At 39.0% G+C, this 72,089-nt stretch overlaps 1 pseudogene; it reads left to right on the top strand.

The window, feature by feature from the left end:
* Positions 1-36,471: 36,471 nt before the first annotated feature.
* On the top strand, positions 36,472-39,477 carry LOC107792208 (alpha-farnesene synthase-like; annotated as a pseudogene).
* The last annotated feature ends 32,612 nt before the right edge of the window (positions 39,478-72,089 follow it).

The raw sequence follows: 72,089 nt of genomic DNA, 5'->3' as shown, positions 1-72,089 counted from the left end.
TGTTATGATGTTGGATGTTATATGTTAGAAATCATGCTTCTAAGTGTCTTATTGTGTTCAGTCATTATGTGTTAGCAACCATGTCCATAGGCTCAATGTTTGGCTCAATTATATTCCGTTACAAACCATGCCTATAGAAATGATATGGTCCGATATGTGTGTGAATCCCTGCTTGCATACTGTTTCATTTAGATTATAGAAATCATGTCTATAGGATTCAAAAACTGTTCAAATTGTAGAAATCATGTCTATAGGATTCAAAACTGTTTAGATTATAGAAATCATGCCTATAGGATTCAAATTGGATCAAGTTATAGAATGCACGCCTGAATCTGTTTAATTGTTGTTTATGCCCGTTATCTATGCTATTACCTTCATTAGAAAGCATATATATAGGATTAAAATAAATAATTCTAGGTTTGTTTCTGTGACCTGCCACTATTTACTATCGCACAAAACACCTAGATACAATGCTGGTAGGCTTAATTTTATCATGCTAACATCAGTAGGTAAACTTTGTAGGTCCTAATAATCGCGTTAAGAAATTGACTTTATATACGATTGTCTGCTCGTTTGTCAATATCACATAGATATCCTGCCTATAGGATTTTACAATTAATAAAACCTATTAATGCTAATCAGTTTGGCATGCATTTGATGTCTAAATGCGGAGGGTAACTTGAGCCCGTACTTGTTTCTATTTGAAAGTGCTAACTATTTTTTTGTATGTCGCCTAGTTTTCTCCTTTTGAGAAACCTAAGTTAAGGTCTAGAACTACCCTTGAATAGAGGTCCAAATGCTTCTTGGACCATAGGCATGGGACGGGTAGTGCACGCATAGGGTACGACTTAGAATCAAGTAGAGTGCTTTATGTAAACAACTTAAAGATAGTAATCGGGTAGCAGGAGATGACAGTCTGTGCCCACTGAATAATATGAGTAACACCCCGTCTTGAGGGAGTTACAAAGTATTATTTATGTTGCACGGGGTGATCCTTTAGGCTAAAAAACTTAGGACCCCCCCCCCTCCATTCCTGTTAAAATAGTTCTTTCCTTGTCCAAATTGTTTCTTCTCTCTTAGACTAATTCACATGATTTGAGTTCGGCTGGGACCCACCGTTGTGGACTTCGAGGAGTGCCTATCACCTTCTCCTCGAGGTAATTTGAGCCCTTACCTGATCTTTGGGGACACAAACTAGTAGACCTGAGTCATTTGCAAATAGTTTCCCTAACACACCTTAATCCGTTAGGTGGCGACTCTCTCTTTTAATAACCCTTCCTTTTTAAAGAGTTGTCAATGTCGAAACCCAATTTCGCGAGAAAGAGGGGCGCGACAGTTGCAGCACAGTCCTCCATTAAGGCACCCCAGATACCTCCGACAGTGGAGGAGACCTTGAAGAAGCTCCTGGAGAACCAGACCATAGTAATGAACACCTTAGTACATCATGGATTAGAGATTGAGGAACTAGGCAAGTAAGTTAAGAAAATGAGGAAATCCCAAGCGTCCAAGAAATCAATTGAAAGGCTGCAGAAAGAGGTGACCAAGATTGCAGCAGCTGGAGATCTTCAATTTGACATACTGATATATCCAGCAATGTCAGCACCGCCAGCACCATCAGTTCGAGTGGCACCAACTCGCTAGTATGAGGAGCCAGACAATGTTGCTCACATTGCTGAGGCAGTGCGTCAGATGTTCACCAACTCAGCCACTCCCAGAGTTGAGGATGATGAGATCCAGTTGGAGGAGACAGAGGTTGATGATGATGCCATGGACACAGAGATGATCGCAGCGCCATAGGGAGTTTACTTAACTTTTACCCTTCTTTTGCTCGTATTTTATTAAGCATTGAGGACAATGCTTATTTTTATTTGGGGGGGGGGTGGAGTTTCTTTGACATTCTAATGATTCTGATTCTCGTTATATATATATTCTCTCTTATCCCTCATTATGTATATTCGTTTAGCTTTTAATAGCTTTTTGCTTTATTAGCTTCTTTATTTTTATGTTTGTCCTTTTTTTGAATTAGTAGCTTCTCTTTGATTTAATAGCTTCTTTTTATGTTTTTGTGGATAGTAAGCATTTGGTTTTCTTAATGCCACGGTTCTTTCCAAAGGTGGTATTTGTGTGAACATGGTGACTCTTCCCAACTATGGATGACGTGACAACCTTCTTAAGGGATTGAGTCCATTGTTTGTGGTTAGGTAAGAATAGTAGTAATAATGAATAAAAAGACCTAATTAAATAAACATGCTGGAAGAGTCAAACATGTTCCATTTGGTACCAACACACTTAACTACTTGGTTATGGTTAAAAATAAGGTTTTTCAAAAGAAATAGCTCTAATTAGTGACCTTTTGACGCTTGTGTTGACTTAGGCACTCATCGAGTGGTTTAGTCAAACCATAGTGATTTTCAATCTTGAATATGGTCGTTGTGGGCCCTCGACTCTATCCTCTTTAACAATCTATTTGCGTGAGAGGTGAGAGGTTGTTGTTGCAAGTTCAAGTACCCGTACATATGGTATAGAACTTGCCCTGAATGTGTTTTTAGGCGAAATTTTAAGTTTTGCTTGGCTTGAGAAGTGATTCTAGGCTATCCTTGACCCACTTGAAATTTTCCATTGCCCACCAATGTTTTTATCCCTAGTCAACTCATTTGAGCCTAAGACCTTTCTCATTTGATAACTATGTTACAAGCCTTTACCCGTTTTGCCATGACCCTCTCTTGGCACCCGAGCTTTCCTTAACACCCTTATGAAACAATTGGCTAAAAATGTAAGTTTGGAGGAGAGACGAGGAGTTTGAAAATGGTATCAAGGCACAAAAGAGAAAAGGAAAGGCAAGAAAAAAAAATTGCAAAAAGAAAGTGAATAAGTTGAAGAGTTGAAGGGATTCAAAGAAAAGTAATGATGCAAAGCATGGAAAGAGCAAAGAAGGAAAAAATGAGTATCATGACCAAGAAAGAGTGATGTTAAGTCTCTCTAGTTCCCCTAAGGAAAAGGAAATGCCTCAAAAGAGTTAGCAAAAGCATGAGTCGTTAAAAGAACATGGAGTGCTTAAGGAGAGATGAACCCGTTCTATCATATCTTATCCAACCTTAGTCCAAAAGATTTCATTGCATCTCGAAAAAGCCCTACGTGATTTCAAGTCGAGTAAGCTTACATTAGTGGTGATTTACATGAGGGGAAAGCCTATGGTACTTAAAGTCGTACTTCTGATATTCTTTTGAGCTAGATGAGCAAACCTTTCACAAATCTTTGAATTGAGTGCTATATTCTTAAGTGAACTATGCAAATGGAGAGTAGATGAGGAGGAGTTTGGGATCCACAATGACCTACATGAAAGAGCGAACTTCCTTGATGAATAAAGTTAATTCTTCATGCTTAAGTGTCACATTAGAATTATTCGTGCTTAAAAGTTCAACTTGTTGCCTTGTTGATAATTCATAAGTGTCATAGGTAATTGTTGGTCCCAATTGATGTATGATTGATTCACCTTTGATTAGCTGGAATGACTCTTAACATGTGGAGGTGGGAACTACTTTATTTGCTTGAGGACAAACAAAGCTTATATTTGGTGGAATTGATAAGTGGGGATTTTGACTACTTATTAGCGCCTTTTAGCTTTCGTTTTAGTCCAAAAGCGCTTAATCGTGTCCCCGAAAACTGATAAAATATGCTTAATTGCAGGAATATTGGAAGATGTGCTCCCAATATGAATTCCAACTCAAGAATGAGTAATCTGAACTCAAGGAAAAAAATAACACAAAAGCTCAAAGTGCGGACTGCAGAATACCATCTGCGGCCGCAGGTCTTGAAGCAATTCCATCAGAGAAGGTTGCAAGATGCGGACCGCACATGCAATTGTGCGGCCGCAGAAGCTGGGTCAGAGTAAAAGTTCAGAGAACCTGCACCTCCAGTCCAACTCAAGTGTGGACCACACAATTATTGTGCGGCCACAAAAGAAGAGTTGGGCAGCCGCACAAATTGTTGTGCAGATCACAGAAGAACAAGGTGCGGCCGCAGACATTATTGTGCAGACCGTAGAAAGAGGGCAGTGCGGACGCATATTTCCAACCTTTTCAAGTTGAAGTACAGTACGGACCGCACATGGAATTGTGCGACCGCAGAATATCCGAAAGGGCATTTTTGTCCGAAAATTTCAGCTTTGTATAAATAGAAGAGTTTTACTTTTTTAGGTAAACTTTTGACATCAGCAACCACGCTAGACGTTTTCTTTTGCTCTTTATAGTAGTTTTTGCTATTTTGAGCTTTTTGAATATGGATTTTATCATTTTAATAATTAATATGGATTTATTTATCACTTCTTATTCTTTTTTTTCTAATTTAAGCATGAGTAGCTAGATTCTTACAAGGGTTGTGACCCAACCCTAGTGTGTAAACTTAATGGGTGTTTGATTTATTGCTTGTTTATGGTTGGGTGTTGATAATCTAGCCTTGTTCTTTCTTTTATTTCAATAATTAATGGTTGCAAATATTATTTCATGCCTTTTTGACTTGGTCTCTACTTGAGAAAGAGAAACATACTCTAGGAAAACTTAGCTAGCAAGAAATTGGGTCAATCGGGAGATTGATAAGCCCAATTAAAGGGTTGAACCTAGAGATAGTAAAACCCGAGTTGAGCTTATTATCAATTGCTTTGTTCAAATACCCATTTGTGCTAGAGAAAGCCAAATTGGGAAATATTACTCTCTGACCAGGAGGTATTGAGTGGGTAGTTGAATGTTGATAGATATAATACACCCCGACCAATAAAACAAGCTTTAAAATTTACAACTCATTAAGCTAACACCTAGGTGACGGTCACAGCCCTGGGTCTTTTTATCATTTGAAAAATAATTAAAAACAATTTCTTAGTTTCATTCTTTAAATCGCAAGTGTAGTCTAACTTAGATTTCCAAACAAAACCCAATATTGCGGTAGTGAAAATTAAGATATACAAACTCACGCACTAAGATAGATACTACTAGCACCTATTCACATAGCTCCCTGTGGAATTCTACCCTGACTCTGTTGGGTATTATTATTGCATCGACCATTTTTATATCCTCAAATAGAGGAGTGAAATTGAACGAGATCAGCACCTGCGGAATTCTCTTCGCTTCTACGCAATCGCAGAAGCGATGACCAATTGCGCATCTGCGAAGCGTCTCGCTTCTGTGCTCCATGTAGCGCATCTGTGATCACACAGGTGCGGGAAATTCTTCACACCTGCGACAACTGCCTAGACCTGTCCATTTTTCTTATGTGACCTCCGCCCCGCTTGTGCGATGGTCCATCTGCGATCAATTTTATCGCAGATGCGATGATACCAGTGGCTGCCAAAAACCAAGATTCAAAAAAATTTCCAAACAATCCGCTAACCTTCCGAAATTCACCCGAGGCCCTCGGGACCTTGACTCAATATACCAACATGTTCGAAAATACAATACGAACTTTGTCAAGGCTTCAAACCATGTTAAACAATGCCAAAATTATGAATTGCGCCTGTCACGACCCAAACTCTAACTAGTCGTGATGCCACCAAACCCAACCTGCTAGGTAAGCAGTTAACCACTAACCAATTCCAATAACAATTAATAAAGAAATTAAGTAAAGAAATATCTGATTTTAATACATTCCCCAAGAACTGGTAGTACAAATCATGAGCTTCTAAGAACAGAGTTTACAAAGCTGAAATGAAGTAAATACATCATCTGTTTGATAAATATATTAACAGAGTTTTATAGATCTAAGGCTACCATGAACAAGAGGCAGCTACAATCGGGACGCAGGTACATCTTCAATGTCGGCTCCTGTCGATCACAGCAACGACAACAGTTAATAACTGCACGCAAGGTGCAGAAGTGTAGTATGAGTACAACCGACCCCATGCACTCAATAAGTAACAAACCTAACCTTAGGTTGAAAGTAGTGACGAGTTAACACAAAGATCGGGTCCAACACCAGTATTCCACAAGTAACAAAGAGGTATCTCAGAAATAAAAATGCTCAGTTCATTCACAGTTTCAGAAAAATAGGCATTGCTTTTCAAGTATCTCAGTAAAAACCCAAATCTTTTACCGAAAATGCCAAAATAGGAGTAAGTTTGAAAACTGTTATTTTTCCCAAAAATCCTTTCAACAATTAATAAGATGTTTCATTTTTTTTCCAGATAGCAAGTGTAAGTTGTCTCTCTTTTCAGCTTCACTTACATGGACTCAGTTCTCGGACATGTTCTTGAGGGAGTATGTTCCTCCGAGTCTCAGGGATGCATGGCACGCGGAGTTTGAGCAGTTGCGCCAGGGTGATATGACTGTATCATAGTATATTGTTCGCTTCATTGATTTGGCCCAACATGCGCCAGCCTTGGTTGCCACAGTTCAAGAGAGGGTTCGTCGGTTTATTGAGGGACTTCACCCCAGTATCAGGCTTAGCATGGCCCGGGAGTTGGAGATTGCTATTGTTTTCCAGCAGGTTGTGAGTATTGCTAGGATATTGGAGGGTATGTTTTCTTAGGAGAGAGAGGAGAGGGAGGCCAAGAGGTCTCGAGAGCCTGGCACTTATAGTGGTACTCGTGCCCCAACTGCGATTCGCCATGGTAGGGGCTATGGGAGTTTCCCCATTCATTCAGCTCTTCCAGCAACCAGTGGTATTCCAGTCCATTCTAGGTCCAAGGAGCCTTATTATGCACCGCCAGTATCTAGTGCACCTCCTGCACGGGGTGCTTTTAGCGGTCAGTCCAGCAGACTTGGCACGAGCCAGTTGCAGCATCCACGCCCCGCACGAGCTTGTTTTGAGTGTGGTGACACTCGCCATATGGTGAGAGATTGCCCCAGACTTAGTAGGGGTGCACCTCCACAGACTTCTCAGGCATAGTGTTCTCCATCGGGTCATCAGGCTATGATTACAGCACCAGCTACTGCCCTACATGCTTCGCCATCCTGAGGTGGAGGTCGGGGAGGTCGAGGTCGCCCTAGAGGGGAGGACAGGCCAGCTATTATGCTCTTCCTACTTGTACAGAAGCAGTTGCTTCCGACTCTATCATTACAGGTATTTTTTCGGTCTGTCATAGAGATGCGTCGGTTTTATTTGATCTAGGCTCCATTTATTCCTATGTGTCCTCTTATTTTTCCCCATATTTCGGCGTATCTCATAACGATCTTGTTTTGAGACCAGAGCCGATTTATTATTGCTCAGCATGGTAGACTTTGATATTATTTTGGGCATGGACTGGTTGTTTCCCCATTATGCTATTCTTGATTGTCACGCCAATACTGTGACACTGGCTATGCCAGGATTGTCGCGATTAGAGTGGAGAGGTACATAGAGTATACTCCCAGCAGAGTTATTTCATTTCTTAGAGCTCAACGAATGGTTGAGAAGGGGTGTGACGCGTATCTAGCTTATGTGAGAAATGTCAGTATTAATACCCCTACAATTGAGTCAGTTCTAGTAGTTAGCGACTTTCCGGATGTTTCTCCAACTGATCTTCCAGGCATGCCGCCTAATAGAGATATTGATTTTGGTATTAATTTGTTGTCGGTCACTCAGCCCATCTCTATTCCTACTTATCATATGGCTCCTCATGAGTTGAAGGAGCACTTACATGAGTTATTTGATAAGGGCTTCATTCGACCTAGTGTGTCACCTTGGGGTACTCCTATCTTGTTTGTGAAGAAAAAGGATAGTTTTATGCTTATGTGCATTGATTATCACCAGTTGAATAAAGTTACAGTGAAGAAAACATATCCATTGCCTCGTATTGATGACTTATTTGATCAGTTACAGGGTGCAAAAATGTTTTCCAAGATTGACTTATGTTCAGGATGATTCAGGAGCTAGATATCCCGAAGACTGCTTTCAGGACTCGGTATGGTCACTACGAGTTCCTTGTGATGTTATTTAGGCTGATGCACAGTGTGTTCTGACCCTATCTTTACTCATTCATCGTTGTGTTTATTGACGACATTCTGGTGTACTCCCGGACTGGAGGATCATGAGCAGCACCTGATGATTGTGCTTCAGACCCTGAGAGAAAAGAAGTTATATGTAAAATTTTCAAAGTGTGAGTTTTGGCAAGACTCAGTGGCATTCTTGGGCCATGTAATATTGAGTGATGGGATCTAGGTGGATCCAAAGATGGTTGAAGCAGTGTAGAATTGTCCCAGACCGTCCTCAGCTTTGGAGATCCAGAGTTTTCTTGGTTGTGCATGGTATTACCATCGATTTGTAGAGGATTTCTCATCTATAGTAGCACCTATGATCAGGCTGACCCAGAAGGGTGCTCCGTTTAGGTGGACGGAGGAGTGTGAGGAGAGCTTTCAGAAGCTCAAGACAACTTTGACTACAGCGCCAGTATTGGTATTGCCTACAGGTTCGGGGTCTTATACTGTATATTGTGATACATCATGGATTGGTATCAGTGCGGTGTTGATGCATGACGGTAGTGTGATTGCCTACGCATCTAGACAACTGAAGGTGCACGAAAAGAACTATCATGTCCACAACCTTGAATTAGCAACTATTGTTCATGCCTTGAAGATTTGGCGGCACTATTTGTACAGTGTCCCTTGTGAGATCTACACCGATCATCGGAGTTTGCAGCATTTGTTTAAATAGAAGGATCTTAACTTGCATCAGCGGAGGTGGTTGGAGATGCTTTAGGATTATGATATCACCATTTTGTACCATCCCGGGAAGGCCAATGTAGTGGCCGATGCTTGGAGTCACTAGGCGGAGAATTTGGGGAGCTTAGCATATCTACCAGCAGCAGAGAGGCCATTGGCGTTGGATGTTCAGGCCTTAGCCAGCCAGTTTGTTAGATTGAAGATTTCTGAGCCGAGTCGAGTATTGGCTTGTGTGGTCTCTCGGTCTTCTCTTTATGATCGTATCAGGGAGCGTCAGTATAATGACCCCCGTCTGCTTGTCCTTAAGGACACGGTTCAGCATGGTGATGCTAATGAGGTCACTATTGGAGATGATAGTGCATTAAGGATGCAGGGTAGGCTATGTGTACCCAATGTAGATGGGTTGCGTGAGTTGATTCTCCAGAAGGTTCACAGTTTCCGGTACTCCATTTATCTGAGTGTCGCGAAGATGTATCAGGACTTGAGATAGCATTACTAGTGGAGAAGAATGAAGAAGTACATAGTGGAATATGTAGCTCTGTGTCTGAAGACAACAAGCAAAGTATTAGCATCAGCGGCGAGGCGGATTGCTTCAGAAGTTAGAGATTCCAGAGTGGAAATGGGAGCGGATCACTATGGATTTCGTTGTTGGACTTCCACGGACTCAGCGGAAGTTTGATACAGTTTGTGTGATTGTGGATAGGCTGACCAAGTCAGCTCATTTCATTCCTGTGATGACTACCTATTCTTTCGAGCAATTGGCTCGAATTTATATCCGCAAGATTGATAAGCTTCATGGTGTACCAGTATCTATCATCTCTGAATGGGGTACGCAGTTTACATCACAGTTCTAGAGGGCTGTCCAGTAGGAGTTGGGTACTTGGGTTGAGTTGAGCACAGCATTTCACCCTCAGACGGACGGACAGTCCGAGGGCACTATTCAGATACTGAAGGATATGCTTCATACTTGTGTGATAGATTTTGGGGGTGCATGGGACCAGTTCTTGCCACTTGCGGAGTTTGCTTACAATAACAATTATCATTTGAGCATTTAGATGCCACCGTATGAGGCCTTATATAGGAGGCGGTATTGGTGTCCAGTGGGTTAGTTTGAGCCAGGTGAGGCTAAGCTATTAGGTACAGACTTGGTTCAGGATGCCTTGGAGAAAGTTAAATTGATTTAGGATCAACTTTGTACAGCCCAATCCAGACATAATAGTTATGTGGATCGGAAGGTTCGCGATGTTACATTCATGGTTGGAGAGCGGATCCTGCTCTTGGTTTCACCCATGAAGGGTGTTATGAGGTTCGAAAAGAAGGGCAAGCTGAAGCCAAGGGTTATCAGCCCATGTGAGGTGTTGCGACATGTTGGGGAGGTTGCTTATGAGCTTACCTTGCCTCCCAGTCTAGCAGGAGTTCATCCAGTATTCCATGTTTAGATGCTCCGGGAGTATCATGGTGATCTGTCTCATGTGTTGGATTTCAGGTCAGTCCAGTTGGACAAGGATTTATCTTATATTGAGGACCCGGTGGCTATTTTGAAAAGGCAGGTTCGAAAGTTGAGGTCGAAGAACATTGCTTCCGTGAAGGTTCAGTGGAGGGGTCAGCCGGTCGAGGAGGCGACTTGGGAGAGCGAGCATGATATGTGCATCCGCTATTCTCATCTTTTCACCACTTCAGGTATGTCTTTATGCTCGTTCGAGGACCCATGATTGTTTTAAGAGGGGGAGGATGTAACGACTTGGCCGGTTGTTTTTAGTGTATTAGCCCCTATCCACTGTTTACTACTTCCCCCGTATCTTTTTCTGCTTATGTGACTTTCCGGGAGGCTTTTTTATGGTTTCGGAGTGAATTGGGACACATAGTCCCTAAATCGGAAACTTAAGTCTTTGAATTTGGACCGTAGTTGGAACGGCGTGAAGACGATTTCGGAATGGTATTTCGTCGGTTCCGTTAGCTCCGTTGGACAATTTTGGACTTGGGAGCTTGTTCGGATTGTGTTTTGGAGGTCTGTAGCTAAATTAGGCTTGAATTGATGAAAATCGAATTTTTGGAGATTTTGATCGGTAGTGGACTTTTTGATATCGGGGTTGGATTTTGATTCCGGAAGTTGGAGTAGGTTCGTAATGTTTAATATGACTAGTGTGAAAAATTTGAGGTCAATCGGACTTGATTTGATAGGTTTCGGCATCGGTTGTAGAGGTTTGAAACTTTGAAGTTCATTAGGCTTGAATCGATGTGTAATTCGTGTTTTTAGTATTGTTTGATGTGATTTGAAGGCTCGAATAAGTTTCTATGGGTTTTAGGACTTGTTTGCATGTTGGTTGAGGTCCCGGGGGCCTCGGGTGAGTTTCGGATGGTTAACAGATCATTTTTGGACTTAGAATATTTTCTGGTGCAGGGCTGGTTCAAGTGCTATCGCACCTGCGCAAGGCTGCCCGCATGTGCGAGCAATATGGCGCAGAAGTAGAGTTGGGTGGATTGGTCATGGGTCGTGGGTGCGTGGAAAAGGCCGTATTTGCGATGCCCGCAGATGTGCAAGGCTGAACGCAGGTGCGAAGAGAGACCACAAAAGCAAACAGGATTCCGCAGGTGCGCACTCGCAGGTGCGGCCCCTTCATCGCATGTGTGGAGGCACAGGGGAATAAGTGGTTTGTGCAGAAGCACTCATTTTTCCGCACAAGCGCACGTGCAGATGCGAGCCCTGGCGCCACAGGTGCGGAAATGCCTGGGCAGAACCTACTTAAGCAAGACTTCGAGAATTTTGGCCATTTTCATCATTTTGAGCTCGGACCGTGGAGGTTTTGTAGAGGGTTTTTGAAGAGATTACTGAGGCAAGCTTCTTGTATTCATGTTTCTTTAATAATGATGTTTCCCCACTGATTTCCCACCTAGTTGATATGTTGTTTAGGTGAAATTTGGGGGTTTGAGGATAGTTGGAGAGTGAGTTTTGGGGATTTGAAGAGCCATTTGGTGTCAGATTTTAGTAAATTTGATATGGTTAGACTCATGAGCGAATGGGTGTTCATATTTTGTAAATTGTACCCGATTCTGAGACGTGGGCCTGAGTCAACTTTTTGGGACGGGTTTTCAAATTTTTGTTAAAGTCTTGATTTCATTAATTAGATTAGTCTTTTATAGTTCTATTTATGATATGTAATTGTGTTTTGCTAGATTTGGACCATTCGGCGTCGGATAATCGAGGAAAGGGCATTCTCACTGATTGATTGAGCTTGGTTCGAGGGAAGTGGCTTGCCTAACCTTGTGTGCGGAAAATCTCCTTAGGATTTGGTACTGTTGTGATATATGAGCGTCGTGTACGTGAGGTGATGAGTGTGTACACGGTCTATTTGTTGTAAAACCCGATTTACACTGAGTAGTGACCTGTTTTCATTTTGAACTGAGTTATGCTAGCATGTGTAATCATCTTGTTTAGTCTAATATCCCATGTCGACATGCTTTAACTGCTTATTTGAACTTTGTGCAGCATGCCTAATTGATTTCCTATTTTTCCTTGATCATTATCAGTCTTAACTGTAGAATTCTTGTTATTAACTGTTGTATTTATCGGTTTGAGCTATGTGTTTACTTTTGAGACTACGAGGCGATACCTTTGGAGTTCTCCCTGCACATTTAGTTTTGATACTACGAGACGGTATCTCGGGAGTTCTCCCTGCACATTTACTTTTGAGACTACGAGGTGGTACCTCGGGAGTTCTCCCTGCATATTTACTTTTGAGACTACGAGGCGGTACCTCAGGAGTTCTCCGTGCACATTTACTTTTGAGACTACGGGGTGGTACCTCGGGAGATCTTCTCGCATATTTACTTTTGGGACTACGAGACGGTATCTCGGGAGATCCCCTATTGGGTATTTACTTTTGGAACTACGAGACGATATCTCGGGAGTGCCCTGTTGTTATATCATTGTGCGGTGTTGTTATTGCTTTGTGAATACTTTCTGTAATTTTCTCCATTTTACTTCATTTTATTATATCTTATGTATTATTATTTTATCCCAGTAGGGCAGGGACCTAACCTCGCCATTGTTCTACTGAGGTTAGGCTTGGTATTTACTGGGTACCGTTGTGGTGTACTCATGTTACTCTTCTGTGCATATTTTGTGTGCAGATCCAGGTGCTTCTTATCAGCCCCGGTATTAGCTGAGAGTGCTTGTTGTTGTACAGAGACTTCAAGGTACATCTGCCGCGTTCGCATTTGATTTATGATGTTCCGGATTTTGGGAATATTGTGTATTTCTCGAGTATTGGTTATTGTACATGTCGAGCGGCATCGTTACCAGTTATTTAGTTATCTGTTGCAGTTAGTTGCTATGTTTTACTTTCATTTTTGTTATTTCCGCATTTTGTTAGGCTTACCTCTTCGTAGAGACTAGGTATTGTCACGATGTCTTGCAGAGGAAAAATTGGGTCGTGACACCTCCTTTATAAACCGACTTTGCAACGACCTTGGCCATTCAGCTGTAAGTAATTACTTAGAAATATTTCCAATACATATAACTTCATTCCTTATTATTAATTTAATCTGTTTGAGAGCTTGCCTTATGATTTTCTTTTCTTTTGAATTTATGATTTTCTCACATTTCCAATACTTAATATGCTGAACAGGAAAGAGGTTATGTGCCTTCATCTATCTTGTGTTAGATGAGGAAAGCAAATGTTAAAGAGGATGTAGCAAAAAGGAGATGGATTTGGTGTTCAAGATCGAGAAACTCGACAACAAATCTTATCTTCTTTGGTTGAACCTTTTCCTCTCAAATGAGCTAGAAATTAAATTGTAAAGAAGTAAGTAGTGGATATATATGTACTAAGTCTTGAAAGTTTGCAAGAAATACGACCCGTAACATTTGCCATAAATTTTTGGCATCCCGTAGCATGTACTTACATTTTACAGCATTCAGCTCCCATACATTTCTCTCAACCGCAACTAGAATTGTAACCAATTAATTAGTTCTCAAGTATATCCAAAGAAAAGAAAAAGTTATGTAAGAGTTAACTTTCTACTGCTACAAGCCAATTCCTACGACTACAAGTGACTGCTTTGCGCTGCTTTTTGTTTTACTAATTTACTTGCTTACACTCAGCTCCCCTTTCCTTTAAAATACTATAAAAGAGACAACTATAGTAATACAGAGTTTATCTGCATGAAATATTGAGAAAGTTTATTCTTACTTTGCCTAAATCTTTTGTGTGATCACCTATGGCTTATTCGACTTGTTCCGTTGTGTAAATAACTTTTTTTTCGTAAAAATAGTGCTGTGACAAATGTGTAATTTAGGACAATCAATATAAATTAAAATAAGATAAAGACTAATGTTCAAAAAGCCATGGTTAATATGATGTAACGACCCGCCCGGTCGTTTTGAGTATTTCAGTCTCGTTCCTCCATTTACTGCTCAATTTGTACTTTACAATTGTTATATAACTTGTCGGGATATTTGGTTCGGGTCCGGTGAGGTTTTAGAATAAATTGGAACAATTATTTCCAAGGTTTAAAGCTTAAGTTAAAATAGTGACCGGCGACTTGTGGGTAAACGACTTTGGATTTGAATTCTGATGATTTCAATAGCTCTGTATGGTGATTTTAGACTTAGGAGCGTGTCCGAAAAATTATTTAAAGATCCGTAGTGGAATTAGTCTTGAAATGACGAAAATCGAATTTTCGGGGAAGTTTGACCGGGGTTTTGACTTTTTGATATCGGGGTCGGAATCCAATTCTGAAAATGGGAATAGCTTCGTTATGTCATTTATGACTTGTGTGCAAAATGTGAAGTCATTCCGGATTGATTTGATGTGTTTCGGCACAAGATATGGAATTTGGAAGTTCAAAGTTCATAGATTTTGATTTGAGGTGCGGTTCGTCATTTTGATATTGTTAGGTGTGATTTGAGGCCTCGAGTAGGTCCGTATTATGTTATGGGACTTGTTGGTATGTTCATACGGGGTCCCAAGGGGCTCGGGTGAGTTTCGGACGAGATTCTGAGCATTTTGGAAGTTATGGCTAAGGCTGGAATTTTTCTGGTTCTGATGTGACCGCACCTGCGGAATGTTGGGCGCAGGTGCGAAGCCGCAAAAGCGGCAGTACCATCGCAGAAGCGTCAAGCGAGCTGGGCGTGAAGACCGCAGATGCGGGTGCTTGGACGCACATGCGCAACCGCAGATGTGGTTCACGTGCGCAGAAGCGAGCATCGCAAATGCGACCATGGCCATCGCATACGTGGCCTAGCTCGCATATGCGAGCCTTTTTTCACAAAAGCGAGGGTCGCAGATGCGACCTCTTGTCCGCAGATGAGGAAGTCGCTGGGCAGAAGCATAAATTCGGGGTTTTGCTATTTTTAGCCATTTTTCGGAATTTGGAGCTCGGTTTGTGCGATTTTGGAGAGGAATGTTTTCACACAACTTGAGGTAAGTGTTCTTGACTCCCTTGTGATTATATTTCATGAATGAATTTTCGTTTTCGGCGTTAGATTATTGATTTTTCAAGAGAAATCGGAGAAATTTTCTACAATTTCATACAAATAAATTTTCGAGTATGAACATCGATTCGGAGTCGGATTTAAATGAAATTAGTATGGTTAAACTTGTAATTAGATGGTTGTCGAATTTTGTGAGTTTCGTCGGATTCCGAGATGTGGGCTCCACGGGCGATTTTTGGAGTGTAATTTTGGATTTTGTAAGAAAATATTAGTATTTTGACATGGAATTATTTCTTATAATTATGTGGGCTGAATCAAATTTATTGTGGCTAGATTCGAGCCGTTCAGAAGTTAATACGCGTAGAATAGAATTTCTGGAGCATTGTTTAGCTTGGTCGACATTGGATTCGTCTTGATCGGGGTAACTAACTCTTCTAATCTTGGAGTTGAGGGTATGAACCCTGACTATATGTATTATGTGTTTGGTGTTGAGGTGATGCACATGCTAGGTGACGGGCGTGTGGGCATGCACCGTGTGAACTATGACCCCGTTATTTCTGTGGTACTGTTTAGTTACCTGAATTTATCTGAAATCGTGAAAATCTCTATGTATTAGAGCTATTGAGATGTGATCCATATTAGAAGCAATGTCTAGGCTACATGTTTATTCTGCTGGGACCCATTGAGATCATTATTGATGTTGAGTTATTTGTTTACATTGCAATGTCATACTCAGTCATATTCATTCATGGCATATCATATCTCAGTCTCTGTTATTATTTATTGATACATCATATCATCATTTTCGGGCTAGTTTCATGACATTGTGAGCCCGTGAGAGAGAGACTGGAAAGATTGATGACTGAGTGAGACCGAGGGCCTGATTGATTCTGATATTGATACTATGGCACGTGACTTGTCCGTGCGGATTATAGCGCTCGGTACTGAGTGACTGATGATCGGTTGATGTGTATATTCATGGATGGATCTTCCCTGGGGCGGATTAGCCATACACAGTACCGAGTGATTGGGCATGATGAGTGAAATGTGTGAGAAAGTGAGATTGAGTACTCTGAGAGTGTGAGTGCATGAGTTCATCTCTGAGATACATTGCATTGACATGCACACATAACTTACAGACATAGAGATGTGTTTTCCTCATGTTATACGGTATCACGTCGTTCATGACTTCCCACACATGTTGACATATGGGCATAGTGATGCATTTCTTTTACACTAGCAATCTGGAAAGAAAATAAAACATCTTATCATTGTTGAAAGGATTTTTGGAAAAATTACAGTTTTCAAACTTACTTATATTTTTGGCAACTTCGGTAGACGATTTGAGATTTTCACTGATGTATTTGAAAGGCGAAACTATTTTCAGAAATCATTGTTTAAGCTGAGCATTTTATCTTTAATTTACTTCCTTTATTACTTGCGTTATGTTGTTATAAATTGTTGTTGGTTATTGGAGTTGGACTCTGACCTTGGTACAAGCTCGTCACTACTTTTAACCTAAGGTTAGGTTTGTTACTTATTGAGTAGATGTGGTCGGTTGTACTCATACTACACTTCTGCACCTTACGTGCAGATTTTGGATGTTGATGTTGATGTACTCAACGGGAGCTGGAATTGAAGACGTACCTGCGTTCCGATTGTAGCTACCTCTTATTCTTGGTAGCCTTAGATTTATAAAACTCTGTTTATGTACTTTTCAAACAGATGATGTATTTATTTTATACCAGCTTTGTAAACTCTATTCTTAGAAGTTCGTGATTTGTACTACCAGTTCTTGGGGAGATGTATTAATTTCATATATTTTCTTTTAATTAATTGTCTTTTTAATTTTTATTGAAATTGGATAGTTGATTGGCTTACCTAGCGGCTTAGGTGTCATCATGGCTAGTTGAATTTTGGGTCGTAACATATGAATACTTCGTATCCGTCACTCCATCCGTATTAAGTATGATTGGATCAGATATTTCATCTGTTTTTATCTAGCTTGTTTCAATCCCAATCGGATCAGATCCGTTACTAGATTGATGCAAGATTTAATAAAAGTGGAGATATTGTCTATATTATATGGCAAAATGGATCAAAAGTTTCACCGTGATTTTTTATTTTTTTTTTGGGATAAAAAGAGGAATTATTAAGTGGACCTGTCAAAAGAGGAATCGTCAATTATATTTAAGTGATAAGTAGGTTTTCAGTTTACCTTTTATCTGCAAAGATTAAATTATGGAAGGAGGGTTATCGCATGTATTACATTACAAGTAACTATTCACTTCAACAGCTTACTTTATAAATAAAAACGTGGTACCGCTTTTAAAAAAATAAAAAAATAAATTTCTTACCCAACCTAATATCCATTGGCTTTAATGTCATCATATGACAGATCATGGATCTTTTATTTTATAAGTGGGTCAAAAAATATGGTGCCACGTAAATATTATATACAGTGAGTTGTTAAAATGACAGTCTATTTTTGTTTCTAAAATCGTATTAGCATTTTCCAGCATTTTTTTGTTTACTTTACACCGGATCGCTTCAATGGAACTACATAATAGCAATTATAAAGCATTTTTTACTGATACCCCAACCCTGTCAAGCCACAATTCTGTCAAACAAATCTTAAACCACGGTCTTCCTCATGACTCTCTCAACGCCCACCTGGCTAATACGAGTCTTAAGGACCACCGGTTATGTTGCCATAACCAAGGCTTACTACCTAGACTATTAAACTGCCTGAGATTTACAGTCTCAACCTTAGAACCATTGGATGATACAGTATAATACTAGCAACAAAACATGTTTTAAGAATAGACTAGTATGCATAAGTTCAACACAACATTATTTAGCCGATCATTTAGACTAAATGAATATCTATATTAAAAATAAATAAAAGACTACCTGAGACTGCCGAAGTTGCGGACAAGTATTCTGATTGTATAAATTAGTCTGGAATTTTAATACACATTTTACTATAGCAAGGATTTCCTTAGCCAGAGTAGCATAATTCTTTTTAGAATTATTTCACTTTCCCGAATAGAATTGAACAAGATATTCTTCTTTATCATTTGGGGAACATTGTTTTAATATTCCACCATATCCTATATCTCAGTCATCAGTTTCAACAACCTTTACCCGGCTTGGATTAACAAGAGTTAAACATGGAAGGTTATTAACCTTTTGTTTAATTCTTTTGACTGACTGTGTATGATTATCAGTCCAAGGCTTTGGATTTTTCTTCAATCTTTCATATAAAATTGAAGTATCCTTAGCAAGATCCTTTATAAAAGGAGAAATATAATTTAAGCTTCACAAAAATCTTTAAAACTGAGTTTTATCAGTAATTATATGAGGAAATTTAGAAGCAAATTCAATACTCCGTTGAATAGGAATAATTTTTCTCTTTTAAAAATTATGACCTAAAAACCTTACATTTGTTTAGAAAAGGTGCATCTTGGGCTTGGATATTACTAGACCATTCCGGATTATGATCTTTTTGAAATAATCTAAATGCCTAAAATATATTTCAATATTTTTAGAAAATACTAAGATATCATCTATATAAAAATTAGTATAAGGTATAAAAATATCATTCATTATTTTCTGAAATTCAGAAGGGACATTTTTCAAACCAAAAGGCATAACATGCAACTCATATTGAACCATTGGGACTTTAAAAGTAGTTTTATATCTATCTAACTCAGATATCTGAATTTTCCAATAACCAAATTTTAAATCAAATTTTGAAAATATTATGGCATCATGCAATCTATCCAATAAATCCTTTTTAGTAGGGATTGGATATCTAATCCATTTTAAAGCCTTATTAAGGGGTTTATAATTAATAACTAACCTTGGTACTTCTCGTTCCTGTTCAGCATGTTTATTAACATAAAAGACAGTACAAGACCATTTAGACTTTAAAGGTCTGATAAGACCTTTATGCAACAAAGAATCAATTTCTTTTTTGCAAAGTTCCAAATATTATGAATTCATTTGCCAAGGTCTTGCCTTAGTAGGAATATTATCTTCCAAAAAGTCTTCTTCATAAGGAAGACTAACTATATGCTTTTTTCTATTCCAAAATTGGTTTGGATGATCTCCACAAATTAGTAAAGCAAATTGATTTTTCAATAAATTAATTTTTTTCAATAAGTTTAGGAGTTTTTAAATCATGTTCAATTGTAAGACTACAAATCTCATTTATTTTAAAATTAATTTGTCTAGTTTTTGCAATAATATTATTAGAAATTATCTCATTCAACAATCATCGAACTGGTTGAGTTATAAACTCAAAAGTAATTGCTTTTCCATCAAAAGTTCTTGTAAAACAATGAGTATCCCAATTAGTAAAAGAAATTATGTGGTGAAAAAATGGGACTCCTAATATTATATCATGGTGAATGTCTTTTACTAAAATAAAGCTTTCTGGTATACAGACATTGTTCTGGAAAATATAAGCCTTAAGTATTTTATAAGAAATACCCATTTGGTGACCACTGACATTTTTTAATCTATGAGTAGTCTTATGAAAATATCTTAAAGGTATTACTCCTTATTTAATATAATTTAAATCAGCATTCACTATCAAATAAAGCAATAAACTCTTTTTTGAAATTATAATCTATTAAAAAGAGTAACTTTTATTTAAAACTTTTGAGTAGTAAATAGCTGAAGTTTTTATAGAAACTCATCATCAGCCATACTAACTGCTCCTAAAAAATCATCTTTTGCCTCATTCTTGGAGATACTAGTATTAATGTCATCAAAATCTTTTTCAGTAATATTAGTATTGAATTCCTGACTATGGACATGAGAATTTTTTTGCCTGATAATTCTCTTGTCTAGGGCTATATTAGAAGCCTTTAAGTCCGAGATTTCTCCTTTGAGATCATTATTCTCATTTTGCAAATCTTGAACTGTAGTCTGCCTATTAGTGTCCTGGGATTTTTCTCTCAAAATTCTTTTAATATCAGACATTGTATATGGTCCTTTTTGAGAATTAATTTCTTCAATCTATCGACTTGTAGGAATATCATCCTGAATTTTGTCGACCTTATCAATTATCTGGGACCTTAACTTTGGGTCCTTAATATCCCTAAGAAGTTCTAATAAATTATCATTGGTCAGGACATTGACTTTTAAGTCCTTAAATTGAGAATAATTATTAAAGAACTCATCGTCTGTGTTGTCATTACAACATTGATCTTGATTTTGTTTATAGGGTCCACATTCTGAAGGAAGGTATTCTTCCTTCTGTAGATCCCTTAGATCTTCATCTGTAGATGAATCTTCTCTATCACTATTTTTTCGTGAATTTTTCTTTAGAAGAATTTAACAGAATCTTATATAAAGAGTCCTTAATATTATCATCTAGGTCAAGGTTCTTAATCTTATCCTTGACTTTACAATCCTTAGCATGATGGCCTTCTCTGCCACATTTGAAACATGCATTAGTGTAACGATTCGGCCGGTCGTTTTGAGTATTGCAACCCTGTTTCCACGTTTACTACTCAAATTGTGCTTTACGGTTATTATTTTATATTTTGGGCTAATTGGTTCGGGTCTAGGGAGGTTTTGGAATGAATTGGAACACTTAGTGCAAAGGTTTAATACTTAAGTTGAAAAGATTGATCGGATATTTAATTATATATAAACGACCCCAGAATAGTATTTTGATGATTCCAATAGCTCTGTATGGTGATTTTGAACTTAGAAGTATGTCCGGAAAATTATTTGAAAGTCTATAGTTAAATTAGGCTTGAAATGGCTAAAATTGAAATTTAAGTTTGAAAGTTTGATCGGGGAGTTGGCTTTTTGATATCGGGGTCGGATTCCGATTTCGGGAAATTAAAAAGGGTCTGTTATGTCATTTGTAACTTGTGCGCAAAATTTGAGGTCAATCGGACTTGATTTGATAGGTTCCGGCATCGAATGTAGAAGATGAAAATTCATAGTTTCATTAAGCTTGAATTGGAGTATGATTCATGATTTTAGCATTGTTTAATATGATTTGAAGTTTCGACTAAGTCCGTATGATATTTTAGAACTTTTTGGTATGTTTGGTTGAGGTCCCCACGGGCCTCGGGTGAGTTTAGGATAGTTAACGGACTAAAATTTGGACTTAAGGAAAATCTGAAAAATTTGCCTTCTGCTGTAAATCGCACCTGCGGGTATTTTCTCGCAGGTGCAGGCTCGTAGAAGCGAGTTGGGAAAGAGCAGAAGTAGGGAGGGGATGGCAAGGCAGTGTGCGCATCTGCGAAGCCGTAGAAGCGTTCTTGTGATCGCAGAAGCGAAACGCGGAGGGGCAGGCTTCATCGCAGAAGCAGACAGCTTCTTCACAGAAGTGTGTCTTCGTAAGCGGATTGAATTCCGCAGAAGCGTGATTAGCCGCAGAAGCGGCTTAGTGAGCCGCTGAAGCGAAAATCCCTGGATAGAATAAAATCAGAGGGGTTGCGGAATTTTGGCATTTTTGGACATTTCCAACACAGGTTGAAGCACGTTTTGAGCGAGAAATCACGGGAAATTTTGAGGTAAGTTACTTGTGATCATTGTTAGTCAATAATATTGGATTATCATTGAGTATTTCAACTAGATTACATATTTGTGAGGTGAAATTAGAGGATTTGGTCCTAGGGATTTCAAAATACGAATTTAAGATTTGGAGGTCGAGTTGATGTCGGAATTTGATAAAATTTATATGGTTAGACTCGTAGTTGAATAGGCTTTCGGATTTTGTAACTTTTGTAGGGTTCCGAGATATGGGCCCCACAGGCAATTTTGAGTTAAATTTCGTATTTTTTGGAAAATTAGTATTTTCATATGAAATTAATTCATATAATTTGTATTGATTGAATCGAATTAAGTATGACTAGATTATAGGTGTTTGGAGACTGATTCGCAAGGCAAAGGCATAACAGAGTAAGGATTTACAAGGTTTGAGGTAAGTAATAGTTCTAAATTTGGTCATGAGTGTATGAACCCTTGATTCTGTGATATGTGATTGGTTTGAGGTGACGCACATGCTAGGTGACAGGTGTGTGGGCACGCACCGTAGGAATTATGACTTGATAAATTCCATGAAACTATGTGGTTGAATAGTCTGTTGATATTTTTATATTTTCCATGTATTAGAGAAATCAATCTATAAATCATGTTTAAAATATGTGTTTACACTATAGGGACCCGCAGAGGTCGTGTACATATTGAATTATCTGCTAAATTGTTGTTTTGAACTTAGTCACAATTTTACTTGTGCATTACATCTCAGTCTCTATTGTTAATTATTGATGCATCATATCATTGCTGTTTGGGCTGCTTATTATGATTTCTGCGAGCCCGAGAGACTGGCGAGGTTGATGACTGAGAGAGGGTGAGGGCCTGATTGTGAGGATATTTATGGGATTGGGCTGCACGCCGCAACATGTTTCATTAATTTATGCCATGATTGGCTTGTTATAGTGCTTGGGCTGAAGGAGCCCCTCCGCAGCCTGTACATACCCCTAGTGAACGCAGGTACCTACTGAGTGCAAGTGCCGAGTGCTGAGTGATTGAGAGGAATGACTGACTATGAGGAAAGAGTGATTATGAGGTTAGAGTGAATGGGAGGACTGAGTGACTGTTACTCTGAGAGGATGCATTGATTTCATTATTGTTTCACTTCAGCTGTCATATATCACTGTTTTGAAATTTTTTGAAAGACATTATCTTCTGTTTCAGTCGAATTTGATATGAACATATCGTTTGAGTTTTAAATGTTGAACTTGAAAGTATGTCTACCTTCTTATGCTGGAAATTACTGTAATTGGACTAAGCTGTGAAGCTCGTCAATATCTTCAGCTCTTTATTAAGTATTGTTACTTACTGAGTTGGTTGTACTCATACTATACCATGTACTTTGTGTGAAGATCCAGATGTTCCTGGAGACAGTGGGTATTGATTTCTTCACGCAGTTGATTTTTTTCCAGAGATCCTGAGGTAGCTGCTAGTGTTTCTCATACCTTGTCTCTCCTTCTCTATCTTCTTGCTTATTGTACTCTGTGACACCTGGAGACAGTGGCTATTATAGACCATATTTTCTAGACTTATGATATATAGATACTCATGTACTCTGTGACACCTAATAGTTGGGAAATTCCACGTTGAGTTTGGGTTATTATCACTATTTATGAGAATCTTTGTTATTTAGAATGCTTTAATTCATTTTCATGTTAAAAGTGTCGGGATTATTCTGTAATGTTGTCTTGCCTAGTACCACGATAGGCTTCATCATGATAGGTTAGGATTTTGGGTCGTGCCAAGTTGGTATCAGAGCCTAGGTTACATAGGTCTCACGAGTCATGAGCAGGTTTTTTAGAGTCTTGCGGATCGGTATGGAGACGTCTGTACTTATCTTCGAGAGGTTGCCGAACTCTTACGAAACTTTCACTTTCTTGTATTATATCGTGCAATTTTGTTGATTCCGAAAACTAAATTTTTGTTATTCTATTCCCTCATAGATGGTGAGGACACGTACTACCGGATCGGACGGTCAGCCATATGTGCCACCAGTTAGGGCCACCAGAGGCCGGGGCCGTGGCAGAGGACGGGGTCAAGGTAGAGGTCGAGGTGTAGCTTGTACAGCAGTTGGAGCAACACATGTAGCACCACCAGTTGTTCCAGCTCAGGAGCAGATTCCATATATAAGTGAACTGGTGGGACTAGCTCAGGCAGCAGTTGTGCCTATTGTGATTCCATGCCTTCAGGAGACTTTGGCTCAGATATTGATAGTTTGCACTGGCCTTGCTCAGGTGGTTTTTCTCAGGCCGCACCAGGCAATTCTCAAGTTGGAGGAGTTACTCATACCCCTGTCGCACGTACCCCAGAACAGGTAGTACAGGGACTTCAGATACCGAGGGCACTACCAGTCCAGCCGGTTGCAGCTACTCAGGCCCATGTTGGTCCTATTATGAATGATGATGAGCAGAGAAGACTTGAGAGATTTGGGAGGCTTCGACCCCCATCATTTAGCGGTGCTGATTCAGAGGATGCTCAGGGTTTTTTGGATAAGTGCTAGCGGATGCTTCAGACATGGGGTATTCTGGAGATAAATGGAGTCTCATTCACTACTTTTAAGTTTTCTGGGGCTGCCTTTAGATGATGGGAGACTTATGAGAGGCGCAGGTCGGTCGGTGAAGCACCACTTACATGGCAGGAGTTTTCCGTTCTGTTTTTAGAGAAGTTCATACCATAGTCTCATAGAGAGGAGCTGCGTAGATAGATTGAGCAGTTACGACAAGAGGGCATATCTGTGAAGCAATACGAGATGAGGTTTTCTGAGTTAGCACGTCACGCAGTTTGGTTGGTTCCCACTGATAAGGAGAGGATTAGGAGGTTCATTGATGGACTCACTGTAGTTACTTATGACTCGGGAGAGGGTGTCTAGTGCTACTTTTGATGAGGTAGTTGACCTTGCTCAACAGATAGAGATGGTCTGTAGCCAAGAGCGAGGAGCGAGGGAGGCCAAGAGGCCTCGTGGATCGAGTGGTGTCAGCGGTGTTCCTTGAATGTCCAGGCCTTGGCCAATCAGTTTGTCAGATTGGATATTTCTGAGCCGAGCCGAGTTTTGGCTTATGTGGTTTCTTAGTCTTCTCTTTATGATCGTATCAGAGAACATCAGAATGATGATCCTCATCTGCTTGTCCTTAAAGACACAGTTCAATACGGTGATGCCAAGGAAGTCACTATTGGGGATAACGGTGTATTGTGGATGCAGGACAGGCTATGTATGCCTAATGTAGATGGTTTGTGTGAGTTGATTCTCCTGGAGGCTCACAGTTCGCGGTACTCCATACATCCAGGTGGCACGAAGATGTATCAAGATTTGAGGTAGCACTATTGGTAGAGGTGAATGAAGAAAGATATAGTTGGTTTTGTAGCTCAGTGTTTAAATTGTCAACAGGTGAAGTATGAGCATCAAATACTAGGCGAATTGCTTCAGAGACTTGAAATTCTGGAGTGAAAGTGGGAGCGTATCACCATGGACTTCGTAGTTGGACTCCCACGGACTTTGACGAAATTTGATGTTGCTTGGGTGATTGTAGATCGGTTGACCAAGTCATCGTATTTTATTCCATGTCGTACTACTTATTCTTCATAGCGGTTGGCTGAGATTTATATCCGCGAGATTTTTCGCCTTCGTGGTGTGCCAGTGTCCATCATTTTAGATCGGGGAATGCAGTTTACATCACAGTTTTGGAGAGTATTGCAGCGAGAATTTGTCAAACCAGTGCAATTGAGTACATCATTCCTCCCTCAGATGGACAGACAGTCCAAGCGCACTATTCATATATTCGAGGATATGCTACGCGCTTGTGTCATTGATTTTGGGGGTTCATGGGATCCATTTCTGCCACTCACAGATTTTGCCTACAACAACAGTTACCATTCGAGCATTCATATGGCTTCGTATGAGGCTTTATATGGGTGACGGTGTCGGTCTCTAGTGAATTGGTTTGAGCTGGGTGAGGCTAGGCTATTGGGGTACTGATTTGGTTCAGGATTCTTTGGAGAAGATTAAATTAATTCAGGAGCGGTTTCGCACGGCGCAGTCTAGACAGAAGAGTTATGCCGACAGAAAGGTCCATGATGTTGCATACATGGTTGGGGAGAAGGTTCTTCTCAAGATTTCACCCATGAAGGGTGTGTTGAGGTTCAGAAAGAAAGGCAAGTTGAGCCCTCTGTATATTGGGTCGTTCGAGGTGCTTAAGACGATTGGAGAGGTGGCTTATGAACTTGCCTTGCCACCTAGTCTATCGGGTATTCATCCAGTGTTTTATGTATCTATGCTTCGGAAGTATGTCGTAGATCCATCTCATGTTTTGGATTTCATCACAATGCAGTTGGATGGTAATTTGACTTATGGTGTGGAGTCGGTGGCCATTTTAGATCGGCAGGTTCGAAAGCTGAGATCAAAGAGCATAGCTTCAGTGAAAGTATAGTAGAGAGGCCATCCAGTCATAGAATCTACCTGGGAGATTGAGCGGGAGATGCGTAGCATATATCCACACATATTTGAGACTCCATGTATGATTCTAAACCCGTTCGAGAACAAACGTTTGTTTAAGAGGGGGAGAAGGTAACGACCCACCCGGTCGTTTTGAGTATTTTAACCTTCCCCATTTACAGCTCAAATTGTGCTTTACGATTGTTATTTTACTTGCCGGGGTAATTGGTTCGGTCCAGTGTGGTTTTGGAATGAATTGGAACACTTAGTTCCAAGGTTTAAAACATAAGTTGAAAAGATTGACCGGATATTGACATATGTGTAGATGACCCCGAAATAGAGTTTTGATGATTCCAATAGCTCTGTATGGTGATTTTAATCTTAGGAGCGTGTTTGAAAAATTATTTAGAAGTTCGTAGTTAAATTAAGGTTAAAATGGCTAAAATAGAAATTTAAGTTTGAAAGTTTGACTGGAGAGTTGACTTTTTGATATCGGGGTCGGAATCCAATTCTGGAAATTAGAATAGGTATGTTATGTCATTTGTGACTTGTAAAATTTTAGGTCAATCGGACTTGATTTCATAGGTTTTGCATCGAATGTAGAAGTTAAAAATTCTTAGTTTCATTAAGCTTGAATTGGGGTATGATTCATGGTTTTATTGTTGTTTATTTTGATTCGAAGTTTCGACTAAGTTCATATGATGTTTTGGGACTTGTAGGTATGTTTGGTTGCGGTCCCGGGGGCCTCGGGAGATTTTTGGATGGTTAACGGATCAAAATTTGTACTTAAGGAAAAATCTAAAAAAAAATCCTTCTGGTGTAATCGCACCTACAGACATTTTCTCGCAGGTGCGAACTCGCAGAAGCGAGTTGGGCAAGCGTAGAAGCGGGGAGGTACTGGCAAGGCAGTGTGTGCAGGTGCGGAGATTTTGTCGCATCTTCGAAGCCGGAGAAGAGGCTTTGTGATATCAGAAGCGGAACACGGAGGGGCAGGCTTCATCGCAGAAGCGTGTCCACAGAAGCGGACTGAATTCCATAGAAGCGTGATTAGCCGCAAAAGCAGCAGATTAGCCGCAGAAGCGAAAACCCCTGGACATAATAAAATCAGAGAGGTTGCGGTATTTTGGTATTTTTGGACATTTTCAACACGGGTTGAGGCGATTTTTGAGCGAGCAATCACGGGGAATTTTGAGGTAAGTCACTTGTGGTCATTGTTAGTCAATAATATTGGATTATCATTGAGTATTTCGACAAGACAGCATGCTTTTGAGGTGAAATTAGAGGATTTGGTCCTAGGAATTTCAAATTTGGAATTAAATATTTGGAGGTCTAATTTATGTCGGAATTTGGTAAAATTTGTAATGTTAGACTCGTGGTTGAATGGGATTTCGGATTTTGCAACTTTTTCGGGTTCCAAGATGTGGGTCCCATATGCAATTGTGAGTTAAATTTTGGATTTTGTTGGAAATTAGTATTTTCATATGGAATTAATTCCTATAATTTGTATTGACTGAAACGAATTAATTATGACTAGATTAGAGGCGTTTGGAGACAGATTCGCGAGGCAAAGGCATAGCAGAGTAAGGAATTACACGATTTGAGGTAGGTAACAGTTCTAAATTTTGTTCTGAGGGTATGAACCCCAGATTCTGTGATATGTGATTGGTTTGAGGTGACGCACATGCGAGGTGACGACCGTGTAGGCGTGCACTGTAGGAATTGTGACTTGATAAATTCCATGGAACTATGTGGTTGAATAATGCGTTGATATTTGTACATTTTTCATGTATTAGAGAAATCAATCTATAAATCATGTTTAAAACATGTGTTTACACTGTATGGACCCACATAGGTCGTGTACATGTTGAATTATCTGCTAAATTATTGTTTTGCACTTAGTCACAATTTTACTTGTGCATTACATCTCAGTCTCTATTGTTCATTATTGATGCATCGTATCATTCCTGTTTGGGCTGGTTATCATGATTTATGAGAGCCCGAGAGACTAGAGAGGTTGATGACCGAGTGAGGCCGAAGGCCTGATTGTGAGAATATTTATGGGATCGGACTGCACGTCGCAGTATGTTTCATTCATTTATGCCATGATTGTTTTGTTATAGAGCTTGGGCTGAAGGAGCCCCTACGGAGTCTGTACACACCCCCAGTGAGCGCAGGTACCTACTGAGTGCGAGTGCCGAGTGCTGAGTGATTGAGAGGAATGAGTGACTGTGAGCAAAGAGTGATTATGAGGTTGGAGTGAATGGGAGGACTGAGTGACTATTGCTCTGAGAGGATGCAATGATTTCATTATTGTTGCACTTCAGCTATCATATATCACTGTTTTGGAATTTTCTGAAAGATATTATCTTCTGTTTCAGTTGAATTTGATATGAAATTACCGTTTTAGTTTTAAATGTTGAACTTTAAAGCATGCATACATTCTTATGTTGGAAATTACTGTAATTGGACTTAGCTGTGAAGCTCGTCACTATCGCCAGCTCTTTATTTAGTATTGTTACTTACTGAGTTGGTTGTACTCATACTGTCACACCCCAAACTCGGGGAGTGCGACCAGCGCTCAACCGAGAGAGCCTGGCCGAGAAAGCCTGCTGGATTTCTTTCTACCCAACTAACCCATAAATAAAGAGGATATAAACTTCATTAATAAGTCTCTAAAACGATACATTTCACAACCATAGTTTCTTAGTGGAAGCATGAGATACAATTATGACATCTTTAGTTTAACTTTCCCACACTAATATACAACCCACATTATGTCCACGGAGCCTCTAATAGATATAAAAGAGTACAGTGATGGTGCCGACAATAAGGCTCCGGCTATACCTCAAAACATAATACACACGGAACAAAAGATGCACAACCTCGGAATAAAGTGGGGCTCACCAAGTCAGCTAGGAAAAAGTGTACTGCTATCACTGGTCAATGCCTCCCGCTATGGAACCACCTGCATCCATTAAAGATGCAGCGCCCTCGGCAAAAAGGACGTTAGTACATGTCCAATAGTACTAGTATGAAAACTAAAACATCTATTCAAGGACTTGGAAATACAACATAAATATGATGAATCATGGTAGCAATAATAGGGCTTTAATAACCATACACGTTAAACAGATGTTATTAAGAACTTCCAATAATATTATAAATTTCAAGTAGGGGATCCTCTACAACTATATTTACATAGAGTGACCATGCCGCCTCACCCCAAGGTATACGGGTGGAGGTTCAATCAAAATACTACAAAAAGCGGTCCCGACGCCTCACCCCAATGTATGCGGGTGGAGGTGTACTCACAATACCATAACTCTACACAAAGTTGCCCTGCCGCCTCACCCTAATGTGTGCAGGTGGTGGTGTAACAACAATAACAAAATCCTACACCAAAGAGGCCCTGCCGCCTCACCCCAATATATATGCAGATGGAGGTATAATCCCAATCACAATCCTTATACAATTTGGCATAATAACTTTCATTTGAAACACGACTTGGAGTTATAACATGAAGACACGCCATCCATACATTGAACGCATCTTCAATTAGTAGCACAACATCATAAGAGCATTTGAAACATGTATTGAACATATATCTTTGCCACAAAGTTTATTCGGAACAATAGATTTATGATGATCAACTCGGAACATACAAGGGTAATGTGGTGTTCAATTCCAAGAGAAGAGTTTAGCCAACATACCTCACTTGAGCTTCCTTAAACTATGCATTCCGAAAATCTTAGCAACTTCAATCTATTTTAGAAATGTAACAAATTGAACCAAAATTAGGAAGATGATCATGGTTCTAGCTCATTTAAGCATTTTATCAAACACTAGGTGTGCATAAAGGTTTCAAGGTCCTTTTATGGAGGATTCCATTATCCCACAGCCCATTATTTATCATTTTTAGCTCAACAATCTTCCTACAGCCCTTGATAACACATGCATGTAAAATAACCAACTCCCATACCCAAGAATTATCTTACTAATTTTCCATTCCTAGTTAACTTTCGAAATGAAGGGTTAGGGTGTAGAATCTTACCTCTAGGATGAAGACCTAGTGAATTTTCCTTGTTAATCTTCCAAGATTAAAGCAAGAATTGAAGAACAAATTGATGAAGGACTCTCTCCCACTCTAGGGCACTCTCTCACCCTTAAATATCAGGTTTTTTCTCAAAGGATGGTACATATCGTCTAGTTAATGAAGTAGGATCGGGTTATAAAAACCCAAAAATAAAGCTCCGGAACAGGATCAGTGGTCACATATGCAACCGCATAATGCATCTGCGGTCCGCGAAATGAACCTCCAGAACTGGGCAACTCTGCCTGGGTTTGCGGTCACCATGCATCCCGCAGACCTGTTATGCGATCACATAATGAACCGAAGAATAGTTATGCGGTCGCATAGTCCACCGTAGAATGGAAACCAAACATGTCAGCCCTGCCTCACTCTGCGGCCATTTTGTGGCCCGCAAAGAGATTCTGCGGCCACATAATGGACCGCAGAAATGCCTCTTTCTACCAAAAAAATCCTTTAACTCCTCAGCGCACTGTTCAACCCAAAATATCTGTACCCTCAAACACGTAAGCCTAGTTCGGAACCACAAAACCTTAATTTCCTTTGTGAAAATTTAACGGGGCCTTACATCCTCCCCTACTTAGGATCATTCTTCCTCGAATGAGTGTCAATATCTGTCATTAGCATTCAATGTGACTTAACTATTAATTCACATACACCAACAGTTTCAAAATTTGGCTAACTCCCTAAATTTCCAAAAATTTCGCCAGTCTCTCCTGTAACTGGGCATATCCACCTGTCAGAGAATCCCAGAAACCAATTCTAATAACATGTACTTAATTCGATAATGCAATATAACATAAAACAACACCAATCGTGGCCTCATAAGCAATACATTGCCAGAAAAGGAATACCCTTAACATCAACTGTACAAATGATACATAATTCATAGAAGGTAATTCTTAGCATTTTCATAGAACACAACTTTATAAATATATGGCTATTCAAACAAATAAGGATACTTCTTCTTCATTTCTTCCCCGGCCTCCCAAGTAGCCTCTTCAGCCTATTGGTTTCTCCATAGCACTTTCACGGAGGCAATTGCTTTATTTTTCAACTTTCAGACTTGCCGATCAATAATAGAAACTGGAATCTCTTCATAAGTCAATTCTTCATTAACCTCAATAGTCTCAACCGGAACAATGACTGTCGGGTCTCCAACTACTTTCTTCAACATAGACACATGAAACACCGGGTGCACTAATGACATTTCAGGTGGTAGCTCAAGCTTATACACTACCTCACTGATCCTCTAAATGATTTTGTACTGTCCGACATACCTCTACTCAATTTCCCTTTCTTACCAAATCGCATTACACCTTTCATGGGGAAAACCTTCAAGAATACCCAATCATCTTCTTTGAACTCCAAATCCCTACGTCGAACATACGAATATGACTTCTGATGACTCTGAGCATTCTTCAACCACTCCTTAATGATCTTAACTTTTTCCATAACCTGATGCACGAGGTCTGGCCCTATCAACTCTGCTTCCCCAATCTCGAACCACCCAATGGGAGATCTACATCTCCTACTATATAAAGCCTCGAACGGTGCCATCTGAATACTAGCATGATAACTATTGTTGTAGGGCAATTCTACGAGTGGCAAATAATCATCCCAGCTACCTTTGAAATCTAGAACATAAGCGTGCAACATATCCTCGAGCGTCTGAATAGTCCGCTCTACCTGCCTGTCAGTCTGTGGGGGAAAGGTTGTACTACGATTCACCTGAGTACCCAAACCTTTCTGAAATTTCTTCCAACAATTAGCCGTGAACTGTGCCCCCCGATCAAAAATGATAGAAATTGGAGTGCAATGCAACCTGACTATTTCTTTGATATACAATTGAGCATATTGTCTCGTTGTGTCGGTAGCCTTAACCGGCAAGAAGTGTGCTAATTTCGTGAGTTGATCCACAATCACCTAGTTTGGCACCATGAAACTTTAATTTCCTTTGCGAACATTTTACGGGGCCTTACACATACTACACCCTGCACTTCGTGTGCAGGTCCAGGTATTTTCGGACATAGTGGGTGTTGATTTCTTCGCGCAGTTGATTTATTTCCGGAGATTTTGAGGTAGCTGCCAGTGTTTTCCAGACTTTGTCTCTCCTTCTTTATCTTCTTGCTTATTGTATTTAGTCTTAGACTATTATATACCGTGTTTACCAGACTTATAATATATATATGCTCATGTACTTTGTGACACCTAGATAGTTGGGAAATTCCGCATTGAGTTTGAGTTATTATCCCTTTTTTTATGAGAATATTTGTAATTTAAAATGCATTAATTCATTTTCCTGTTAAAAGTGTTGGAATTATTCCGTAATGTCGGCTTGCCTAGTACCACGATAGGCGCCATCACGACAGGTTAGGATTTTGGGTCGTGACAATTAGGTTTATTGGATTTTATAAAATCCTTTCTATGTTTATAAGCCTTTCTTTTCGTATCTTTTCGCTCATATCTCTTATCAGAAGATCCTCTATTCTTCTTTGTATACCTATAAGGTTCTTTCTGTTCTTTCTTATGTCTATTAGACTTTTTATTTTTAGGAATATCTATAGCAAATTGTTCACAAAATTCTCCTAAATGTTGTCTTTCATTAAGACGATGCTTCTTAATTTTCTGGCTTAACTTAATTTCATTGCATTGAGCTAAGCCTTCTTGTGTACATACACTAATATGTATTCCATATGAATAGCTATTATAATCTATACTCATTGCTATTCCACGAAGAGTTTTTCTAACCCTTTGAGCAAAGAGTGTTGGGAGTCCATCAATAAATTTTGACTTCCAATGAGTGTTATTACACTCTGGTAATTCCATAACTCTGGTTAAAAAAATATCCTTATACCATATAAAATTTGTTAATGTATTACATCTAAGGTTTTGGAGTATGGTCCTTAAGGTCTCACTATTGTCTGACCATCTTCCACAAAAATATTCTATAATATTGAGAACTAAAGAATAGACAGCGTTTTGAACATTCTGACCATCTTCTACTTTTATGGCACCCATATTTTCTATGTGTTGTTCAGGTCTTAAGTAATTATCTCACCAGCCTTTCAATTGGCCAGTAAACTCTGCCACTATCATATCAGCAATAGTCATTTTAGAGTTCTTATTAACCTTGCAGATAGTGCTATACATAAGCATTCTATGTACTTGGATATAAATTTGACGGTCAGTAAAACCATCTATGTTTCATTCATAGATTTTTGTACCGTTATAACTTTGGGAAAAATGACTAGCGTCGGGCTCCTCTATGAGTATATCTTGAGGAGTCGGCCTAGGATAATAAAACATCATTTGGACCGGTTTGCAAGCAAACTTTTCTGAGATTTTATTAATCTCATCAGAGAGTTTTACCTTCCTCTGTTCATCAGGAAAATACTCTAAATTTAAAGGACTAATTTTAAATCCTTCAAATTTTTTATCTAATAAATTCTCCAGGTCCTCGAGACTTTGTATTTTAAAGTCTTTGACCTCGTGATGTGGTTGGATACTAACAGTAGCAATTTGCTCTTTACCTTTTTTAGTATCCTTTCTAGATATTTTCTGGACTTTTGCTATTAATTTTCCCAGTCTTTCATTAATAGAAATAATATGTTCACCCATAATACCAATATAAATATTCATGTAATTATTCTGCGTAAGCATAGTATTCAAATTCTTAGCAGTAATTTTGACACTATCTTCTTCAAATAATTTTGAAAAGGCTGTAAAATAAATTACCTTATCTTTTTCTCCCATTTGAAAAGAGCTTTGTGTGGGAAAACCTGATTTAGTAATTTCTCCATTATTGAGTTTATAATCTCTTTCTAGCATAAAATATAACAATCAATATATTTAGACATAAATCATGGCACAGAAGCAATTATTTTATTGTGACCACTAATATCATTGTAAAAATCATCTTGAAAGAATTTTATTAATTTCTTTTCAAAATTATCAAAAAAATACCAGTTTCTGAAAAGTTCCCATCTAGGTTTTTTAAATTTTTCATAAATCATTTTTCTTGTCAGTGAATCCGGACTAAAATATTTTTGATTTCTATCCATTTAAACCATTAGAAAAATCCATTTCGGATTCAGTTGGATCCGAAATAGCACTAGCAATATTATTATTACTAATTTTTATGACATCTATTATATTATTTTCTCTAATTTGTGATATAGATGCTCTTGATAAAAAATCTACAGTATAATCAACAAGTAAAATATAAGAGGAATTTGATATAGTTAATCTAGATGAATAACTGATATTATCAGATTGATCGGGTTCATTGAACCTGATTTTAAAAGTTACATTAGAAATTTGTTCAACTTCTGTGATTTCACTATAAGTGTTATTTCGAGGAGCTATAGCTTCCTCGATGACCCATTGTTTGAAAAAATCTATTTCATCCCACTTAATAGATCTTCTAGTAAATTAATTTCTATAAGAATAGTTTCATTTTTGAAATCCATAATTTTGCACATAGGATTTAAAGTATGTAAAGGTTTGTAATAAATCCTATAACAGATACATATAACTTCTCATATAATCATAACCATGAAGCTTAATACTCAATATTAAAGCATTTAAACAGTTTTCATCAGTCAAAGAAATTTACAAATTAGGATAAGCATTAAAATAAACATGGCCATATGCCAAACTGGTCTGTACTATCCCTATAAGGGATTTCTTCCCGTTTGGGTTTCTGCCATCTCTGACAGCTGCTATGAAGCTTTCAGGTAAGCCTCTTAACGTAAGTGGCTTGAAGGCAACTTGTATTAAACCGATATGTAAAAATCTATACTAAATCATTTTCAAATAATAATCTAAAAGTAACATGATCATTATCTAATGTGATATAATCTCTTCAGTAGTTTAAATTTTTTACCCAACCTAATATCCAATGCCTTTAATTTCATCATATGACACATCATGGATCTTTTACTTTATAAGTGGGTCAAAAAATATGGTACCACATAAATATTACATACAGTGAGTTGTTAAAATGACAGTCTATTTTTGTTTCTAAAATCGTATTAGCATTATCCAGCGTTTTTTTATTTTCTGTAGTATATAAACATAATTGAATTATTTTTTAAATACAAACTGAAAATTTAATATTAAAACTTTATGCAATAAACTGAAAGTTGGATTACCATCCACAATATTTTATTTATTATTTAAGCGAGTGTCCAGAAAACTTTAACAGAAAAAGCACACGCCTGCATGAGATTACTGAATGCAGTTTTCTCCAAAAAATCGAGAAAAGAATTTGCATTTCTTTACAGGAACATTTACAAATTACAACGTTTTACATTCAATTTGCTGTAATTCTCTGATTTAAGGACCACTACATTTTTACTAAAAAAAGGGTCATTTTTTTTACTTAAGAGAAAGTCTATTCTTTTACTTCTACACAAGCACTTAAACTTACTCCTATAAGTAATTAGTTGACTTTTACAATAATATAAGAAAATATTTACACTATTGTTATAGTATGTAGCTTAAACATTTCTAAAAAAGTAATAACATCTTTTTTTTTTCTTTTTCCCTGATAAATAGGATCTTTAGTGCTGACTCTAAATATCTCGGGTCGAGACAAACTTGTCAAAGGAAGGAAAGGAATGTGCCACAACGTAATTTTTTTTTTTTTTTAATTGTAAAACTTGACCTAAGGAATCTTCAAGTCTAGATGATGGACTGCACGTCACTTTTAAGTCCACATTCCACACAATAGTTTTCTCATCTTGCGTCGATCTAACAACAACAAACTCACTATATATTTTTATATGTGGTGTCTAAGTTTATACTTCCTACAATAATTTTAAATTAATATACAATAATAACTTGGTTCACGGTTAGATATTTATAAATATTTAGTGTATTTCTTAATACAACATCTACGCAAAAGTTACTGAGTTCCCGGAAACCCAATAACAATACTCAAGATCCGCTACTGATGTCTGGGGAGAGTAGAATAAATTTGTGTGATTCAATCTAAGTACCCTATGTAGTAAAGGTAGAGATGAGAAAAGATGAGAAAAAGATGAAGAAGAATTAAGAAAAAAATACTCACGACGAAGGGTTTCTTTCACTTTGTACCAAAGTTTAGATCTGAGAACATGATGAACAAATGGTAATAGAAAGACGTGACGTATTCAATGAAACTGTTACATGAAATTAATCAGTCATTTTACCTATATAAGCTCTTAGAAGTTATGAAAGATCTCCACAATTATTCTTGTATCTTCTCCACCTCTATTATTCCAATATGATACTATCCCAAACCACGTCTTACAGAAACATTGTGTCCCTTTTTTCCACTATGCAGTCTAATAAACGTCAAAGTACTACTAAAAAGCAAAGTCTTCCTGAAAGGAAGATTTCTACCTATAAACCAAACATTTGGAAATATGATCATCTACTTACTCTTACAAGTGAATATTCTGTGAGTATTTAATTACTTTTATCTCTTAAGTAATGTTCATGTTCGAAATTTTTTGTAATTAATAATCGCTCCTGCAGGAAGAGAAGTATAAAGTTGAGGCTGAGAAGCTAAAAGAGAAAGTCAGTTGCACGTTTTCAAACACTATTTGTCCACTGGACCTGCTAGAGCTTATAGACAGCATTGACAAACTTGGCCTCAGCTGTTACTTCGAGGTTGAAACCAAAGAAGCTTTGGAAAAGATAATAATGTCCGTGAAAACTAGCTCCAGCTCGAAGGAGGAGAATCTGTATGCTACTGCATTGTGCTTCAGGCTTCTCAGGGAACATGGCCGCCATGCTTCGCAAGGTTATCAATAAGTTAATAATGTGTCTAATTACACAGCTAGGATTTAGACTATGTAGACAGAGGCGGCTCAATAGAATTAGAGGTCTAAACCCAATACAAATAAAAAGCCTTAAATTTATTTAGTAAAAATCATATATTGTATTCGTTAGGTAGAGGATTTAATTTCTAATTAAGAAATAAATTAAACAGGTCGGATAAAGAGAAATATCTGATTTGGAAAAACATAGTTGAATTGGAAAGTAAAATTGTTGGAAGAGGAAAATGAATCCATATTCTAAAGGAGGTAAATATGCTAATTAAGGAGGTAAATTTAATCCTTAATACTGTAAATAAAAGATATATGAATTATAATATATAAATAATTGTAAGTTTGACTTAATTTTTGAGGCCTAAAAAGCAATATAATGTCTTTCTAATTTAATTTCATGTTGTTTTTATTGTTGTACTACAGATATGTTAAAGGACTTTTCCGATGGCAAGGGAAAGCCGAAAGTCTCATGTGTGAAAACATTGTTGGGGCTTTTGGGAGGGTCATATCTGACATCTGAGCATGGAAGGTGAAAACTTAATTACTAGACGACACACGATTGTTCATAACCAAAAAACTCAAGAGTCTTGTATCTAAATCAGATTGCATATTTACTAATAAGGAATATTTAATTTGAGCAATACCTTGAGCTGTCCGTTGGCATGGAGAGTGAAATGGTATGCCGTAAGAACACACATCTCTGCTCAAGAAGGTGAATGCAACAACACAAATCCAATGTTGCTGAAGTTGACAAAACTTAACTTCAATATAATTCAAGCCACGCACCAAAATGATCTCAAACACGTATTAAGGTACTTAAACTTAACATGTCAAACGAGAATCACTTTCTTCTCGTTGTTTATTTGAAAATAATTTCTTGTGAATTTAACAGATGGTGGAGGAATGTTTCCGTAATTGAAGATCTGAGCTTTACAAGGGATCGGATAGTAGAAAGCTTCTTTTACGCTGTAGGAGTTGCCTCTGAGCCTCAACATGGAAGCATGAGAAAATGGCTCACCAAAGTGATCGAGTTGGTGCTAATAATAGATGATGTTTATGATATTTATAAACATAGAGACGTAAGTTCTCCTAAACTCAACATTTGATACAAGTTAAAATTAATTAATCGTCCTGTTATTTGAATACTAGCTACTACGTACATACTTAATAATCATGCATAAAAACGAGATTTTTCACATTTAATTAGGTGGGATCCAAATGAAGTAGAAGGGCTGCGAGAATGTATGCAGATCTGTTTCAGGTCTTTGCATGATACAGTAGAAGAGATATCTTTTGAAATTCAACAACAAAAGGGTGACCTTTCAGCATTACCTTATATGAAACAAGTGGTAAGTACTAAAGTAGGCTTCATATAAATGATACTCTATTTAAATAAAATCCATCATCCAAATTTTCCCATAACGTAGCCGAAGCTAAAGCAACTTGGTTCCAATATATATTTATTCTAGGTTACTGCATGCATTCATACTAGATGTATTATCATGTTACTTATTTACGTATATACTCCCTCCATCCCAAAAAAGCCAATTTGTCTCACCTAAAAAATGAAGCTGTAATTGAAAGCGAAACTTGCCCTGTAGTGTCATTTGGGGGTTATTAAAAAAAAAAAAAAAAAAAAAAAGTACCCTGTAGTCACGTCTTTCCTTTTCTTTTTGTCTAACATGTGTTCATTACATCTTTTACATGTCTCTTTTCATGCATGTCTTACGAAAGTCTTCTGATATTGTTTCAATAATTCAGTGGCTCAACTTTTGCAAAGCTTTGCTGTTGGAAGCAACGTGGTATCACAAAGGTCATATACCAAACACTTAAGAGTACCTTGATAATGGGTGGATCTTATATTGAGGTCACTTGCTTGTGATTTTTGGTCTAACAAATAAAATAACAAAAGAAACCCTTGATTTATACGAAGATTGCCGTGAAATTATTTACCACACTTCGGTTGTAATTCAACTTTGCAATGACCAGGGCACCTCAGCGTAAAACCTCAAGCTTTTACCTCTCTTTTTTTGTGCTTTCCATTCTAATAATTAATTACCCCCATTTCCCCATTTGGCCGGTTCTTAATTTTTAAAATATTTCTTTCACGTAGGCGGAGCTAGAGAGAGGTGATGTTGCTTCGTCAATTTTATGTTACATGCAACAAGAAAATGTATCAGAGGATGTAGCCCGAGAGCATATCGAAAGCATAATTTTGGATTCGTGGAAAAAGATCAATTACCATTTTAATACTCTTTCTACATCACATCGAAAACTTGTCAAGCATGTAGTAAATGAAGCACGAATGGCACATGTCATGTACCAATTTGGAGATGGATTTGGGGTTCAAGATGGTGAAACTCGAGATCAAGTCCTCTTCAACTTGGTTCATCCTATTACATAATTTCTGTAATAATCTTGGCCTATTCATATTCATGATGATAAGACATACTTGTAATTTATCAAGAGAAGAATTACAAATAAAAATCAATTAACATTTCTTTAAGAAATACGTGAAAACAGTTATTGACTTGAGTTGAAGAACTTTATGGGATGTCCGCGAAAGGACCTTTAGTTGAAGAAAGAGGAAAAAATTGAGAAGGGTAAAATTAAGAAGAATTCATATAAATAACCGCCCACGCAGCCGTTTAAATTTAAAATAGTCGGGACGTATAGTACGTATATGTATAATGCATATATAATATATGTATAATCATGTATAATTAGTATATAATCTATATATATTGGCTAAGAAAAACCAATCAGTGACCCCGACCGACTATTTATGTAAAAGTTAGTCCAACAAAACCTTTTATTTTATATTGGCCAATATAACTAATAATTAAGATTGTGAATGGGCTGAGGCTACAATTAAATTTAGAGGCGGATCTAGCTTGTAATCTATGGTTTCAAAAGTGACCCAATAGCCTTTTGCGCTCAAGATCCTTTAAATTTATTTAAAAATTTATAAATATATTTATAGATATTTAATTGTAAAACTGAGAACATGACCCTTGATAGAAAGATGTGAAAGTCGAGCATTAGGGTTGAAGGTTAGAAGGCAGTTAACTATTTTTCTACTACATACTCGGTGTATGAGGCTAGTCTAATAGTGTCTTGTTCGAGGTGGCCCGATTGTTCAACAACGGGCATCTCCGAGAGTTCCTGAGTGATCGGGCCAAGTACCACTTCAGGAATAGGGATTCTAATAAGCAAACTGAGCAAGAAGAGCCTTAGCACGTCATTAACATGATCATCGGTGGAGTTGACACTCCCTAGGGTACGAAGCTGAAAAGCACCAAAGTATCCATCACAAGGGGAAAAGGGGCTCCGAATTACATACCGGAAGGAACCTTGTCTTTCAACGATGAAGACGCTGAGGGGATCGTGCAGTCCCACAATGATGCACTGTTAATATCGGTACTCGTAAATAAATTTCAAATTAAGCGTGTGTTAATTGATCCACATAGCTCAACCAACATCAGCAGATCAAAGGTCGTGGAACAACTCGGCCTACAGGATCAGATCGTACATGCGGTCCGAGTCCTGAACGGGTTCAACATGGTATGCGAGACCACTAAAGGGGAAATAACATTACCAATGAACGTCGCTGAAACCATGTAGGAAGCCATGTTCTATGTAATCGAAGGGGATATGATATATAATGCTTTGTTCGGGATGCCATGGATTCACAACATGAGAGCAGTACCCTCGACACTGCACCAAGTGCTAACTTTTCCAACACCCGGAGGAGTCCAAACAGTTGATGGGGAACAACCGGCCGCCAAGGAGATGTTCGAGGTTGATGAGGTGATCCCGGCATCCACACTCTTGACATAGAAGGATCCAAATCGCATGGTCAAAGACGGGGACAAATCGCAATCGCCGATACCAGCCTCGACAGAATCAGAGGAACGAAGAGTAGATGAGGACAACGACTAGGGAGTCCCCAGATCATTCATAGCCCCCGATGATTTGGACGCTACAAAATCAATGGTCGAGGAACTGGAATAAGTCGTACTAACCGAACATTTTCCCGATCGAAAGGTATACCTGGGCACGGGGTTAAGGCCCGAGCTCAGGAAATAACTCATTCAATTTCTTATAGCTAACGAAGATTGTTTTGCTTGGTCCCACTTTGATATGTCAGGGGATCCCACCGGAGATAACCAATCACAAGCTAAGCCTGGACTCGGAGTTCCACCCGATCAAGCAAAAGAGGAGGCCCCAGTCCGAGGTCAAACATGTTTTCATCAAGGACGATGTATCTAAACGCCTTAAAATAGGGTCCATTCGGAAGGTTAAATACCCGGATTGGTTAGCAAATGTAGTGGTAGTCCCTAAAAAGGAAATAAATTAAGAATGTGTGTAGACTATAAGGATCTGAATAAGGCATGTCCCAAGGACTCCTTCATTTTTCCCAACATCGATCGAATGATCGATGCCACGGCCGGCCACGAGATACTCAGTTTTCTCGATGCCTACTCCGAGTACAACCAAATATGGATGAACCCGGGTGATCAGGAAAAAACCTCTTTAATCACTAAATACGGTACATACTGCTATAACGTGATGCCATTCGGATTAAAAAACGCCGGTGCCACTTACCAATGGCTAGTAAATTGGATGTTCAAAGAAAAAATAGGAAACTCAATGGAGATTTACATTGACGATATGTTGGTTAAGTCCCTGCGAGCAGAGGACCATTTAAAACATTTGCAGGAAACCTTCAGCATATTGAAGAAATACAATATAAAGCTGAACCCGGAGAAATGTGCGTTTGGAGTTGGATCAGGTAAATTCCTCGGATTCATGGTATCCAACCGGGAAATTAAGATCAACCCTGACAAGATCAAAGCCATCAAAGATATCACGGTTGAGTCGTAACTTTATGTGTAATGCCATACTTGGTAAGTAAAGTTTCAAAAGCCTTGTTGCAAAAATGTAACCCCCCATCGCTTATGATAGCCCGCGGAGTACCTAACCTTATGAAAATATTCTTCTTCAAGAACTCCACCACACTTCTCGCTTCATTGTTGGGTAGAACAATGGCCTCAACCCATTTAGATACATAATCAGCCATGACCAAGATGTAGGTGTTTCCACAAGAACTCACAAAAGGACCCATGAAATCAATACCCCATACATCAAAGATATAAATCTCCAAAATGGTTGTGAGAGGCATTTGATTCTTCTTTGAGATTCCACTGGCCCGTTGACATTCATCACATCTTTTCACCACATCACTTGCATTAGTGTAAATAGTGGGCCAATAGAAACCCCAACTTAGCACTTTGATCGTCGTTCTTGCTCCATCATAGTGACCACCATATGGCGAAGAATGACAAGCCTCGAGAATTTCACATTGCTCTTCTTTTGGTACACATCTTTGAATCACCCCATCCGTATAAATCCGGAAAAGGTATGGTTCATCCCAAAAATAATTTTGACAATCTCGTTTGAGCTTCTTCCTTTGGTTTGAAGAGAACTGATCCGGGATGATACCACACACAAGGAAATTTGCTAGATCCGCGAATCATGGCACCTTTTTCATTGAAATAGCTAAGAGTTGCTCATCAGGGAAGGATTCATTGATTTCAAGGCCATCATGCAGCCTCCCCTCCTCCTCCAAATGAGACAAGTGGTCTACCACTTGATTTTCACTCCCTTTTCTATCTTGGATGTCAATATCAAACTCTTGCGACAAAAGCACCCATCTCATCAATCGAGCTTTGGAATCTTACTTGCTCATAAGATAGCGAAATTTCATATGATCCATGTGGATTATAACTTTCGCACCCATCAAGTATGGGCGGAACTTCTCAATTGCAAACACAATGGAAAAGAGCTCTTTATCCATAACGGTATAGTTGACTTGGGCCCCATTCATGGTCTTACTAGCATAGTAGACCAGATGAAAAATCTTGTTGATGAGTTGCCCCAAAACAGCCCCAACCGCTACGCCACTGGCATCGACATGAGCTCAAAAGGAATACTCCAATTAGGAGCGGTGATAATAGGAGTGGTTGTCAATTTAAACTTTAAAAATTTGAAGGCTCTCATGCAATCATCATTGAAGTGAAACTTAGCATATTTCTCTAAAAGCTTGCACAACGGGTTCACCACTTTAGAGAAATCCTTGATGAAGCGTCGGTAAAACCCCGCTTGGCCTAAGAAACTCCGCATGCCTTTCACCGAAGTTGGAGGTGGAAGTTTATAAATCAACTCAATATTTGCCTTGTTGACTTCAATGCCATTCTTTGAGATCTTGTGGCCAAGGACAATGCCTTCCTCGACCATGAAATGATACTTCTTCCAATTTAGCACCAAATTCGTTTCTTCACATCTTGCCTATACTTTATCCAAATTTGCCAAGAAATCATCAAAGGAATCCCCAACCACCGAGTAGTAATCCATGAAAACTTCAAGGTATTCCTCCACCATGTCCATGAAGATAGCCATCATACAACTTTAAAAAGTCGTCGGTGCATTACATAACCCAAATGGCATCCGCTTGAAGGCGAAAGTACCATAGGAACATGTAAAGGTTGTTTTCACTTGATCCTCCAGAGCAATAAGGATTTGGTTGTAGCCTGAATATCCATCTAGAAAGTAATAGAAAGCACAGCCGGCCAACCTATCAAGCATTTGATCAAAGAAGGGAAGTGGAAAATGATCCTTCCTTGTGACTTTGTTGAGCTTACGAAAGTCCATACACACTCTCAACTCGGTCACCGTTCTTGTGGGAATTAACTCATTCTTGTCATTGGTGACCACTGTCATGCCCCCCTTATTCGGGACACATTGCACCGGAGAAGTCCACGAACTATTGAAAATGGGGTAGACAACTCAGGCATCCAACCACTTGATAATCTCCTTCTTGACCACTTCTTGCATAGCCTCATTGAGTCTCCTTTGATGTTCAATAGATGGTTTGGCGTCCTCCTCCAAGTTGATCTTGTGCATGCAAAATGCGGGGCTTAGTCCCGAATATCCGCCAATGTCTATCCAATAGCCTTCTTCCTCTTATGTAGCACCGCCAATGTAGAGTCTACCTGCACGTTAGTCAAAAAAGAGGAAAGAATAACCGGTAAAGTAGAACAAGGGCCAAGAAATTCATACCGAATATGTGGAGGCAATGGCTTTAACTCCAAGGTAGGAGGCTCTTCAATTGAAGGCTTTGTAGGAGGAGTAGTCCTATTTTCAAGATCCAAGGATAGTTTCCGAGGTACATAGTTGTACGACCCCATTCCTTGCAAAGAGTTCACACATTTCATGAAGCCATCCATCCCGTCATCATCAAAGTTGAGCAAGACGGCCTCCAACATATCACCCACATTGATCGTGGCATTTGTATCATCAACAATCACATCGGTCACCAAGTCCACAAAAGAACACAGTTCGTTGCTATTTGGTTGTCGCGCGGATTTGCACACGTGGAATACCACGTTTTTATCACCCACTCAGAAATTGAGTTCTCCGGCTTCCACATCACAAAGAGCCTTCCCTGTAGCAAGGAAATGTCTTCCAAGAATAATCGTCACCTCATAATCCACTTCACAATCAAGAATGACAAAATCCGCCAGAAGAATAAATTTATCAACACGAACCAATGCATCTTTAATCACTCCCAACGGTCTCTTCATTGTCTGATCGACCATTTGCAATCTCGTAGAGGTGGGTATTGGTTTCCCAATTCCCAACGTCTTGAAAACCGAATAGGGCATTAAATTGATACTTGCCCCAAGATCACAAAGAGCTTTAGCAAACTCGGCACTTCCAATTATGCAAGGAATTGTGAAAGCGTCGGGATCTTCTAATTTAGGATCCATTAAATGCACAATTGCACTCACTTGATGAGTGACCTTGATAGTTTCAAAACTCATCGGCCGCTTCTTTGTCACAAGATCCTTTATAAACTTTGCATAACCGGACATTTGTTCCAAAGCTTTAACTAATGGCACATTGACTGAGAGACTCTTCATCATTTCAATGAACTTTTTGAATTGATTCTCGCCATTTTGCTTGGCGAGCATTTGAGGATATGGAGGTGGAAGCTTAGGCAATGGTGCCTTAGCCTTTTACACTACCGGTTTTGGTATGCCAATAACGCGATCTCTAGACGGGTTCACATCCTCTTGAGTCTCTTCCACATTATCATTAATATCAATCTGAACCTCATCATTTGTTTGCACCATATCGTTCGGGACCTCTTCTTCTTGTACTACTTGCTCATCATCCACAAGTTGCCTTTGACTTGAGGTAGGTGCATTCCCATCTCTTCCTCTTCTTGTAGTAACTGCCATAGCATGCCCCGTGTTGTTCCTACCCTTTGGGCTCACCACCGTATCATTTGGTAGTGCCCCCTTAAGAAGCGAATTTATAGCTTGAGAGATTTGCCCCATTTGAACTTCTAAGTTGAGGATCGATGTGTTGTGTGAGGCAAGTTGGGCATCGGAATCGGCATTCTTTTCCATCATTTGCTTGAACATGTTCTCAATACGACCCATTTCACTATTGGACGAACTAAGACCATGGGAAGGATAAGGAGGCGAGTTGCTTGGTTGTTGATACATCGGAGGACTTTGAAAACCCGGGCCCCGGTTGCCTTGATTATTGTTTCATCCACCTTGATTATTACCTCCCCAATTACCTTGATTATTTCCATTCCAATTTCCTTGGTTGTTATTGTTATGCCAATTCCCTTGATTGTTTCCACCACTCCAATTACCTTGGTTGTTAGAATTTCAATTGCCTTGATTGTTTTGAGGTCGCCATTGTTGTTGATTTGGGACTTGGAAATTGTTTCGTTGACCTTGAAATTTGTTCACATATTGCACCTCCTCTTCTTGGTCATTGTAAGAATCATCTTGATCAAACCACTATCTTCTTGCACAAAATTGTTCACTCGTTGTTGCACTTTTGGACCTTTGGTTTTCTATTTGTTCACCATCATGCTTACTCCCTCCATAGCATTGACTTGCCTAGGATTTTTCACTTGTTGAAGTTGATCCTTTGCTAGTTGATTTATGGTGGTATTCAATTCGGCTATGGCTTTCCCATGGTCATGCAACTCTTTGTGGAGGTGAATCAAGTTGGGATCACCTTGTGGAATATTAGCCCGGGATTGCCATGCCGATGATATATCCACTATTTTATCTAAAATCTCACGCACCTCCGCATAAGGCATAGTCATGAAGCTCACACCGGCAAGTTGATTCACTACACATTGGTTGGTTGTATTGATCCCATGATAGAAAGTTTGTTAAATCATGTTCTCCTCCATATCATTGTTGGGACATTCTTTAACCATTGTCCTATATCGCTCCCATATCTCGTGTAGTGGTTCATTGGGCTCTTGCTTGAATGCTAGAATCTCATCCCTAAGTGTAGCCATGTACCCCAGAGAGAAGTACTTAGAAATAAACTTTTCCGCCAATTCATTCCAATGGAATGGTTTGGCAAACGTTCCAACCATTCTAATTCCACCATAGAGAAAAAGGAAAAAGTCTTAGCTTCAAAGTATCCTTGAAGACATTTGTTTGTTTACTCCTCCAACACGTGTCCACAGACCCCTTCAAATGTTTGTATGCATTTTGACAAGGAGCACCGGTGAAGAAGCCTCGTTGCTCTAGCAAAGTGAGCATCACATTGGTTATTTGAAAGTTTCCCACCCTAATACGGGGATGGACTATTGCACTTGCATATACTTCATTTGTCAACACCCGGTGTGGAGCCGCTCGTGGTGGAGGTGGGGTGGAATGGGCACATTGTCATGAGGCACTCAGCCTCTTCTATTGGCTTGAGGTTCAAGAGGAACCTCATCCACTTGATAATCCTCAATATCCACATCCCCCAAAGCAATATTTCCGAGCTCATTGTTTGCCATAGTTGTACCTACGATTTCTCAAAAACGTTAGTAACATGGAAGGAAAAGAAGATATTCCAAAAACATACTCAAATATATAGCTAACACCGTTTTTAACTCCCCGACAACGGGCCTAAAAATTGATCGCATCCAAATGCACACCTCTAAACAAGGTATGAAACGGACGATTGCAATTATAGTAACCCAATGAAGAGACGGGGACGAATTATCTAATGCATGAAATTGAATTATCTTAATTTGCACTTCCACAAAAAGGATTTTGTTTCTATTTCTAATTTTACACTAAATTTTAATAAATAAGGACATAAGACTAGGATAGTTGTTTTTGATATTTTTCAAATTGGTAAAAAGCCTAGGGCTGTGACCATTATCTAGGTGTTTGCCTAATGGGATAAAGACTTTAATGCTTGTTTTATTGATCACGGTGTATTATAGCTATCAACTCTCAATTACCCACTTAATACCTCTCGTCAGAGGGTGGTTTTGCCCAATTTGGCTTTCTCAAGACCAAATGGGTATCACACAAAATAGTTGATAAAAGCTCAAGTCGGGTTATTACTATCTCTAGATTGAACCCTTTAATTGGGTTAATCAATCTCACGATTGACCCAATTCCTTGTTAGCCAAGTTTTCCTAGACTAAGTCTCTCTTTCTCAAGAAGAGACTAAGTCAAATAGTCATGAACTAATGTTTGCAACCATTAATTCCACAAATTAAAACATGAACTGGGATAAATAATAAACACCCAATCATAAACACGAACTAAATTAGATACCCATAAGGTTTACACACTTGGGTTGGGTCACAACCCTAGTAAAAGTCTATCTACTCATGCTTGGGGTTAAAGAAAAAGAAGAAGAAATACTAATTAAACTCATAATGCAAGCTTAAAATAATAAAAATATATTGTAAAATATACCAAAATATAGTAAACTTCCAAAAGAGGCAAAGAAAAATGGCTACAGTACTTGCTGATGTCAAAACTTGACCTAATTTCGTGAAACTCTTCTATTTATACAAGTCTGAAAATCTCGGACAAAAATACCCCTCAGGAGGTTCTGCGGCCGCACAATTCCATGTGCGGTCCGCAGATGTCTTCAACTTGCAGGAGGTGGGATTCTGCGGGCGCATAATTCTGAACTGCGGTCGCGAGGCAATATTTTTGTTATCCGCCGATTTAGCACTGCGACCGCAAGGCACTCTTTTGCAGTCCACAATAGTATGATTGCAAAATAATCTTCTGCGGCTGCACAAATCTTGTGCGGACCGCAATTCGAGGAAACTCTGGACTTGGCTCTTTGTCAACTCTCTCATCTTGGATCCTAACCCAATTTTTGCGGCCGCACAATTCATGTGTGGTCCGCAATTTGCTCAAAAGTCTGCTGAGTTTTTCTTCCTTGATTGTGGCCACAGATGGAATTCTGCGGACTGCACATTGTAAGCTTTTGTGCCTAGTATTGCCTTGTATGTAGACTACTCCTTTTTTAGTCGGATTTCATCTCGGGAGTCCAACATCCAGCATTCCTGCAATTTTGCACATTTCATTAGTTTCGGGAACACAATTCAATGCTTTTAGACTAAAACAAAAGCTAAAAGGCGCTAATAAGTAGTCAAAATCCCCACTTATCAATCGTTCACGGGAACAAACCACTAGAGGGTTGTTAGATAGTCCTTTGCTCGATAGCATAAATTCCTATGGGGAAGTAAAATGTTTACCAAGTTAAGGATTATCTAGCAATACATTAGTAGAATCTCTGAAGATACAAAACTTTCAGTGTTCCAATTCGCATTCTTCGCATTTGAACACTTGGGGGGAATGATATGAAGATACGGCAATAATGACTGCCACGTCGACCAGGAAATGAAAAACTGGAAATATAATTGCATCATCAGGACCGGGGACTGCGCTGTCAGTCCCGTAGAAATAAGTTGTACAAGTTAGCCAAAAGTAATGACAATTTCTTTTCAGCATAGCAAATGCTTATGTACTTTTTGAAAATAGAAGGAATAAAATGTAATCCTTTTGTATTTATCTTGTTTCTTGTCTGAACGATGAATTAATTTTGTCATTTGAAAGTTAAACAAGTACTTCAAATGCTAGTGTCGTAATGAATAGGAGATGTCCACTTCAAGAGCACCGTAAACATAAGAAGGCCCTCTCTTATAATAACCCTCATGTTAAAGGGTTGATTTCGGAAGAATTTATGCCCGAAATCAAAATGCCTTCGGGGAAAGATACACCCGAAGTCGTATACGAAAGAACGGGAAAAGTAAACTTGCGCAAATACTTATCAAAGGCCTCATGAAAAAGGCTGATGCTCAGAGCCCAAAATACTTTCGGCGAGAATACATCCAATGCTTCACATAATAAGACGCAAAACAGAAAATCTTGCGCAAAAGGAAGAAAATGCAAAGATTAAAGACTTGCATGAATATTCAAACGAAAGGAAAACTCCAATAATACTTGAGCAAAAGATGTTTTATTTACAAAAACATGTTAAAACGGCACACGTACAATAATTGAAAAAAGAAAAGAAAAGAAAAGCTAAACTGTAGTATCTCCGGAACCAGGAAGAAGAGAAGTGTCCGCGCCCCCAGGAGAAGTAGATGGACCCACCAATGGCTTAATATTTTCACCAGTTTTGACTTCAGCATCATCATCCTCTGATTCTTCTTCAGTTCCTGAGAACTCGAAATCAGAACCAGAAGGACCAGGTGCATCAGACCTCGCTAGGAGTCCAATTTTAGTAGCTAACTCAAGCTCGCAGGCATTAGCAATTTTGGCATTAAAATCAATGACACCAGTTTTGGCCTCTTCCAAAAAAACATTTCCCCATGCTATACATGGCATAAGTTTTCTCAACAATGAGGGAAGTCGCTCGGCGCTTGAGTTCTTCTATGAGTTGGGTCACTTCGGCAGAAAGGTTTTCCCGGGCGGACATAGCATATTTGAGACTAACATCAAGGTCGCAGACAGTTGAACTAAAAGGCCTATTATGCTCGGTAGTTTTCCTATGCTTCTCTTCCAGCTGGGCATGTTTCGCCCTCGTAGCAGCAAGCTCTTCAATTTTGGAGTTCAAGGTTGCCTCTAAGTTGATCACTCTTCCAGCAGAGGCAACCTTGCGTTAGGTTCCAATAAGAATGGCGTTATGGACTTCAACCCATTTGGCCCTGGCTTCGTCAAATCTAACCCTCAGAGGGCCAATTTCTTGGCTAAGATTTACCACTTCTTGCTCATTTTGCCATAAATGAGCTTCCAATACAACAGCCTCAGCAGCTTTGGCTTCCAGTTCTGAAAGGCGATTGACATGTTGCTCCTGCTGTGCCAAAAGCTGATCCCGAGCAGAGGTAATTTCTTCCTTTTCACGAATTAACCTCGGAAGGACCTCTGAAGCAAGAAAGTTGGCCTACAAAGTAAGAAGAGTAAAATTCAGGATATGTTCACACCCAAAATAGAAGGGGTAATAAAAAAAGAAAGGAACGTATCGTTGCAGTGTTGTGCATAACGTTGTTCAACAAACACTCTTCCGAGAGTGCCTGAATCTTTTCCCAGTCTTTCTCTGAAGCCAAAGGCTTCAGATAATTTACAAGCTCCACCAGCCGGGATAGCAAGTTGTACCCGGTAGAGACCGAAAGAGTAATATTCCTCCTCCTTTGTGGATCTTCAGAAGGGGCAGCATAATTTTGCCCTAAATTTCCATGAACTGGGGACTGTGGAAGAGGAACACCTTCTTCATGGTCAGGTGCTTCCGGTGGAGATGATGTAGCAACTATTGGTGGAAGAGTGGATGAAGATGGAAGTGATGTAGCAGTTGCTGGTGTTGGCAAAGATGGAGATGAAGCTGATGGAGTTGAAGAGTAAGAAGCAGCTCCATCAAGTGTAGTGCTAGTTGTTGGATGCTCACCAACCAAAGACGGCAGGGACCCGGTACTCAGTCCCACAGTACCGGGCACAGCAATTGGGGCCTGAAAATGGGAGTTGACATTATCTACCAAATTAAACTCTCCCTAAAGTACCGAGGCATCATCCTCAGTTGGTGTAACTCTCTCAACAGGTCAAGCATCCTGTTGAGATGATAAGGATCGTCGTCTTCTATGAAGATAAGCTCCCTCATCACTAGCTTCTTCATCATCATCGATCATCACGGTGTCTATGACCGGCCCGGAAGGAGGACTAGTCACCATCGCTACCGGAGATGACTCGAGGGCATCGGTCCTCGCCCTATTATTCTGTCACGACCCAAAATCCAACTAGTCGTGATGGCACCTAACCCAACCCGGTAGGTAAGCCAACTTTCGATTATCTAATTTCAATAACAATTATTAAAGTAATTTAAGTGAATAAACATCTTAATCTTATACATCCCCCAAGAACTGGTAGTACAAATCATGAGTTTCTAAGAATAGAGTATACAAAGTGGAAATAAAATAAATACATAGTCTATTTGAATAATACATAAACAGAGCTTTTATAAATCTAAGGCTACCCTGAACAAAAGGCAGCTACAACAGGTACGCAGGTACATCTTTAAGTCCCGAAACCATCAAGCACAGCAACAACAGTAGCCAACATCTGCACGAAATGTGCAGAAGTGTAGTATCAGTACAACCGACCCCATGTACTGAGTAAGTAACAAACCTAGCCGTAGGTTGAAAGTAGTGACGAGCTTCTACTAAGTCGGGTCCAAAACCAATAGTCCACAACAATCCATAACAACATAAAGCAAATAATACCAAAAGTAACTCATGAATAAAATACTCAGCTAAATAATGATTTCAAAAATTATAGTTCTTCCTTTCAAATACCTCAGTGAAAACCCAAATAGTTTGCCGAAGTTTCCAATAATATAAATAGTTTGAAAACAATAAATTTCTCCAAAAAAAGAATATTCTCAATAATAAATAATATATTTCATTTTCCTTCCGGATAACCCATGTAAACAAATGCATCACTATGCCCATCTGTCAAAAAGATGTGTGAGAAATCATGAATGATGTGATGCAGTACAGTACGAGAAAATACATCTATATGCATGTATGTCATGTGTGCATGCCAATGCAATGCAACTCATTGATAAATTCATAAATAGCCCCTCGGGCAGAACATCACTCATGTACAGCCCCTCGGGCAAAACCTCACAGTCACTCGTGCCACTCGGGCATACCTCACAACCACTATTGCCACTCGGGCATACCTCACAATCACTTATGCCACTCGGGCACTCAGCACTCAGTAGGTACCTGCGCTCACTAGGGGAGTGTACAGACTCCGGAGGGGCTCCTTCAGCCCAAACGCTATAATCTGCACGGATAACTCACGTGCTATAATAATAAAGTATGCTGCAGGCGGGCAGCCCCGATCCACACTCATCCTCACAATCAGGTCCTCGACCTCACTCAGTCATAAATATGCTGCAGGCGGGCAGCCCCGATCCACACTCATCCTCACAAATCATGCCCTCGGCCACACTCAGTCATAAATCTCTCAAGCCACTCGGGCATTTCAGTGAAATAAGGCATTCGGCCCAAAACATTTATATGCATCGAAATAGAGTCATAAAACGGAGTTATGATATACAATGAAATGAATATGACTGAGTATGAATTTTCAATTTAACACAATAATTCACAGCAATATGACTTCTGTGGGTCCCAATAATACTGGCACATAGCCTCAACATGATTTTCAATATGCTTTTCAGCTCAATTGCTTTAACACATAAAACCGCATGGAAAATGCCAAGGTTATGTAACTATAAAATTTCATATAACAATTATGTCACAATTTCTATAGTGCACACCCATACGCCCGTCACCTAGCATGTGCGTCGCCTACCAATAATTCACAAAATACATATATTCAGGGTTCATACCCTCAACTCCAAGATTAGAAGAGTTACTTACCTCGAACAAGCCAAATCCAATGTCGAGCAAGCTAAGCAATGCTCCAGCAACTCCACTCTGCGTGTATCAACTTCCAAACGGCTCGACTAGTCACAATTAATTTGATTTAGCCCACAAATTTTATAGGAATTAATTCCATATCAAAATACTAATATTTTCACAAAAGTCCGAAATTACGCCCCAAAATTACTCGTGGGGCCCACATCTCGGAATATACTGAAAGTTACAAAATATTAACACCCATTCCACCACGAGTCCAACCATATAAATTTTACTCAAATCCGACATCAAATCGACCCTCAAATCTCCAAATTAAACCAACAGGGTTTTCACAAATTTTTCCAACTTAATTCACCAATTAAATGCTAAAAACAACCATGGATTCGGGTAATTTAACCAATATTGAGTTAAGAACACTTACCCCGTTGTTTCCTCTGAAAATGTCCCAAAATTCGCCTCAATCCGAGCTCCAAATCGTTAAAACTGGAAAATGGGACGAAATCCCATTTTCTGAACGTAAACTTTCTGTTCAGACCTCTCTTCTTCGCGAACGCGACAGGTCCCTCGCATTCGCGAAGCACAAAATGTGCTTCCCATCATTTGTTCTTCGCGAGCACTAGACACTGCTCGCAAACGCGATGCTTAACGGAGCCCTTCTTCGCGAACGCGAGCTCCCATTCACGAACGCGAAGGCAAAACCCATGCCCACTATGTTTCCCTTTGCGAACGCGATACCCCATACGCGAACGCGATGCACAACCCAGCTTCTCTTCGCGAACGTGAGACCTCCCTCGTGAACGCGAAGAGTAAATCCTGCCTGCCTGAAATTCCACTTCGCGAATGCGAGGGCCCACTCGCGAACGCGAAAGAGAAACTCCGAAAAATGCAGCAACAGATATCAGCAATCTCACCATCGCCAAAAATTATCTGTTAACCATCCAAAACTCACTCGAGCCCCTCGGGACCTCAACCAAATATACCAACAAGTCCTAAAACATCATACGGAGTTAGTCGAACCCTCAAATCACCTCAAACAATGCTAAAACTATGAATTACACCCCAATTTAAGCCTAATGAACTTTGAAGTTTCTAGTTTCTACAACTTGTGCCGAAACATATCAAATCACGTCTGATTGACCTCAAATTTTGCACACAAGTCATAAACGACATAACGGAGCTATTCCAATTTTCAGAATCGGATTTTGACCTCGATATCAAAAGGTCAACTCCCCGGTCAAACTTCCCAAAAATTCAACTTTCGGCATTTCAAGCCTAATTCCACTACGGACCTCCAAATAATTTTCCGGACACGCTCCTAAGTCCAAAATCACCATACGGAGCTATAGGAATTATCAGAATTAAATTCCAAGGTCGTTTACATATAAGTCGACATCCGGTCACTATTTTAACTTAAGCTTTGAACCTTGGAACTAAGTGTTCCAATTCATTCCAAAACCTCACCGGACCCCAACCAATTACCCCGGCAATTCACACAACAACTGTAAAGTACAATTTGAGCTGTAAAGGGGGAAACGGGGTTGTAATACTCAAAATGACCGGTCGGGTCGTTACATTCTCCCCCACTTAAACATACGTTCGTCCTCGAACGTTCCAAGAGTTGTTTCCAAACCATCAAATCACTGTTCCATCTTACCACACATGTACCCAGGGTTGAACCCACGTCACCCTATTCCATATGAGCTTGACAACACAATACAACTAAAATTATTGATTTAACATTAGCCCATAAACCTTGGAGTTTAATTTCCAGCCTTTACAATTTCTTTCAAGACACGAATCTTACATTTACACACTGTATAAGTTCGAATAAGATACATCGAGCTATAACTATAACCACGGATATAATCACCCAGCATATTGCAAAACTCGCATGCTCGTAGCATCATTCCCGATCGCAGTAATTACTCCAAACCAACCAAGTACTAGTATAAAACCTCATATCAAGCCAAACCTCGTTCCAAAACCTTCATATACTGCCAATAATGAAAGAAACAATCAAAAACTCATAACCACGCATCAGATCAACTAGCCATGGAGCTCTCTCGCCCAACCAAAACCATAACCCTCTTAAATATACCATAATCAAGCCTGATAGTACCCATTCTAGGTCCAATGACCTTATATTATTAAACACAACTATTCCATAAACATACCGCACTAGTATAACTCGGAGCCATAACTTGTGCCATTCATGCACTAATACGCAACATTTGAATGTACCCAGTCATGGAAAATGACTCAAATGAGAGAACTGCCCCGCCAGATTAACAAGTACCGCCACAACGAAACGCTAAAAATTCATCATACACCGTAGAACCATCACTCGATTCTAACACAAGGTTCATACCTTAACATAACTCCGCTGCAATGCGTGACCCCATCCAAACGTTGGTCCATATTATCTACCTCGAGTCACCCTGCTCAAAAATCAATAACCACGCGCAATCCGACATCAAGTACTCAAAGTGCATTACCATAACCATGTATAAGCAAATGACGCAATGCCACACAAACCCGAAAGAACATAATCCATACGCAATCAATCATGCAATACCTAGATACTCATCATGCTTAACTTCCACTATAAAGCTCAAATAGAACCGCACCATTTGTGTACATAACCAATTAATCACAACTCCTCGTAGTATAAAGGAGTAACTCACAGATCATTTGAGAACATGAATAAGTTCAACATCAACCAAATGACACATCCCTCAATAATAGCAGTATGGAGCCAACCATTCCGGCTCGGTGTAGAATACACATCTTAAAAGGGCCTACCTATGGACCCCCAAATCAACTCGGGTTACCCACAAATAGATAAAAATTATTCCGAAAATCTATAATGACTGAATCATAACACATTCTATCATATGGCTAGCTCCGGCCACAACTTCACAGTCCACAACCATGAAACAATCCGCTCCTGAGAACTCCCAATCTCCAAATCCATAGAACACGCGAATCACCATATTTGATTCCATCTCCACCGCCCGAATGCCTAATAACTCTCTCATACACGATCATCCCACGAGAAATACTTTAAAAGTTCTTCCGTGCCAATTGATAAAATTTGAATATCAGCAGTCTATCAACCTTGTGAGTACCACAATACTAATTTATACCTCCGTAAGTAAAAATACAATGCGCCTTCTGAAGTACGCACCCCTCTCATACACCTAGTAGTAATCGTATTCATCTAGTCATTTGGAACCGCCCATATTGTCTAAGAATTCATGACCATTCTGCCCAAACTTCGTTACCTTCCTTCAAGACTGAACTGCCACCTTATACATGTAAATCTAACTTTCCCACAACATATAACATCTATCTTTCCATCATGTGAACAGCACAAGAATCTTATTATCAACTTTGAGTCACCAATAATTTACATACCATTTTAGTTAGAAACCTTTCTCTTGCTTCATTCCAGGAGGAAATCACAATTCACCACAACACGTTCTCCATACCGGTAGAGACCATCAAGAATATCTTGGAATCCATTTGCACGTAATCAAGCCCTTAAAACTAAGTTCCTCTAACTCGACCAAGCTACGCAAGTCGCCAAGTCCAGGTGTATTGCCACAAAGCACCTGTAGAAAACCCCCACATCATAAGCACTCAAAGAACCGATCATATCTATTACCATACTGATCCAACCTAATACCAAGTTGTCCTATTTCTCCAAGTCCCTTCCGAATTTGTCTTCAGATTGATGCTTCTTCTTGCTAAAATACCACGATCTTTAACCACAACTTACCCTACAAATCTTAGCATAGAACCACAACGCCCTACGACCCATAAGCAACTGTATTCTTCTTAAGCACCTTCAAAAATACTACAACTATAACACTCACTCTGAGAATACCTTATGTGAATTTGAAATTGTTCTTCTTACATTCCTTGTACAAAATGTAGAATCCATAGTCATATAGAATTTCCGCAAGTCCAGGCACCATCAAACGCAAATCTCGGATTTTTATCCATACCCAAGTCCAAAAACATTCTCACTTGCTATATATAATTCTCAAACCCACTGAAAGTTTCTTTCTCGGGAGTCGCCCACTTTGCTCAAATCTAATTGCACCGCCCAAATGGGCCAAAAGACACGTGCCCCATTAGCACCACAACACTCAAATAAGTAACTCTACTTTAACACCACATATCAAATTCATACTCCGTGCGCACTACATCATTCACCAATAACAACTCACTCATACGGTGAATTTCATTTACTCACACGTGAAATATAATCCTTAACCGGAAATTTCCTTATTCGAGTCATCCTCGATCTCAACTTCTGCAAGTCATAGCTAACCCACAAGTATGCCTCAGACCAAAATTAAAATTTAACACCTAACCATGAAATCAAATTGTCAATAGCAGACTCCCCCACTAGCTCAAAGCCATAGATTAAAACATTCCATAACTCACAATACCAATACTCTCTTACTGCCATAATACCACAGTCAGTCCAACAAAACTTCTTCCCAAGTTCATACAACGCCCACCATAAAAAAACCTCAATCATCCGTTAAGCTCGTATTCATTCTCTTAACACACAAGTCAACTTTCTCAACCAGATTCAGATTCAAATCTCCACCCATACACCCCGTCGGTAGAAAAGAAACTCTCCACTCACATCATAAGAAATACTCCTACATAGATTACTCCGCAGGGGATAATCCACCTGCTTAGCCTCAATCTAGTATCTTGTTATATCTTTTCGCAGTCACAATTACTATGTAATCACTTAGTCAATCTGCGTCCAAACTCATTACACAGACATGAGAATTTAATTTACCCCAAAATTTAACAATATTAAAGATCCTTCAAAATATTCATACTCGAGACTGTGCGTCACATTAAAATGAAAATCAAGCATCCCATGGCCATTTCTTTACATTTCAAGGAAACACTTCTCGTCACATTCAAATCGTCTTAACACATCCCGCGGTCACATCATACCCATCATACCGCCATTCCACCGCTCATTGAGCCACAAATTCCACTATAGGGTTAATAACGAACATATGAGTCTAATTGTACAAGTTATAACTGAAGCTGCTGAGCTTAAACTGCGGTCTAACCATGGCCTTACTTCCTCCAAACTATCCCACCACCAAAATACAGAATACTCACCTCGAACCTCATTCATAGAATCATAATCTGGCGATGCACAACTGATATTGAGCGCTCATGTGCGCATACGAATATGTGGAAGGAATTCAAAGAGTTTATATCTCAAGCTGAATCAATCTCGCACGATAAGGAAAGAAAAATAAGAAGTATATATCCTATATGCCTTGTAGCCTCTCGAAGATAAGTATGGACGTCATCATACCGATCCGCAAGACTCTACTAGACACTTGCTCAAGACTTGTAGAACCTATGAACCTAGAGCTCGGATACCACCTTATCACGACCCAAAATCTAACTAGTCGTGATGGCACCTAACCCAACACGATAGGTAAGCCAACTTTCGATTATCCAATTTCAATAATAATTATTAAAGTAATTTAAGTGAATAAACATCTTAATCTTATACATCCCCCAAAAACTGGTAGTACAAATCATGAGCTTCTAAGAATAGAGTATACAAAGCGGAAATGAAATAAATACATAGTCTGTTTGAATAATACATAAACAGAGCTTTTATAAATCTAAGGCTACCCTGAAGAAAAGGCAGCTACAATAGGTACGCAGGTACATCTTCAAGTCCCGCAACCATCAAGCACAACAACAACAACAGCCAACATCTTCACGAAATGTGCAGAAGTGTAGTATCAGTACAACCGACCCCATGTACTGAGTAAGTAACAAACCTAGCCGTAAGTTGAAAGTAGTGACGAGCTTCCACCAAGTCGGGTCCAAAACCAATAGTCCACAATAATCCATAACAACATAAAGCAAATAATACCAGAAGTAACTCAGGAATAAAATACTCAGCTAAATAATGATTTCAAAAATTATAGTTCTTCCTTTCAAATACCTCAGTGAAAACCCAAATAGTTTGCCGAAGTTTTCAATAATATAAATAGTTTGAAAACAATAAATTTCTCCAAAAAAAGAATATTCTCAATAATAAATAATATATTTCATTTTCCTTCTGGATAACCCGTGTAAACAAATGCATCACTATGCTCATCTGTCAAAGAAATCTATGAGAAATCATGAATGATTTGATGTAGTACAGTACGAGGAAATACATCTCTATGCATGTATGTCATGTGTGTATGCCAATGCAATGCAACTCATTGATAAAATCATAAATAGCCCCTCGGGCAGAACATCACTCATATACTGCCCCTCGGGCAAAACCTCACAGTCACTCGTGCCACTCGGGCATACCTCACAATCACTCTTGCCACTCGGGCATACCTCACAATCACTCATGCCTCCCAGTCACTCAGCACTCGGCACTTGCACTCAGTAGGTACCTGCGCTCACTGAGGGTGTGTATAGACTCCGGAGAGGCTCCTTCAGCCCAAGCGCTATAATCTGCACGGACAACTCACGTGCTATAATAATAAAGTATACTGCAGGCGGGCAACCCCGATCCACAATCATCCTCACAAACCAGGCTCTCGGCCTCACTCAGTCATAAATATGCTGCAGGCGGGCAGCCCCGATCCACACTCATCCTCACAAATCAGGCCCTCGGCCTCACTCAGTCATAAATCTCTCAAGCCACTCGGGCATTTTAGTAAAACAGGGCATTCGGCCCAAAACATTTATATGCATCAAAATAGATTCATAAAACTGAGCTATGATATGTAATGAAATGAATATGATTGAGTATGAATTTTCAATTTAACACAATAATTCACAGCAATATGACCTCTATGGGTCCCAATAATACTGGCACATAGCCTCAACAAGATTTTTAATATGCTTTTCAGCTCAATTTATTTAACACATAAACCGTATGGAAATGCCAAGGTTATGTAACTATAAAATTCCATATAACAATTATGTCACAATTTCTATAGTGCACGCCCACACGCCCGTCACCTAGCATGTGCGTCACCTACCAACAATTCACAACATACATATATTCACGGTTCATACCCTCAACTCCAAGATTAGAAGAGTTACTTACCTCGAACAAACCAAATCCAATGTCGAGCAAGCTAAGTAATGCTCCAGGAATTCCACTCTGCGTGTATCAACTTCCAAATGGCTCGAATCTAGTCACAATTAATTTGATTCAGTCCACAAATTTTATAGGAATTAATTCCATATCAAAATACTAATATTTTTACAAAAATCCGAAATTACGCCCCAAAATTACCCGTGGGGTCCACGTCTCAGAATCTGCCGAAAGTTACAAAATATTAACATCCATTCAACCATGAGTCCAACCATATAAATTTTACTCAAATCCGACATCAACTCGACCCTCAAATCTCCAAATTAAACCAAGAGGGTTTTCACAAATTTTTCCAACTTAATTCACCAATTAAATGCTAAAAATAACCATGGATTCGGGTAATTTAACCAATATTGAGTTAAGAACACTTACCCCATTGTTTCCTCGAAAATCTCCCAAAAATCGCCTCAATCCGAGCTCCAAATCGTTAAAAATGGAAAATTGGACGAAGTCCCATTTTCTGAACTTAAACTTTTTGTCCAGACCTCTCTTCTTCGCGAACGCGACAGGTCCCTCGCGTTCGCGAAGCACAAAATGTGCTTCCCAACATTTGTTCTTCGCGAACGCGAGACACTGCTCGCGAACGCGATGCTTAACGGAGCCCTTCTTCCCGAACGTGAGCTCCCCTTCGCTAACGCGAAGGCAAAACCCATGCCCACTATGTTTCCCTTGGCTAACGAGATACCCCATACGCGAACACGATGCACAATCCAGCTTCTCTTCGCCAATGCGAGACCCCCCTTCGCGAACGCGAAGAGTAAATCCTGCCTTCCTGAAATTCCACTTCGCGAACACGAGGGCCCACTCGCGAACGCGAAAGAGAAAATCCGAAAAATGCAGCAACAGATACCAGCAATCTCACCAAGGCCAAAAATGATCCGTTAACCATCCAAAACTCACCCGAGCCCCTCGGGACCTCAACCAAATATACCAACAAATCCTAAAACATCATACAGACTTAGTCGAACCCTCAAATCACCTCAAACAATGCTAAAACTATGAATTACACCCCAATTTAAGCCTAATGAACTTTGAAATTTCTAGTTTCTACAACTTGCACCGAAACACATCAAATCACGTCTGATTGACCTCAAATTTTCCACACAAGTAATAAACGACATAACATAGCTATTCCAATTTACAGAATCGGATTCTAACCTCGATATCAAAAAGTCAACTCCCCGATCAAACTTCCCAAAAATTCAACTTTCGGCATTTCAAGCCTAATTCCACTACGGACCTCCAAATAATTTTTCGGACACGCTCCTAAGTCTAAAATCACCATACGGAGCTATTGGAATCATCAGAATTAAATTCTGAGGTCGTTTATACATAAGTCAACATCCGATCACTATTTTAACTTAAGCTTTAAACCTTGGAACTAAGTGTTCCAATTCATTCCAAAACCTCACCGGACCCAAACCAATTACCCCAGCAATTCACACAATAACTGTAAAGTAAAATTTGAGCAGTAAAGGGGGAAGCGGGGTTATAATACTCAAAATGACCGGCCGGGTCGTTACATATTCTTTTCCCCGACTGTAGAAGAGCGCCTTCTCTTTGGTTGTTTATCTTCCAGACGAGGACTCCGTAAAGAAACATTTTCTCCCGAAGCAGGCCCGGAGCCACTTGTTCGAGTAAGCGCCTCCTGAAGCAGCCTCGCTGCATCAGTAGGATCAGCCAAGACATCCTCCTCGGGAATAGCAACAGAGCCCGCGGGTAGACCTAATTTCATAGACAAGTTATAAGGGATTAATCAAGTTCTTCACATGAAAAATTGAAACAAGGTGAGTTTGAATTACCATGAATCATGTCCTTCCACCCGTATTTAGGGGCCAGTTCTTTCCACAAGCGAGTCTCGGGCATCTTAACGTCCAAAATACTTTGTGCCCACCGGTCCAAGCCTTCAATCACCGCTGGCATCCAACGAGTTGCTAAAACAAACGAAGTATGGAGGATCAATATTCTGTAGAAAAATATTTAATAAAAGGAAATACTAAATAAAAAGCTTACGAGCGCGGTTCTAAGCGGCCGGAAAGGGTGGAGCCGCTGTCGGAATGATGTCGTTGGTGGAAATTGCAATGAATCGCTTCATCCACTCATAGTCGTTATCATCATCCATGCTAGACAACAAAGCATGGTGGCCCTATTTGTAGAGGTTTATCATTCCCCCGCGGAAGATTTTGGGAGAATAGAGATTCACCATATGAGCTAAGGTTAGCTCCCCCCTAGTTTCCTGACACAAACGCAGAAGACAGGCAACCATCCTCCACACATAAGGACTTACTTGTGCCAAACACACTTGGTAACGGAGGCAAAACTCCGCAATCACAGAGTCAAGCTCTCCACTCAAAGAGAACGCACCCAAATTAAAAGGATACGTGTAAAAATATATAAAACCCTCCTTGGATAGGGTGACTCGCTCCGATAGATCAGGAGCAATAATTTCCAAGTCACGATAGCGGCAATCTTCCTTCACATGAGGAATGATAGAAGGGCGTGTGGAAGAAAGATACCTACTAACGACACATGTACGAGAGTTAGCAGTAGGGAATTTCTCTTCGAAGTCTTTTGTGGTAATAAGACATCTAAGGATGATGGAGCCCACTGTTGGAGGAGCAGAGTCCTCGGCCTTGTTCTTACTTTTTGAAAAACCGAAACGCTTTGAGGAAGAAGCCATTGTATGGAAGAAGAAGAAGAAGAAGAAGGTTTTTCGTTTGAAGAGAATTAGAGAAAAGATGAAGAGCAAGATGCAAGTTAGATAATGAAAGCTTGAAAAATTATGAAGTATAAGGGAGAAAGTTGATACGTATAAGTAAAGGTTTTGGCGCCTAAATTCATGGCCATGATTACCTCGATAATCGGCAAACGTTGTGATGAATCATGGGATGACGCATGTTCGGGGCACTAAATGTGGAGAGACGTGCGTCTAATCAACCGTCAGAAGCCTTCAGAGGGAATTATAGTAATTCCCGCCAAAAGAGTATTTCTACCAACTTTTCGGTAACACAAAGTTATGTCACCGGAAAGCAGGAGGGCCTATCTGTATAGAGTAAAATATGATATGACACGTGACCATAAAAAAAAGGGACATGTGGAACCCATGACAGGGGAATGGCCAAAGACGGAAGACAGATGTTTCGTTTGTCACCGGAAAGAATAACGCTCATAAAGATGTGATAAATGCTCTTCGCTTGGTAGCATTTAATAGAGAATATTCCATGGCATTTAGAGCAATTACTCATTACAGGGAATTTGGCATTTATGTTCACCATTTTACATCTTCATCAATGCCCCTCATAATTGACATTAAATAAAGACACGATCCTAGGACCTCCTTCGTAACTATAAATAGTGAGCTCAGTTGTCATTGTAAAGGACACGAATTTTCTCGCAAACTTACGCTATATTCTATACAAAGCTCAATACAATCTTATCTTCTTATTTTTTGATTTCGTTGTTGTTGTGCCCGGAAACTCTGTTCCCGGAATTGTTGCTTCTGCTGTTTCGTTTATATCCTAAGGCTAAGTATTGCATAATTTTTTGATTATTTTATTATTTTAAGATTAAATTAATTTATTTGTCTAGAATGTACGTATAAATTCAACTATACATTTTTATGGGTAAATAATAGATAGGAAAAACAACAAAAGGGAAAACGCAGTAATATCCAATTTTCATGGGAGTAGCCTTTTCATTTGATAAAAGAGAGAACAAATGAAAATTTGAGTCGTTTAATTTTTTCCTTTTGAACACCAGTTCCAAGTTCTTTCTCTTTCTGTAAATTGTGTAGCTAAGAAACATTACGACGATGCCACTGCTTATTTTTGGATTATCAAATAGCACAGTTATACAAGTGGCACATAATTAATATTTTGGATTTGACTCCCCTCTATGACATAATCTCTCCAGTTCCTCAAGTAGGGCCTTATAATTTGACACATGTCCTCTTAAAAATCTAATGGGTCAGATCTGTTTAATTAACTAAAAGCCTTATTGGGTAGAAAGAAGTATCCTTCTAGGAAAGGTTTTGAAGGTCAAAAGGAAGAGAATAACCTAAAAATGAAAAGTTGCATATTATCTCATCAAATTTCTTATCTACAGTGGCATCAGACTCGTCAGAAAATAACATAAAACGATAATATACTCTTCAAGGTGAACTTGGGCCAAGTTTGATGGATCAACCAAATTCTGGTTTGGTATTTGTTGGATCTAAACATGGGGCATGTGTAAAAGTGAAAGATTTGGGCCAATATCAATATTGGTAAATGGACTTCCCCACTAGACATTTTTGTGCAAGTCCATTAACCACTAGTCAAGAAAACATGGCCAAGCAACTAAGCGTTTGGACATAGATTTAATTGAAACTTAAAAAAAGAGTTTTTGAACTTGTGTTGAAAAATAATTTTTGATAGTTAAAATTGCATTTAGATATGCATTTTATTTGAAGACAAGTTGAAGTTTTGTGAGTGAAAGAAAAATTTTCACCCAAAAACTGTCCTAAACTATTTTTTTTGGAACTTGAAATTTTTTTTCCCAAAACATGATCATATTTCATAAACAGATAATGTTTTCAAATATTTTTTGTAAAAATAAAACCAAAATCTATGTCCAAACCGGAGCTTAATAATTGGAAAAAAAGAATGAGAAATGAATAATAGGTACAGAGATACAGAACTGAATTAATTTAATAACAAAATTTAGAAAATAATTCTATTATTAAGGGGTTGGCGAGTGGGCACCACTTAGCAAGGGGAAATTATACATAGGATGTTTTTGACTATTTTTCAAACAAGTTTATTTCAATTAAACTAATGCGAAGGTACTCTTCTCCGAATCATATTAAAACGTATCTTTTAGTAGGGGTGTATATAAGTCGGGTTGGTTCAGATTTTTCAATCATCAAACCAAATCAATGGTGTCGGGTTTTAAAATTTATAAACCAAACAAAATCAATAAAGTCGGGTTTTTCAATCTCGGGTTTTCGGATTTTTTTGGGTTTTTGATTTTTTTCCGATAAAGTCTTCATAGCATAAAATATGTAACTTGTGCTCCAAATATTTCTTAAGTCCTAGTAAAATACAACTATATAATGTATTTTCCAAGAAACTAACACAATAATATAATATGAGATAAGTCATAGCATTATACTAAAATAAACAATAACAAAGATAAAATAATAAAATTACATAAAATAAATTTTTCTAATTAATAAGCCATAATAAAAATTAGCATAATCTAAAAATACTATATAGGTCATGCTAAAATAAGTATAGCTAATAAGTACTAATATTAATTACATAACTAAGTACTAAAGAAAAAGATAAACTAAGTTATGCATTTTCATTATAAATCAATGTAAAACTAAAATGATTATCCAACACTATCGTCATTCCTAGTATTGAATTAAATTTTTTTTGTTAGCATTAGTATTGATTTGAACTTTGTTTGAGTTACTACATTTATGGGCTTAAAATTTTATTTACCATTCAAGAATGTTAGGTCTAAACTTGAAATAGTTAAATTTAAACTTGAAATAATACGTTAAAAGATAAAACTGTGAAAAAGTTTAAGAAATATTTATAAATTATATTACAATAAATATTCATATGTATAAAATATTTTTAAAAATTATATAAATATACTATCGGGTTGGTTTGATTTCGATTTGATTTTCTTTAGTTAAAACCAAACCAAACCAATTATGGTTGGGTTTTATTTTCCAATACCAAACCAGATCAAACCAAACCACATCGGGTTTTGTTTTCCGGTTTGACTCGGATATGAATTTAGTGCGATTTATCGATTTTCTTTGTACACTCCTATCTTTCGGCATTTAATATTTTTCTCTAACCATTTTTTCTTCCCATAGAAAAATAATCGTTTTCCAAAATCTTCCCATAGGAATTTGCCCTACATTCTTTTTTTTTTCTGTCCGTTTTCCTTATTACCTGTGTTATTTAACGAGGTTTAATCTCCGAAGGGGTATTTAGTAAAATGTAGGAGACACAAACATATCATTAATGTGTTTGGTAATATGGAAAATATTTTTCATTATTTTGTGTTTGATTGATAGAGAATATCTTCCAATGGAATTATTTTCTACTAAAGAGGAAAAATAACTCCCTTTACTTTTGGGAAGAAATCATTTTCCTTCGCAACTATTAACTTCACATCACCGTTCCAACCAGAGGCGGATGCAATGTATCGGTACCGGGTAGGGGCGGATGTAGTGCATTACTGACGGGTTCAATTGAATCCATAATTTTTTATGTAGAGTAAAAATTTATATGTAAAAATTCATTAAAATTATAAAAATAGTAAATATGAACTCATGAATTTAAAAAATATAATGGGTTCAATTAATGCTAAGAGTTTTAAAAGTTGAATCCATAGGGTTAAATTTTTCTTCCTGGCCCTGATCGCTCTCTTCCCCCCAGGAGTCCGGAATCAAAGTATGGTTCCTTTGGACTCAGGCGACGTAAATAGGAAAAGCGAAACAATTATGCACCATTTTATATATAGCGGATTTATTCACCGCACTATACCTTAGCGACACGTTTGTCCATTAAGATATAGCTGGTGAATAACCGCGCTATATATAAAATGTCTTGCCCCACTAATAATTCTTCTACACTTAACTGACCAGCAATAATTCATATGGGTAGAGCGCCTATGATGTATGCGCTAAATATATAGTGCATACTATGCATGCGCTATACTTCAATTATTGTACCCCCGGACTGGTTTTTTTCTTATTTAAGGAGTTCCAGAATTAGGTAAAAATTCATTTTGGATCCTTCAGGTCTTCCAAAATATTTTTTTCGTTAAGTTATTTTGCATTTTGTCATAATGTCCGAAGAGCAAAAAATTAAGATTTTATTATATTGGGGTGAGGGATGAGGTTGTGGTGGAGAATAACTCAGTACGCTATAGTTGTTCTCCACAATGTCATGTTAAGTTACCACTTACAATAGAGTACGATAGATTGGTATCGTTGTTATATTAAAAAAAATAAGTGTGAGCAAACGTTCGGTGAATATTAAAGTAACCGAAATATATCTGTATTATGTTACTCCGCAAGGGGTTGCTTGTTATGCTGAGTTTAACATCGAAGACGATGAAACTCTGACAGATTTTTTGAGGACTCCGGATGAACATCGGGAACTTCTTGTGATAAAAATATTGGAAATATACGTCAAGGTTGAAGACGTTCGCAATAATGAGGTTACGCAAAATAGTGACATCCCTCAATCATCTAGTGGTTTTTTTGGAACAGTTTTTTGTATGTTAGTTTTATTATTTTATATTTTAGTTTATTACTTTCTATGTTTGTTTCTTATTTTATATGTTTGTTTCTTATTTTATATGTTAGTTTATTATTTTATAACTATACATGATATAATTAATAAGTATTCATATAAAATACTTAGTTTGAAAAATATTGTTATTTTTTATGTTATTTTCTTACATTTGTTGACTAAAATTCAAGAGAGTTTGTATTTGAACTATCATCTTTTTTCAGATATTTTTGGGGTTAACAAATAATTAAATAATTAATTTTAATAACTACAAAGATACTACGCTAAAGGACACTACATTTTACTATGCTAAAGGGCACTAGATTACAATTACGGGCACAATATTACAATTACGGGCATAACATAACACTAAAGGGAACTAAACATGTAATGACCCAACCGGTCATTTTAACTTTTAGAACCCCGTTCCCTAAAATAAAACTTTCTGTAGGTGCTTGTAATGATTTATGACTTGCGGGGATGGTTGGTTCGAGATATGGAAGTGTTTGGAGTGTAACCGGAATATTTGGTTCCTTAAGTTGGCCTTAATGTATTAAGTGTGACTTCGGTCAATATTTTTGAGAAAACAACCCCGGAATAGAATTTTGATGATTCCAACAGCTCCGTATGGTGATTTTGGACTTAGGAGCGTGATCGGAATTTTATTTGGAAGTCCGTGGTAAAATTAGGCTTGAAATGGCTAAAATAGGAATTTAAAGTTTGAAAGTTTGACCGGGGAGTTGACTTTTTGATACCGGAGTCGGAATCCAGTTCCAAAAATTTTTTATAGCTCTGTTATGTAATTTATGACTTGTGTGTAAAATTTGAGGTCAATCAGAGTTGATTTGATGGGTTCCGACATTGAATGTAGAAGTTGAAAACTCTTAGTTTCATTAAGCTTGAATTGGGGTATGATTCATAGTTTTAGCGTTGTTTGATGTGATTTAGAGGTTCGACTAAGTTCGTATGATGTTTTAGGACTTGTTGGTATATTTGGTTGAGGTCCCGAGGGTCTCGGGTGAGTTTCGGATGGTTAACGGATCAAAAGTTGGACTTAAAAAGCTGCTGCAATTTTCTCTTCTACTGCATTTTCTGGGATGTGACCGAGCCTTAGATCGAGCCCCAGTTATCGAGCCTCAGGTCGAGCCCCAGTTATCGAACCTCAGGTCGAGCCCCAGATATCGATCCTCAGATCGAGCCCCAGATACCGAGCCTCAGATCGAGCCCCAGATATCGAGCCCACGATCGAGGCCTGAGTCGAAGTCAGGGACGAGACTCAGTATCGAAGCCTCGATCGAAGGCAAGGCTCGAGGTCATGATCGAGGGTAAGGCTCGAAGGCTCAAGCTCGATGCAATGATTGAGGCTATGATCGAAGGCCCAACCTCGATACCCTGATCGAGGCCATGACCGAGGTCCAGACTCGAGCATGTGATCGAAGTCGCGATCGAAGGTAAGGCTCGATGGCATGATCGAAGGTATGGCTCGAGGGCTAGGATCGAGGCCCAACCCTCGATGCCCTGATCGAAGGCACATGTTCGATGCCGCGATCGAGGCCCAGTTCCGAAGTGCTCGGCAGTGTTATAAAAAGAGGGCATTCGTCCCATTTTGCCATTTTTGACGAACTTGAGCTTGAGCAGAGACGACTTTTGGCAGATTTTCAAGGGGAAAACATTGGGATAAGTGATTCTAACTCGGATTTGATCAATATACAAGAATATATCATTGTTTTCACAATTTAATTAGTGTTTTGAGATTGAAATTTGGAAAAGTTTAGAAATCTCATAGAAACGAAATTTCGAGATTTCGGTATGGATTCGGAGTCGGATTTGAGTGAAACTGGTATGGTTGGACTCGTAATTGAATGGGTTGTCGAATTTCATAACTTTTGCCGGATTCCGAGAGGTGGGCCCCGCAGGCAAATTTTTAATTAATTTCGGGATTTTTATTAAAAATGTAGTATTTGCTTATAGAAGTTGATTCCTATAATATTTAGTGATTGTATCAAATTATTTTGGCTAGATTCGAGCCAGACGGAGTTGGATAATCGTGGAAAAGGCAAAATTGTGGATTAAATTGGAGCAAGACGAGGTAAGTCTCTTGTCTAATCTTGTGAGGGCAAAATTACCTCATAGGTGATTAAGATTTAATAATTGTTACTAATTGTGGGGGCTACGTACGTACGAGGTGACGAGAGTCCGTGCGTAGCTACTATTAATGCTAAAGTCCGGGTAGTTTAGGACTCAAAGCATGTATTACTTGTGTAAATTGTATTCTTTGATTAATTAATATTAATTGATATATATATATATAGATATATTTTGAATTGTTTGAAAAAGTTATTAAAGGATGAAAATCTCATAGGCTTGATTTCTTTTTATATCAATTAGTTGTCAAAAGAAATTGTTCTCCTCCCAAATTTATCATATAATAAACATATTGTCCTTCCGGAGGCACATAAGAAAATGTCCTCCTTTCTTGTGGAGCGGGCCGAACGCCTCGGTAGGATAGATGCATCTATGGAGCACGCCGCATGTCCCTCGCCAGTGTACACGACACTCTGAATCGGGCCGTACGTCCTCGGCAGAAATCGTGCTTAATAATAATAATTACACGATACTTTAATAATTTATTTCAGCTTGTGAAGCTAAGTAATAAATTGGAAAAATCCTTGGAAATTAATGAATTATTATTCTTGCTTGTTTAGGGATTAATCGTTACTCCTGTAAATGAGATTCAATTGATAAATTAGAATTTATTTGAATTGAAGGAATTTAATTAATATATTGAGAATTGTTACATTTGAAGAAATTTGATTATCTCTGCTAATTAAATAAATTATTGTAAATCATGTTGATTTGAATATTCTAGATATATTTCAGTTATTGTTATTGACCTATAGTGAGTGTCAAAGTCGGCCATCTCGTCTCTACCACTTCGAGATTAGACTTGATACTTACTTAGTACACGTTATTTATGTACTCATACTACACTTGCTGCACTTTTTGTGCAGGATTTGAGACAGGTACTAGTGGAGGACCTATCATCACATACCCACGTCATCCAGAGGTATAGTGGTGAGCCGCCTTTCTGAGCCGTTCTGCAGCTACCAGTGTCTCTCCTTCTGATATTTATATTCTATCTATTTTATTTCAGACAGTATTTGGAGTTTTTGTATAATCTACTAGATGCTCATTCACTTGTGACACCAGGTCTTGGCACATACATTGGTAGAGTTTGGGTTTATATTTTCTTGGTTTTAAATTTTATCAATGTATGCTTAATTTATTAGTTGGCTTGCCTAGCCGTAGTGTTGGGCGCCATCACGACCTACAGGTGAAATTGGGTCGCGACAACATGGTATCAGAGCACTAGGTTCACGTAGGTCTCACAAGTTATGAGCAGACTTAATACAGTCTTGCGGATCGGTACGGAGACGTCTGTACTTATCTTCGAGAGGCTATATGGTGTTAGGAAACTACCTTTCTTCATATTCTATCGTGCAATTGATGTAGTACTAAATATCCTTCTCTTATTTCTCACAGATGGTGAGAACACGCTCTAATGAGATTCCAGACTAGGGAAGAGCTACTCCCCCTGTTTCTAGAGGCCGAGGCAGAGACCGAGGGAGGGCTCCAGCCCGTGGTAGAGGGAGAGGACGTCCCAGGACTATTCCGGTCATGCCGCCAGTGGATCCAGCAGAAAATCCCATTATTGAGGAGCAGGGTGAGGTGCCTGTGGCAGAGCCAGCTCCGGTGGACTTTATATCTGCACCGGGATTTCAGGATGTTATGGGTCGTATACTGCGATTCATGGATAATATGACTCAGGCCGGTTTATTTCCGGCAGACCAAGCCACATCTCAGGCGGGCGGGGGAGCACAGACCCCTACTGCGCAGGCTCATGGACAGGCAGATGCTGTGTATTAGACCCAGGGTGCATTACCCGTGGGTGGAGTCCAACCAGTGGCAGCAGCTACACCTGAGCCCAGGTCGGCTGTAGCCGCCGATCCTCAGAAACTATTGGACAGATGGACTAGACTACATCCTCCTGTCTTCGGGGGTGAGCGACATGAGGATCCACAGGATTTCATTGATCGTTGCAAGGATAGACTGTACAACATGAGGATATTGGAATCCCATGGGGTTGATTTCGCTACTTTTCAGCTAGAGGGTAGAGCCCGTAGATGGTGGCAGTCTTATGCTCTTGGCAGACCAGCAGATTCTCCTCCCATGACTTGGGACAGGTTCACCCGTATCTTCTTGGACAGGTATATTCCACCCTCCCAGAGGGAAGAGTTGCGGTTTCAGTTTGAGCAGCTCCAGCAGGGTCAGATGTCAGTGACTGATTATGAGGCGAGGTTTTCTGAATTATCTCGCCATGCACTAATGATACTCCCTACTGAGGCGGAGAGAGTGCGAAGGTTTGTAGCCAGTTTACATACTGGTATTTAGGCTACTATGGCTCTAGAGGTTGAGATGGGTACTTCTTATGAGCGAGTTGTGGAGATAGCCCGGAGGATTGAGGGTGTACGTCAGCGGAGCCGAGAGCAAATTATGAGAGATAAGCGGTTCAAGTACTCTGGAGAGTTCAGAGGTGCTCCGTCCGGGGGCAGAGGTCAGTTCGTGAGGGGACAGTCCAGCATACCCCCATATCTAGCACCACCACCTCCTCGAGATGCTCCAGTGTGACCTTATCTCAGTGCTATACCAAAGATTTCTTACCGCCCACCAGCTATTCAGGGTCCTCCCAGTGGGTATTCAGGTCCCCAGGGCCAGACACTTAGTCGTCAGCCCATCGCACCGAAGAGTTGTTATGAGTGCAGGGATCCCAGTCACATGCGGAGGTTTTGTCCC

The sequence above is a fragment of the Nicotiana tabacum genome, chromosome 17 (assembly GCF_000715075.1).
Source record: "Nicotiana tabacum cultivar K326 chromosome 17, ASM71507v2, whole genome shotgun sequence".
In the NCBI taxonomy this organism is placed as follows: domain Eukaryota; kingdom Viridiplantae; phylum Streptophyta; class Magnoliopsida; order Solanales; family Solanaceae; genus Nicotiana; species Nicotiana tabacum.
Note: the sequence above shows the minus strand (reverse complement) of the source record. Positions and strands in the feature narration are given on the sequence as shown.